The sequence below is a fragment of the Cynocephalus volans genome, unplaced genomic scaffold (genome assembly GCF_027409185.1).
Source record: "Cynocephalus volans isolate mCynVol1 unplaced genomic scaffold, mCynVol1.pri scaffold_35, whole genome shotgun sequence".
In the NCBI taxonomy this organism is placed as follows: domain Eukaryota; kingdom Metazoa; phylum Chordata; class Mammalia; order Dermoptera; family Cynocephalidae; genus Cynocephalus; species Cynocephalus volans.
The window spans coordinates 5,598,268-5,669,954 of record NW_026902463.1 but is presented as its reverse complement, the minus strand read 5'-3'; the positions used below and the strand labels follow the sequence as shown (position 1 = coordinate 5,669,954).

General features: G+C 49.1%; 1 protein-coding gene and 1 pseudogene across 1 annotated transcript; one reads left to right on the top strand and one right to left on the bottom strand.

Moving 5' to 3' along the window:
* Positions 1-10,223: 10,223 nt before the first annotated feature.
* Positions 10,224-26,096, top strand: LOC134369041 (histone-lysine N-methyltransferase PRDM7-like). The gene is made up of 12 exons (XM_063085248.1): positions 10,224-10,299; positions 10,723-10,839; positions 11,190-11,294; positions 13,520-13,569; positions 15,321-15,477; positions 16,183-16,284; positions 16,496-16,767; positions 17,175-17,242; positions 18,381-18,574; positions 21,014-21,245; positions 25,239-25,321; positions 25,459-26,096. The coding sequence occupies exons 1-12, from the start codon at positions 10,224-10,226 to the stop codon at positions 26,094-26,096; spliced, it is 2,094 nt and encodes a 697-aa protein (XP_062941318.1).
* Positions 26,097-37,678: 11,582 nt separating this feature from the next.
* LOC134369040 (F-box-like/WD repeat-containing protein TBL1X) lies at positions 37,679-66,115 on the bottom strand (annotated as a pseudogene).
* Between the last annotated feature and the right edge of the window lie 5,572 nt (positions 66,116-71,687).

Genomic DNA, 71,687 nt, shown 5'->3' with positions numbered 1-71,687 from the left:
AGGCTCAGGTGAAAGCTTGTTGGCTCACATTGGTCTCAACAGTTATTGAATAGCAGCTTTCTGTTTTTACAGCATTCCTCCAGACAGGTGCTGGAGGAATCATTCACATAGGCATAGTTCCGGCTCAGCTGAGCCTGTGGCCCTTTACAGACCTACCAGGAACTGCTACAAAAGTATACATCTATGCACTGACTGACAGCAGATCATGAATCCCAACAAGAAACCCACCTCAGCCAGACACTGCTGAATGACCCTCCACCTAGGTGACAAAGACATCCACTGACAACTCTGATTGAATACAGTTGAAGAAGTTACCTGAAGGCTGCACTACCACTCACCCAGATCCAAAATTAAAACGTTCAACCCAACTGACAATATAGAGTATTTCTGAAGGAAAGTCTCTGCATAATATGAGGCCTCTGCTGAGCATTGTGCCGTCAGAATTCTAACTTCTGAAATGGGTAATGGGGAAGACAGGCGGGTGACGGTGGCAGTGTGAGACGGGACATATGCAGCAGCGTGCGTGTGTCGCATAATTGCTCTGCCACTTCCTTATTTCAGGCGGGTTGTTTGTGGCTGGCATCAACCTTACGGAGAACCTGGAATACATCCTGGTGCATCCGTGTGAGTCCCTGCAGAAGATGACGGTGCCCGAAGTGCCATACCTGAGCACCTGGGTCCGAGCGCAGTGCCCGGGGCCGGGCTCACGGTGCACCAACGTCATCGCGGGTGACTTCATCGGCGCGGACAGTTTCATCAGTGACGTCATCAGACTCAACGAGAAGCTGCTTTGGTGCTGACGAAGCTCAGTACGGGGCGGCTCCAAGATTCAACCATAATCCTTCAAGTATCGTGCTCTTGTTTCAGCCAAGTACCACTGAGAGCAGGGGTCTGGGAGTTTGGGGCGAGGCCAGCATGGCCTCCTGCCACCTGCCCTCGTTACCCTCCAGTTTCGACGCGGGATGGAGTCAACGTACATGCTGATGGCTAAAGATGACTACGCGGCAGCACCTTCAAAGGAAGACGCGACTCACCCGTAAACGTGGGCTTCTCCCACCACCGCGGCCGTGGCGTGGGTGCTAATGACAACCCTCAAGTGTGTCCTTCACCTGACCACTTTCGAGAGCACCACAGTGCAGTGACGTTTGAATAGTGACAAGGCGCTCCTTAAAGTGCTCACGATTGTGATGCTGGCGGAGTAGGACTAAGGGGGTTGAAATCCTACCGAGAAACAAAATTTTTTAAAAGAGAACGAGGGTTACCTATTTTTAATTCTGATGAAATCACAGACTGTTCCCCTAGGCCAAGAGGATTCTTGGGTGCTCGCTGGTTTTGCTTTGGCTGTTCCAGCTGTTCATAGGAACAAATTTAATGAGATGTTTGAGGACTTACACAGATGGGGATGACGGGCCGTGTACGAGATCGGTGTCGAACACACGCTCCTCACGTGTCCCCCGGGCCTCCCTGTGCTGTTCTTATGTGCAGGAGTAAGAACACAGGTGTGAGCGGCACAGCACAGGTATTTTGGGCCCCCGTGCCACAGCCATTCTGTGACCTCGCTGTCACAGCTGTTTCTCACGTCTTCTCTCTCACCTGCCACTTCCAGTAACCTTCCTGGGCCTCCTCTGTCCACCCATCTCTCCCTCCAGGTGAGAGGCTGCGCTGCCTCCTCCAGGTGTCCCCAGTTGCCAGCTGAGATGCAAGCCCACCTGTCCTTCCTGCAGTCCCACCCTCTCTGCCTGCCAGTAACTCTTCCCTTTCCTCCAAGGCCACGGTGGGTTTGTCAGTTTTCCAACGTTTCTGCCTGTTCTGTGTTTTCTTAGATTACATTTTTGTCTGTTTGGCACCTTTCATCACAGGGCCGGCTCTATTAACTACATTTTCCTATTTCAAATTCTGGATGCTCTGGCATTTGGGGGCCTTACAGATGAGAAAAGAGACTGCCCTTCCCAGGGCCAGCAAACTCCTGAAGGTAGCCAGCGACCCGCTCAGGAGCACCCTGCTCCTGTGCAGCCCCTTTTCCTAATTGTCACACACCCAGCCAGTATCTCCCTGCCCTCAGTCACCTCAGGGCTGGGTATCAGGCCAGCAGAGGACCCCCAGCAAGAAGCCCACTGTGGTTTTACAAACTCACCAGCCCCGAGCTGTCCACGCAGCCTGCCTTCCCCTCCTGTGGAAGCTCCAGAAAAGGCTGTGACCCAGGCTCTCCGTCGCCCCTTCCTGCCTCCTGACACACACCAGGGCTTTCCCCACAGCCCCGTGTGCGGTGACGGGCCCATCCTCTTGATTAATGTAGTAATTTCTTCTTTCAGTGGCATTGGCCTGTGTTGGCAGTTGGTCACCTCCAAACTTAAAGGCCAACGGGTACAAATGAGACTCCCCCACTGTGGCCTGCCGTCCTTGGGTGATGTGACATTTTCCAAGTGGGTTTTTGCTTCACTTCCCAATACTGAGGGGTCCAGGTTTCACAAACCCCAAAATCACAGAAATACCTCCTTCTGTACATCTAGTTTTTCAGAGCTGGTGGTTTAACTTCTCAGCCACATAATGGATACCAGACATAAGTTTTCTTCCAGTTCCCTCGTAAGAGGGTACCCAGCTAGGGATTCTTGTTTGTCCATGTTCTGGAACAAGACAGGTTTTCTTAGGATAGTCTTAAAAATAATTCTTTAATCTACGTTGACGTGTGTTGTTTGGAATCCAATCAGTCGTTCTCCAGAGGAAAATCTGCTTATACTTTTGGTATCCAGTTGCGATGATTCTATGAAGGTACCTGAAATCCAGGAGGACAAACTCATGGGCCACCACCCACTGGCTACCTCAGACCCATAATTTTCCTGGATCCAGCAGCCCAAAGCTTGATGCTCAGGAAGAGCACGATGGAGATGAAGGAACACGTTTAAGGATAAGTCTGTGACACTGGCCAGTGTTTCCACTAAACTCGTATCATGATTCCGTCGTCTGTGCTATTCAGCATGACTCGTTTAATTCCAGAGATTAAAAGAAATTAAAGTCAAATGTCTTTATGGGTTTTTGTGACCATGGAAACAGCCAAGACAATTTTGGTAGATTTCAGAATAATCCATGGGAAGAATCTAGAAAATGTTACCTTGATTGAACACTTTTTTCAGATCACAGAGTTAAAAGAAAACAATAAAATCTTGCCTCTCTCCTCCTCAGGTTACTTTTGTCATAGAAACTCAAGGATTGGGTCAAAGTTTTGAGTTTTGCATGATTTAAGCTCCGCCATGGGGACATTAAGTAAAGGTTGTGTATTGAATTTTAAAGACGAACTTCTGAAGCTTTTGAGTTCAAAGAGACATGCTCTGTCAGAAAGAGCTTTCCGGCGGGGAGGGACTCCATTGCTCTGTGCACAGAACGCCAGCCCCATGCAGGGCTGAGTCTGGCCCACCTTCCCGCCTTCATAGCAGACAGTGCAGCTTCTGTGTCACTACCCGATAACGTTTTCAAGGGGATCTATGTGGCACGGGTGCACCTCGGGCTCTCTCGCAACCCGTCACGTGACAGATCCGGGAGAGGGGCCCCCATGGGGATCAGCCCAACGCAGACCCCCTCCTCTGAGTCCTGCTTTCCTCCCACCCAACGGGGTTTGTTCTCAGGACCCCAGTGCTCTGGTACAGCCAGATTGAGGAACTGGGAAGGGACAGGCCCAGCAGCAAAGCAAGGAGACTGGAGACACTGGGAGCTGGGAAGGATGGGGTGCTACACCTGTGCCTATCCCACACGTAGCACACCACCCACTGTTCTGGGCTCCCTGAGACGCCCACCATCTCCTCTGGGCTGCATGAGACCCCCACCCTCTCCTCTGGGCTCCCTGAGACCCCCCTCTCCCCTCTGGGCTCCCTGAGACACCCAACCCTGTCCCCTGGGTTCCCTGAGGCCCCCACCCTCCCCTCTGGGCTCCCTGAGACCCTCTCGCTTCCCACATGAAGGCCCCTGTGTTGCCGAGCTCCTTGCAGGGGGTCTCTCACTGGGCTGTGCCTGAGAAAGCAGTGGGGGCCACGTTCTCCCTCAGTGTCTGAGTCAGGGTGGAGACCACGAGAGTGGCCAGGTGGGTGCAGGAGGACAACCAGGAGACCAGACCCCGTGCGGCCATTCCTGTGTCACCCAGACAGGGAAGACTTGGACAGGACCAGACACAGTCTGGAGCCAGACCTGGGAGGACAAGCTGGCCTTGCAGATGGGGAGAGGTCTCGGGATCCATCTGGCCCTGCAAGTCCCAGGAGGGGGTGTCTGGGAGAGCTCCTAGGAGCACAGTGGGCACAGCCCCTGGATGGCCACAGGCTGGCAAGCGGTGGGCTGTACCCCACGAGCCCCCAGGAGGCACTGCCCAAGCACGATGCTTCACAGCCCACAGGAGAGTCTCCAAAGTTGCGGTGAAGTGACTCCTCCACAGCAGAGCCCAGTGAACCAGATGGGCTGGGGGAAGCACCCGTCTCCAGCCACCGAGTCCTGAGGCCTTCAGTGGTCTCCTCACCTACTGGTCCCTGTCCCAGACGAGGGGGCTGTTCTGCTCCACTTAGTAAAGCCTGGGCGACCTGCACGTGTCATCCACCCTGTGAGGCTGGGGGCAAAGGGCTAGACAGAGGGTGCAGCTGGGACCACGTGCAAGCTCTGTCCTCACCTGTGGGTCCCAGGACACGGCCCCAGCCCTGGAGCTTACTCTCCTCACCTGTGAGAGGTGTGGGAAGGACAGGTACTGAGCTGGGGGGAGTGGGAAGGAACAGGAGGGGCCGTGTGTCTGGCAGGGCTGTGTGTACAGCAGGGCCACCTGGCCCGCCATTGGAGAAATTCACACGCACCCCATTCACACACTCAGGAGAGGGGTACAGATTTCTTTTTGTTTTGTTTTTTTTTTTTTTTTAACTTATCCCTGAATGCTGAATTCTGGAACTCAAAAACACTGACCACTATAAGTTGAATGTAAACCTAAGAAAAAAATACGATTTTTCCTTAGTGCCAAAAGGGAAAAAGGACACTACCCGACTTCTCTCAGGCATTTCCTTAGGAAAACGTGCCATCGCAGGGCTCCCTCAGTGTCTCCGACTCTGCAGATCACTTTAAAATCTGAATGAGCCTGGGGCCAGCTGTGCATCCCATGAATGTCTTTCCAGGAGCCGAGAAGCCTCCTGTGCAACGTGAGCATTAAGTGGGGCCCTGTCTCCCTGCCTTTGTTGGAGTTTTGCTCTAAGAGGTAATTTCCCACTCCTTGAAAAGATGCAAGTAGTTTCACTTTTCTTTTGGGTAAAGACAATGGATGTGTATGTGATGGGCTGTATCCACCTGCATTTAGGAAGGTGAGATTCTCTCTTTCTCTGCGATCTCTTAGCGGTGTTCCTGGTTTGTTGCTTTTCCAATAATAAAACTGTTTTCTTTCTCTTTTACCTTTGTGGGGAGCTTTCTGGGCTGTGTCTCGACACCAGCAAGGGGACAGCAGGGCAGTCTCTGAGTCCGTGAACACCCGGTGCCCAGCACGCGCTGAAAGAACTAGAAATGCCAGTTGAGGCGCCTCAGAACAAAGCTTTTAATACCTCGTCACTGAAACATCCCAGAGGGAAACCAGTTCTTGCCACGCACTGATGGCTGGCCTGGATGTTTCAGAGCTGACACTCCAGCCGCCCACTCCGAGGTGACACCAGCCCCACCGTGGTGTCGTCATTGGCAGCAGACGCCAAGGCACACACAGGCGGAGGTGGCCTGCTCTGCTCTGATGCTGGAAAAATGCGATTCGCTGGCCGAGGGTGTCTTTTCATTCCAGAAAGAGCTTCCAGAATTTGCCATAGGTGGCGTTTCTGATGGTGACTGTAACATCGGCTGCCCCGTCCTCAGGTATCACGTCCACCTGCTGCACAGTTGCCTCCTTCTACAGCCAGCTGGGGACGGAGAAGCACGTTCCATGAAGACCGTGAGGACCCTCCACCCATTTGGTCAGTTTCAGCATAAATACCCTGGAGGACATCCTAGTCACCCCCAAGCCTCTGCTCAGACCTCCTTGTGTTGCTCAGGGAGGTACAGCATGTAGCCCAAGAATTTCCATGAGCACAGATTAGGCACCTGGTGTACGCAGGCTGAGTCATTAACACAGCTCAGGTCCTTTCAGAAACATCCCAGCTACTTGCAGAGTCAGAAAACAGACCTAGGGTTGCCAGGGTGGAGGGGGGCAGGGGGAGGGACGCTGGGGAGAGGTTGGGTGGGGACACAGGGAATAACTGCAATTTGTGGTGAGGGGCACACTGAGAGTATTGATCTGATCATCACATCTTGGGCACAGGAGGGGATAGCTCTGTGCTCCATGAATATGCATAATCAATTAAAAAAAATAATCCCAGCTGATGCCTGCACATCTAAAGCTGGGGGTGCTCTGCCTGTTTTGTGGCTCTCCCCAAACACCCAAAGGCCCAGTTCTGGGCCTGGCGCTGGGACCCAGGTCATCACCCTTTCCCGCCCGCCAAGGCCGCTCACCTGAGCTGGGCCCCTGCCAGGCGGACACGGAGGGTGAGGACCCATCTCCTGGTGGCTCTCAAAACCGCCTCTTCCAGCTCAGTTCTCAGTTCCTCCAGCCCATGGCCCAGGAGGGTGGACACAGCCAGGACGTTTGGTTCTGTGGGGCTGTACCTGCCAGGGTAGGACACAGACCCAGAGAGGACACAGACCCGGCTCAGCCTCAGGGATGACCTGTCGAGAAGAGGGTCCCCTTGTCACCCACCCACAGCCGGCTTGTGACACTTCAATTGGTGCAAGGTGAAGACACCAGCCCCACCGGATGGTTAGGACATGGAAGAGTGAAAAGAGGTGGCAGAGGCGGAGGCAAACCCCAGGCTGGGAACGAGGAACTGTCCTGAGATCACCCCTGCCCGCCTGCTGGCCACACCTGGGGAACGGGATGCTCAGCCGGCACTGGGTCCTTGGCTCACCCAGGCACCAGGTCCACCTTGTTGTGCACTTCCACCATGGAGTCCAGGAGCGGGGCGGGCAGGCCTAGGCCCTGCAGGGCAGACAGCACGCTGGCTTTCTGCAGCTCCGTCTCGGGGTGGCTCACATCCCTCACATGGACAATCAGATCCTGCAGGACGGGCCACACGTCAGAGCTGAGGTGAGTCCGACCCCAACCCCACACCCGTGGATGGCCTGCACGGTCACTGCAGGCCGGTGGGGGCAGGAGCTGCCCCGCGTGCAGTCTCAGACGGGCACCTGAGGACGGGGGCTGCTGAGGCCACCCATCGCCCCTGCGTCCGGATCCCACCCACTACCCGCCGTGACTCGCTTAGGCCACTGCTTGTGTGACACGGGGACCACCACTCGGTGCCTGACTGGTCTCCGGGGCCACAGGTACCTGCTCTGCCCCTCCAGATCCATGGACAAGGTGAGTGCCGGGTGTGACCACCCATCCACTGACACCTCATTCAAAGCTTCCAGCTGTTTAATCCTTCTGAAAAATCTTTAAAAAAAAAAATTAAATGATTTCATGTTTTAAAGGATGCTTTTCTTCATTTTAAAAGTATCTGTACATAGGTTCCTTATGGAAAGTCTGGAAAACACAGAAGAGAGGAAAATAAAAGCCACGTGTAATCCTGCCACCAGAAACAGGTGCCACTTAGAGATTAGGGTCTTCATGTCTAGGTTTTGGGGTTTGTTTGGATGTTACTTAAGCTTTTAAAAAATCTTTTCACTTTGGAAAACTTTAAGACTTTCAGAAAACTTGCAGATGTTGGAGTGGGTAGCCCTTGGCCCTTGGCCACCTTTTCCCACAGTCCACCCGTGATGTGAGTGTAGGCACCTGTCCCATTGGAGGGCCGACACTGTTACATGCTTGTCACTCCTCACCTCGTTTGATTTCACTAGCTTTCCCTGAAGGCCTCCTGCCCCAATGCCCAGAAGAAACAAATACGTAAAGTCCTCACGTCTCAGGCTCCTTGGCTATGACTGCGTGTAGTTCTTCTGCTCCAATGGTTGTAGGATGTCCTCTGTCTGGAGATTTTCTCAGGTTGACACGGGGTTAAGGGTTTTGGGGGTAGACCACAGAGCAGGGTGTCCCCCTCAGCACCTCATGTCAAAGGCACTTGCTGCCAACCTGACCCTCCATTGGGGACGCCAATCCTGGCCACCTGGCTGCAGAGTGTTTGTCAGGTGGGTCCCTGTTCAGTGACTCTCTCCCCAATGATGTCCTTCTTGGAAGATGTCACTAAACACAGCCCACACTTGTGGGAAGGGTCCACCTCTTTGAGAGGTTGGAGCTACATCAGTCACTGTTTTCAGGAGATTTATCTCTTTTCCCCATTGCAGAAACATAATTGAGAAGGAGCTGGAAGTGGCAGGTAGGATCCTCCTCTGGAGCCACCCTAACCCTAACCCTCACCCTAACCCTAACCATTAACCTAACCCTAACTAACCCTCACACTATCCCTCACCCTAAACGTTAACCCTCACCCTCACCCTAACCCTCACCCAAAACATAACTCCTAACCCTAACCCCTTTGAGATCCCCTGTGGACAGGACCGCGGGGCAAGGCTACGCTAGTGCTGAGAGCCAGATATGTGCCTCATGACAAGCCTGTAAGGCCGGTCACGACCTGAGAGACTGCTCTTCAGGACTCGAGGCTTCTTGACTGACGCATGCGCAGTACCCAGAGTGGCGAATGCCTGAGGTTTTGGTCAGGATCGTCCACCAGGCGGGAAAGAAGTGGTTCCTATTACTGACAGGTTTAGGTTCCGCCCTACTCCCTGCCCCTTTATCCCCTCCTGATCGCTTATTGGCGGGAGCTCGGATTGGCGGTTTGGTGGTACCGGCAGCTGCGTGGCCGTTTCAACGGTCGTCTCCCTCCTGAGAGGATCCGAGCGGGCGCCAGGCCAGGGTGGGCCGCGCGGCAGGAGAAAGCCAGGGAGACTGACAGGAACTCGGGAAGTCTTTGCCGTGCAGTAAGAAACCCTTGTAAACCTTCAGCCCAAGACCTTCAAATTTCAGCCTGGGAAACCCCAGATCCCCTGATCCCCAAGAGACCTCGAATCCGCTAACCTGGACTGACCTTAAACCCCCTCGGCCTGAGACACCGACGCACCTCAGCTTCAGACACCTTCAAATCTACCGTTCACCCACAGGAACGCCAAATCCTCTAATGCTTAGAGCCCAAACACCCTAAGCCTGAGGAATCACAATTCCCCTCAGCCTAAGGCACCCCAACCCCCACAGCCTGGGAAACCCTAAATACCGCAGCCACAGAGAGACCAATTTTCCCCAACCTTAGAGATCCTGCTCAGCCTGGAAACGTCCGTCAGCTTCAAAGACCCCCAAATAACGTCAGTGTCAGAGAGCCTAATGCCCCCTAATGAGAGACCCCAAATCTCCTTAGCCTGAGAGACCCCGAGTTTCCTCAGCCTCAAAAATGCCACATCCTCTCATCCTGAGAGACCCCAAATTCACTTTACCTGATGAATCCCAAAGCCTCTCAACCTGAGCATCCCAAATCTCTTCAGCACGAAAGACCCAAAATCTTGTCCTGAAAAACCCCAAATAATATCAGCCTGAGAGACCCCAAATCCCCTCGACCTGAGAAACTCCCAGAACCTCAGCCTGAGAGACCCCAAATCTCATTGGCCTTGGAGACCCCCAATCTCCTCAGCCTGAGGGATTGCTGCTCCTTAGAGATCCAGGCTGCTTTACTCCCAGACTTTTCCAGAATCTCCTGGTGGAGATCCCGGAAGCCTTCCTATGAGAAATGTTCATTTCCTCTCGCTGGAGGAGAGCCCCGCTGGTCAGGGTAACCTGAGTCCCACCAGTCAGGGGCCCTCAAGGTCTCCATGGGACTCCCCTAGCCCTCACACCTCAGGAATCCCCTTGAAGACCCGTAGCCTTGACCCTCAGTCACCTTTGCCACCCTTCCTCAGATGCATCAAGATGCAGGGGAACTGAAACAAAACAGCTTACATTAGGTGGTCTGTGATGGCCAGCAGAGACACCCCCATCCCGTCAATAGCCCCCAGACCTCCCCAACGCCCTCCAGTCCTTGCAGGGTCCCCACATCTTCCTGGTCTGGACACCCTGGCCAAGTGGAGAAGACAGAGCCTGGCTCTGGGCAGTGGTCTGGGCTGTGGCCCCCTCTCAACAACCTCTCTTTCCACAGGAGCTTTGGCCTTGCAGCTGGGAGACTCACGGGACCTTCTCTACCTTGGAGGTGGAGCAGGGCCTGCCATCCTGTCCCGGCACCATGAGCTCCAACAGCTCCCCGGAGGAGAACCCTGAGGGAGATGCAGGGAGAACAGGGCGGAAGCCCATGGTGAGAGGTGGGGGAAGTCGAGCGAAGCTCCAAGCAGGATTTGTACGAAGGATGGAGAGGGGGTACTAGTGACAAGCAGCTGGTGTCTGGAGGGCCACAGACTTGTGGCCTGCAACTCTGTGTGACCCTGGCTGTGCATGTGCATGCAATGGGGACAATTGGTCCTGTCTGGGACATGAGGGAGAAAAGGAGACAAGAATCAAACTCTCTGTGTTGGGGAGAGCTAGGAAAATGCTGTGTTCTCTCAAACAGAACACAATCTGGGGAGGGAGGTAATGAACATCTTTATCCTTGTTTCACAGAGACCACCCCAAGACCCCAGCCTATGTTCTGATTGTTAAGATTACAAGGCAGAAGGAAAGGCCCCACTCGATCTTGTGATGTGTGCAGTAAATCACTGATGAACTATGTTATTTTCTCTAGGCTAAAGATGCTTCCAAAGACATTCCCATATACTTCTCCAAGGAAGAATGGGCAGAGATGGGAGAACTGGAGAAAATTCACTATAGGAATGTGAGAAGGAACGATAATGTGCTGATTAATTTAGGTAACTTCAAGTGCTGGTTGCAGACCGGCCTGCGAAATATAAAACAGGTCTTCTGTCCCCGTGTTATTTTGGCTCTCTCTTAGGCAGCTGCATGGGCCCACAGTTCCCTTCTGTATGGAGACAAATCTGGAGGGGAAATTTTGTTCTTCCTCAACTTTTTTTTTTTTTTTTTTTGTCAGTGCACAGCCGAGTATCGGCACTAGTCATGCAGAGCTCACATCTTGACCTTGTTCAAGACTCTCCCAGCACGCGCTGAGCCACACTGGCTTTGTGGTGCTTTCCATTGCCACCACCCTTTTTTCCTCCTCTCAGCACTTCCCTTTTAGGACAAAGATTTGGCTTCTTTCCAGGTGTCGGAGCCTCTCAACCAGCTTTCCTGTGTCACCAAAGGCAGACCAAGCACCAAGTGGATGACACTGAGGATTCTGATGAAGAATGGACACCTCGACAGAAAGGTGAGGGGCCAGGAGGAATTAGAGGTGACCTCCTGAAACCATCCTGGGTTGATGTCTCGGCTTTATCTCAGGAGTTAACAAAGGAGACCATGTTCTCTCAAAAACGTAAATGTTCAACAAACAAGCAAGATGCAATACAGTATATACAGTAAGAGGCTATTCATATAAAGGTTTTAAACCTGTAAAATAATTACATATTTTATTTACAGATACAGTAATAAGTGCTAAACGTATAAAAATCTGAATGTGAGTAAGAAATACCAAACTCAGAAGTTATTATCACAAGAGAAGGAGGAAGGGCTGGCAGGTGGCTTCACTGCGTCATAGTTAGCTCTTTTGTCTGTTTTATGTCTATTTTTGAATTTTGAAATAAAAAGTCGAAATGAAAACATTTCCATCAGCTGTGTCCGAATGTTGAAATAGGATTGGATGGTGATGGATTTATAGGATTTCCAGCATTATTCTCCACACTGTTCTATATGTTTAAAGTTTATCATTCTTTAAAGTAATAAAAGAAAGACTGGTTTTGCTAGACATTGTTAATTAATCAGCGGGAAATTAACTAAACTTTCATTGAACTGTAAATCCACCAAAAAGCTTTCTAACCCTAATGTCTTAATAGGTCAGTCATTGGATCAATGGTCTTAGAAGAAGACATGACTAACCCCATGGTTTGTCATACATCGTTATCTGCACTCAGTTGATCCCCACCTTAGTCACTTTATCGTCTCTTATCGAGAAATCTTGTGGGATTTCTACAAGAATTTTTTTTTTTCCTTTTGAGATTTCTTATGAGAAATCACACAACGGCAACTTACCCTTCCTAACAATTTTTGAGTGTTTGATATGATTAACTATATACACACTGATGTGCAAGAAACTGCTAGAACTTTTTCATCTTGCATGACTAAAGCTACACCCGTTGAACAACAACACACCATTTCCTCCTGCCCCAGTTCTTGGCAAAAATTCTACTTTGTTTCTATGAATTTGATTACTTTAGATACCTCATATAAGTGAACCATGCCATATTTGTCTTATTGTGACTGGCTTCTTTAACTTATCAAAATGTCTTCGAGGTTTGTCCACGTCATAGCACTGGCAGGGTTTCTTTATGTTCTAAGGCTGAATAATAGCCCATTGTATTTATATACCACATTTTCTATATCTATTCACTTGTTGATGGATATTTAGGTTGCTTCCACCTCTTGGGGGGAATCTCTCTCTTCCTCTTCTTGTAAAAGCACTATTCCCATCATGAGGGCCCCACCCTCATGAACTCATCTAACCCTAATTACTTCCCCAAAGCTCCATCTCCCAATGTTATCACACCAGGAATTAGAATTTCAACATATGAATTTTGGAGGAGCAAAATCCAGTCATAGCACCCATTTTTTAACTGAGTTTTTTTTGTTGTTGAGTTGTAGGAGTTCTTTAGATATTCTAGGTATTAACCCTTTTTCAGACATATGGTTTGTAAATATTTTCTGTCATTCTGTAGGTCGCCTTTTCACTCCACTGATTTTTTCTTTCAGTGCTCAGAAGTTTTCAGGCTTTACATAGTCTCTTTGTCTATTTTTGCTTTTGTCACTGATGCTTTTGGTGTCATTTCCAAGGAATCATGGCCAAATTCGATTTCTTGAAGCTTTCTCCTATGTCTTCTTCTTGGAGTTTTATACTTTTGGGTGTTAGATTAAGGTCTTTAATCTATTTTGATGTTATTCTTGTATGTAGTGTAAGATAAGGGTCAATCTCCATTCTTTTGCATATGGCGATCCACTTTTCGCCATACCCTCTCTTGAAGAGACTGTCCTTTCCTCCATTGTGTGCTTTTGTTTAGCGTTTTTCCATGAAAGTTAAGCCAATTCATTTTTTAAAAGATAAATGTAATGGAAACCTTGTGAACACAAGAAGAAGCAGAGATGAGGTTTGGTGTTGTTTTCTTTGCTTTGTCGTGGGTGACCATTTACCTCAGTTGGTGAGAGTGTGGTGTTAACACCAAGATACAGGGTTCTATTTAAAAAAAAAAAAAAACATTTTAAGAAAATTAGCAATGCCTCCAATAGAAGCAAAGGTCTTAATGTTACTTCAGAAACCGTTTTCAAATCACCCGTGGATAATACTTGGAATTGTCACTCTAGTTCAGAATTCTCTGTCCCTGATGAGAATCTTCTGAGCTGGGAAATATTTACCGACCAAAACACTGATTTCTCATCACCTTTTAGTCAAACCTCCTCGGGCGGCCTTCAGAGTGGGACAGAGTAAACACCAGAAGGTGAGTAACTGAAAAATCCTATCGACAAGTCAATCTTCCTCATGGAAGATCCAAACACATGGAAGGGAAGGAGAATGTGCAGAGTATCCTAGGACTGCTGCCTTTCTTTTCTGATCTCTTCAGCACAATGTCTGACACATCATTTTAAGAGTTAATAAGAAGAGCAACAATAATCACTACCACTCGTTTTATTTTTGCAATATTTCAGACTTTATTTTAAGCATTTTACATGAACAAACTCACTCAAACCTTACAACTATAACTATAACCATTTTGTGGATGAAAAAATTGAGCTACAGAAATGTTTGAGATCACAGTCAGTAGTGGTTCAGTCTAATCCAATACTCCTTCATTCTCTAAAGTACTTACAAGCTCATTAAAACTTTCGTGTTTTGTAAAGTTCATGCTGCCTTACCCGGACACCTTTACATTATTCATCGGACTGATTATTTCAACCTAATTCTTGTCTGCTGTGCTAAGTGAGAGATAGGCTAAGACACTCTGAGGGAAACTTGCAAATATACCGTCAATTTGCACTGCGCACGGTCCCAGAGGAAGACGGAGAAAGTTCCTACTCTCTCACAAGGGATGCATTCAGATGTGAGAAAGTTGCTCCAGGCCCTGAGAAGTTTGAGGTTTGACTGAGAAACAACAGATAGGAAAATGACTTAGCACTTCATGTACTTTACACTATCCAGTAGAAATGCATCCTGGTACTGATTTTAAACTCTCCTCCCTGTAGGAAGAAGTAACTACTCCTTTCTCTGGGCCCAAATTAGGCAAATGTCATGCTGTTTCGAATCATTTATTTAGCCTGCTGCTTCTGTATTGTGAGCTCTTTGAGAGCATGGTCCATACCCGATTTTTCTCAGGAGTCCCAGGTGAGGCTTAGAGCCCCTGAGGACCCCCTGAATGTTTTCTGAATGATTCCAAGTTTTGCAAATTAAAATACGTGTAACAGGGTCAAGTAATGCTGAAGATAATATCTTTGAATTAGATTTCAACTGTAGAGATGGTTGAGGAGGTAAATCGATGTCAGGACTATAAGAGAAATTATTAATCTCATGTTTGCACTGTATTTAACAACTCGCAAAACACTTTGGTGAACATTATTGCATTTCATGTTCACTATACCATTAAGAATGAGAATGCATGCCAATTTGTGGATCAGAAAGCTGAGTAGAATTAACTAATAGTACACCCTTCCTTAAGTAGAATTGGTACAGGAACCAGTTCATTCAATTCCAAAGTTAAATATTCCTTCCAGGTTATGGCAGTTTGCAACTCTTAGCATCACTTTCTTAGTTGTCTGCATACATTTATACCAACTGTTTCTTCTCCTCCCAACCTCACTGTTCATTTTCTAGATGTGTGTTGTACCCTCTGTGCTTTTCTACATTTCTCTTTCCATCAAAAGTCTACTAGTTCATAGAAGATCCCCTCTTTTTCTCTATAAGCCCCTACCTCCTTCTTTCACAGACCTGGTTGAGTCTCCTGCTAGTATTCCAAAATATTCTCCCTCCCTCACTCTCACGTATATAGAGAAAGTTGAAAAAAAAGAGCCTTAAGACATGGGTTCTAGTCCTGGAGTCACTACCCAATCAGGCCTTTCCTTTTCTCTCTGGTATTCAGACACTCCAGGTTTTTCAAGGGACTGTTGAACAAAACTCCTACATGTGAAAACATGTTGCAAGCCCTAAGAAACTAAATAAATGTATGTTGGTTTTTAATATGTGACTCTCACATTAAAGGGAATGTCCAGGGCACTGTTAAGTAATGAATCTAGTTTGAAGAAATTGCCCGGAACAACAGATTTCCTGAACACAAGTGACTCAGAGAAGGCCCAGAAACGAGTGTCCCCTCCTGCAGAAGCAAGTACCTCCAGACGGCACTCTAGACAAAAATTGGGTAAGAGAAAATAATTTGGGGACTTTATCCCCTCTAGGTCCTTTAGAAAAGTTGGTGAGTATGGTCTAGATATGTGGCGTAGACTTTCAATAGGCCTGCACTTAAGCTGGACTATGCTGAGACCAGAAGTTAGGTACTGTACTGAATAGCATGTGGGAACACCAACTCTGAAGTCACACGCTTGTTTTAATCCACGCAGAATCATTAGGGCCTTGGGCAGACATTATAAATTCTCTGCACTCCTTAAAGCTAATCTGTAAAATGAAGATAAACACATATAGCTCATATATGTTTTAAAAGCATTAAATTAAATATAAAAGAACTGATACATACAACTGTGATAATAGAGACCACATTTTCTTATTGTACATCCATGCCTTTGTTCCATGCCTAATATGTAATGCACCCTCAACAAATATTTTGTGGATAAATAAATGCATGAATGAACTGTTTTGTAAGTAGAAAGTTTGGGAGGTTCAATCTGATCATGGGAATCCAGAAACTAAAATTGACTTATGCATCTGTAGTCAGTGTGGAGTCTTAGTCTCTCTGAAATAATAGTTAAGTGGTACTGAAGGGGTGGGGAGCCAGAGTATGTAGAAGGATAGATAATAATTTGATGGTAAGAGATTTCACATCTTCTGAAAAAACAGAAACAAACACTCCAGACTCCTAACTTCACTCACTTACTCTTCTCCAATGTAGAACTCGAGAGAAAGGAGATTGAAGTGAAGGTGTACAGCCTGCGAGAAAGAAAGGGTCGGTCATACAAAGAGGTCGATGAGCCTCAGGATGATGACTACCTGTGTAAGTGACCCTTTTGGCCCACTCATGGAGAAGGCTATATCCCGGTAGAATAATTTTATCTTGTTGTTTGACCCCAAATCATTCCTTTACTCTGGTGGCTTGGGATACAGGATTGAGGCTAAATTATGTAACTGCTGGGCTCTTTCTGAAGCTCTTTATATCCAGGAACATGCACTATACTTTTCCAAATCCCTGCTGCTCTCGCCTCCAGATTGTGAGAAATGCCAGGACTTCTTCATCGACAGCTGTGTGGCTCATGGTCCCCCTACATTTGTAAAGGACAGTGCAATGGACAAGGGGCATCCCAACCGCTCAGCCCTCACTTTGCCCCCTGGGCTGAGAATTGGGCCGTCGGGCATCCCTGAGGCCGGGCTTGGAGTATGGAATGAGGCATCCGATCTTCCACTGGGTCTGCAATTTGGCCCCTTTGAGGGCCAGATCACAGAAGATGAAGAGGCAGCCAACAGTGGCTACTCCTGGATGGTGAAAAGGGCCTATCTTACCCCATATTCTGGCTTCCTATATCCCTTCTGTGCCTTTGGTGGGACATCACCTTCTACATGCTAGAACATGGATACTGGCAACATGGTTAGCTCTGTGTACTTAGTGGTCTTTGCATGAACCTGGAACTCCTATTTAAAGGTCAGAGGGTGAGCCGGAGAAAAGTGGCACAGAGACAGAAAAAGTGCATTCTCCCTATGGGGCCTCAGCTCTGACTGGACAAATCAACTCAGATGTGTAGATGATGCTGAGGAGTACACAGCATGTGCCACCATTGGCGGCTGAATCCATGCAGGCTCAAAATGCATCGATGACAGTACAATAAAATAATTCTGATTATTACCTGCCCCTCAACCCCAAAATGACTAACTTATTTTTCTGAAACTCAGATCACCAAGGGGAGAAACTGCTATGAGTATGTGGATGGAAAGGACAAATCTCGGGCCAACTGGATGAGGTAAGGCCAATAGGTTTCGGGTTCCAGCAGGGACACTCATCTCTCTCAAACTCGGCTTCTTTCCTCCTCAGCATGCCTCCCTCGATGGTTTTTACACTCTCTGTTCTCCTTACAATGTTCTTTCATATTATGAACATCCAGGAAAAAGAGATAAAATATAAATATTACCATTTCTTTTATGAAAAAACTAAATCTCTATGATAGACAAAATTGGGGCACCAGAATAAACGCTGAGGAGCCTAGATTCATTGGGGATGCTGGATTCGCACTTTAATTGATCTAATCAGCATTTATTAAGCACTTACTATATTCTTGTTTAGAAAATGGAGTACATCACATGAACAGATCACACAACCCATGCCCTCGTGGAGGACTATTGCGCGGAGATGTGAAACATTTGATTATAGGAGAAGTACACAAGGCCAAGACAATGTAAAACAAGGGACCTTTAATCTGTGAGGGCAGGAAATCTTGCCAGCTTCAATGAAATTAAAACCTGAAGCCTGAGAAGTGAGCTGCATGGTGGTCACGGGCCTCTGTGCTGCATGGACCAGCCCCTTTCCATGAGGGACTCTCATTTTATTAGAAGATAAGAATATGGACATGCTGTTATTATTCTGTATTTCCATGCTAGGACAAAGGGACCTCTAAGTTTCTATGGGAACCCAGGGAGGCAGGTGAATGGCACCTAGGTAATCTATGGGAGATTAGAGAAAGGTCTCTTAAAAGAAGATAGACTTGGGGTGAGTAAAGAATGATGTGTGCTAATCCAGAAGCGGAGTACATGATTGATCAAACACCAAATTCTGTGCTATGAGCAGAAATCGATTCAGAGTTTAGAGAAGTGAGAAGTCAGTGTTTTATGGCCAATCAAGGTGGAGGTAAGTCTGTAATTGGGCTTTGAAGAATGGATAAGTAGGCAAGGGGGGGAAAAGCATTCCAGGCAGGATGAGCACCATAAGCAGGACTTGGAGAAAGAGGCTTAGGTATGAACAGCAGGTTCCTGGAGGAGGGTAACGGCAAGGCCCGTCACAGCATGGGGGCCTTGACCATCTGGTGACAAGCCCAACATGGCCCTGGCAGGTAGTGGAGACTCACTGCCTGTTATTTTCTGTCCCTTTGTCTGCCTCAACCCCAGGTATGTGAACTGTGCCCGGGATGATGAGGAGCAGAACCTGGTGGCCTTTCAATACCACGGGCAGATCTTCTATCGAACTTGCCAGGTCATCAGGCCGGGCTGTGAACTGCTGGTCTGGTACGGGGATGAATATGGCCAGGAGCTGGGTATCAAGCGGGACAGCAAGTGGAAGAAAGAGCTCACAGCAGGTAGAGGTGGGCACCACTATTATTCTTTAAATAGAACAGAAGAGAAAGAATTCTCCTTGGGAATTTTCATGGTACAACTCTTAAGTAGAGTAAAATGCAGTCAAAAGATGGAAAAATTTCAAATCAGGTGCTTCTGAAATTAAGGATTCATTTCATTTGCCTTTGACTCTTAGGGACAATTTATATTTTGAAATTTCTGTTCTTATTTTATTTTTTTAACTTCTTTATATGAAAAATATATAACAACATATAGTCCTGACGGGCTTAGAGACAAAGAACAAGTCTCAAGCACCTACCAGCTCTTTTATCAAGGCAGTTTCATCTGGCTCTTTTAATTGTTTCTTAATTTCTTCCATATTCCTAAATAACATTCATATGTTGTTTTTCATTCATTCATTATTTCAATTAGTTGTCACGTGAATTCCTACTCTGTGCCAGACGATGTTCCAGGAACAGGAAATACACACAGAACAGGATGATCAGAATATGTGCTCTTGAGCAGCTGACACGTGAATTAAGGAAACACGCAGACACGCACAGGCATGTGCATATCAGACAGTGATTCGTGCTTTCAAGACAACTAATCCAGAAAAGAGCCTAGAGATCATCATGAGGGGAGGGAGGGTGTGACAAGGGACGGTCAGGGAAGGTTCTTCTCAGGACATAACATTTGAGAGGTGCAGAGTTGTGGGCAAAGGACTCCAGGCAGAGGGAGCAGCTCGTGCAACAGCCCTGAGGCAGGAGAGAGTGAGGGTGTTTGAGAAATGGCTGAGACCACCCAGGTGAAGGAAGCAGAGAAGAGAGCAGAGGTCAGAGAGATACACAGAAGCCTGGACATGTAGTGCCCATGATTCCTGCCCAGAAACTGGGGATTTTCCTAAGATGGAAACAATTGTGGAGTTTTGGTTAATTTTCAGAAAATAAACTGCAGTGGGTAATCCCATCAGAGTCCACTTTAGACTCCAGGTAAGAGAGGATGGTGGTTTGGATAAAGGTGGGAGTCAGGAGGTAAGAAGTCTGATTAGGGATATAATTAAAACAGAACTTTCTATTAAATTTGAAATGGCCTAAGACTGAATGAAATAACTCAAGTAGGAATATTTGGCGTGTCACCCAAGGAAGGACATATTTTCATTTTATGATTTGTGGACAGAGAGAGAAGCAATTCACAATCTAGTTTAGGCAGCAGGAACCAGAGTCGTTTACTCAAGGGGGACTGGACCACTGTGAATCCCACTTCCTGATGGAGAACCAGGTACACAAGAGTCCTCAATTAAATGTCTTTGACGGGGGAAACTCAAATTCAGTGTTCTTTAACCACTACTCTACACTGCCTTCTACATTTGTGCATCTACAGAAGAAGTGGTTCCTGACTTTATAGATCCCTTTCCCCTCATAAGAAAAGTCACTAAGGATGAGTCCATCCATAACAGCCCCTTTTCGTTTTGCTATAACACAATACCTGCGACTGGATAGTTTATAAAGAACAGAGGTTTATTTGGCTTATGATACTGGGACAGCTGCATCTGGCATGAGCCTCAGGCTGCTTCTACTCATGGTGGAAAGTGGCAGGCAGCTGGCAGGTACAAGCGGCAAGAGGAAGCATGAGAAAGAGAGATGGGGGAGGTGGTAGGGTCTTTTAAACAACCAGCTCTCGTGGGAACTAATAGAGTGAGAACTCACTCACTACTGCCACCTTCCAGGGAGAACATTAATTCGTTCATGAGGGATCTTCCCCCCATGACTCAAACAGCTCCCAACACTGCCATATTGGGGATCAGAATTTCACATGAGTTTTTTTTTTTTTTTTTTTTTTTTTTTTTTTTTTTTTTTTTTTTTTGTCGTTTTTTCATGACCGGCACTCAGCCAGTGAGTGCACCGGTCCGTCCTATATAGGATCCGAACCCGCGGCGGGAGCGTCGCCGCTCTCCCAGCGCAGCACCCTACCAAGAGCGCCACGGGCTCGGCCCTCACATGAGTTTTGAGGGTTCAACACATCCAAAATCTATCACCATCTATGTAATCCAAAGTCAGTTATTATTTCTCAGTAGAATAAAATAGCTGCAGATGCTCTATCAGGAAAAGTACCCAGAGATTAGGGGGAGAAGACGATATGATATGACCCAGAAGATACTTGTAGTGTGTGTGGCAAAGTCACTGCAGTTCCTTCTGTATAAAGACTGAAGCTGCCTCTGATGCTACTGAAGGTCCCTGGTTTGGCTGATACATAGACAAGGCCCTTGACCTAGGATTTCTGGGTTTCTGAGGAAGATGTAGAGAACAAAAATGGAATGAAAAAAGACTATAAAGGAACACTCGGTGGGAGACAGCAGGCGTTACCACATGAGGAATGATTAGGGGAGCAGGCCTTACCATACAACAAAGCAGATGTCCCAGACAGTGTTGTCTACATCTCGCCTAACCAAAAATTTCCTCTTTCAGCAGAACAAAAGCCAGAGATCCACCCATGTTCTTCAAGCCCTCTGGCCTTCTCCAGTCAGAAATTCCTCAGGCAACATGTGGAACACAATCACTCCTCTCAGACCTTCCCAGGGACATCTGCAAGAGAACTTCTCCAGCCAGGGAATCTCCATCCAGTTGGTCAGAATCAGGAGCAGCAACGTTCTGATCCACACAGCTGGAATGACAAGGCTGAAGGTCAAGGGGTCAAAGAAGGGTCCAACCCCTTATATAAAAGGACAAAGCAGAGGAGAATTTCAAACACATTTTCCAGCCCACCCAAAGGACTAATGGGGAGTTCTCAAGAAGATTCCAGAACAGGCCAGAAAGTGCATCCAGAGGACACAGGCAAATTATTTGTGGGGTTAGGAATCTCAAGAATTGCAAAAGTCAAGTGTGGAGAGTGTGGGAGAGGCTTCAGTAACAAGTCAGGCCTCATCCTACACCAGAGGACACACACAAGGGAGAAGTCCCAGCAATAAAACCACATCTCAACAGAGAGAGAGGTGGCCACCACACACCTCCACGTCCCAGCACTGAGGGGGCTTCAGAGAACGTCTTTTGACCTCTTGCCTTCCCCAGGAGTGTCGAAAAAGATGTAAGCGATCAAACACACCCTCCACTTTCATGACCAGAGACGAGGCAGAAAATGTGCGGGGGCCGGGATTCCTTTAGGGTTCACGGGCTATGGACAGGTACAGATCCCCTCCATGTCCCACATGGCTCCCCTCTATGTTCTTCTGGCCTCCTTTTCCAATAAACGTTGTTCCCACACAAACCTGCAGCACGGGCAGTGTACCTCGTCCCCAGTTCCGAAGGCGAGAGAGTCCGGGAGGCCACGGGAACTCAGACTCTCAGCCGGGTCTCACGGGAACCAAGTCCCACTTAAATCACCTCCTGGGCCCAGGGAGAGAACCAGGGGAGGAGATGGAGACAGGGATGGGTCGGGAGGGGACCACCCCCACCAGCACCCCATGGTCTCTCCCATTACCCCCATCTCTGTAGCCTCAGAGGCGAAAGCCAGACACAGACACGAGTGGGAACTCAAGAGAAAAGGAAAAGGAGTCAGGAAACCAGTTGGCCAAGGCCCCAACTTCTTCTCTATGGGTCCAGTCATCAGGTTGGGTATCAGGTATCATAGCAGAGGGGGCAATTGCAGCCCCAGGATCTGGGGCACGTTTACAGAGCAGGGCTTCAGTGGTGGGGTGGTCCCAAACCCTTTAATGACAGAGCCCTCACCAGCTGTGGGCTCTTGGTCCCTCCTCCTCCAGCTCCGGGAAACAGTGCAAGGGGGGGCGGGGGTAGACTGCTGGGATCTGGGTTTGAGGCTGCCCTACATATAATCAGGGTATGCTCCTGCGTAGGTCCTCTCCCCCAGTCCCAAAATTTCCACCTGTAAAATTAAGTCTCTGAAATGGGGGAGAGGGAGGCGGGGCCTAGAAAAGGGAAGGAGTCATGGGACAAGTCTGCCTGGGCGGGGACTCAGGAGGAGAATCCTCTAGGAGGTCGTAGATGGATAGAGTCATGGGAGTAACATTTTGGGGACTCCACTGTGACCTGTCTGAAGCTGGGGAACACCGGACGGGGTATAAAAGGCTGGTATCCAGGGCCAGGGTTCCACAGAAGAGCTGGGGGGAGATGGGGATGGCACTACACCCCCTGCTCCTCCTCCTGTCCCTGTCCCCTCTTGGGAGTGAGCCCTCACACAGAGAAGAAAACCAGGTCACTGCACAGACTGAGTGTGTCTTCAGCGGGAGGCCGGCGGGCACAGGGGAGAAAGCTGATGATCCTGTGCCAGGTGGGCTCTGAGCTTCGGGGGCACTGCCTGGCCTGGGTGCCCCACGTGACTCAAGGCCCTGTCTAGGCACAACTCAAGGGAGCTAGGTGGGCAGGACACAGGCCCAGACTTGAAGTCCTGTGCCCCTTAGGGCTGTGACTGTCATACAGCATTCAACGTGGGAGCCAATTTCTGATCAGACTCTGCTGTTGAGAGAGAGACAGAGAGGTGGTGAGTTCACAGAAAAAGCCAGGCAGACCTGGAGTTGGCAAGTGCATCACAAGCAATGAAGTTGTGATGAAACCCAGAGTCGCAAAAACAGCATTTAAGTCCTCTAAGAAAAGTGCCAAAAGTCATCCCTGCAGAAGTGTTGTGGCTGTCCTGCTGTGCTCAGAATGCTGAGGAAGGAAATCAAAGGTTGCCGAAACATCCACTTGCTGGTTCAGGGTTACAGGATTTAAACAACATGCTGGAGACTGACTGCATTGGATACATCACAAGGTCATATGGGGAATCTTAAACAAAATGCTGGAGCCAATTCGGATCCTAGAAAAATGCGACTGAGTAGAGGAAGCGCTTGCCTGGGCCCTTTCAAGGTAAGGAAGTGTTTGAGGTAACCTGAGAAGCAACCCTAACCACAACCATGATATCCAGCCCTAAACCTCGAAGCGTAATCCTAACACTAACCCCTGCAATACTGGCCTCCCTGTCCCTGCAGTTCCCATCAACAGAACCCACCCCCTGGGGTCTTGGGGTGGGGCTCGGGGCCACACAGCTCTGGAGCTGAAACCATTTCTCAAAACTCCTGTATCTTGCTTTCCAACCGGGAATCACAACCCTGTCTACATTGCCTATTTCCTTTCAGTAGACGAGGGTGGAAGCCAGACTGAGAAGGGGCCTGCACATGGATCACAGGTAGCCCTGAACCCTATGAAGACCACATAAGAATTTCAAATCAACTTGCCAGAATGAAAAAAGAAGCATCCCCAGAGCGCCTGAAGTGCAGCCAGGGATGGCAGTCACAGGACCATGCCGGGTGTTGGGATTGAGGTGTCTGGGCACCCACATTCCCCTGGGTGGATCTTGTCACCACAATCTACCCGTTGTCCAATCTGACCCTCAGCAATGTACCCATGGTGCCCGGAGGTGGGCAGGAACCATCACACATCTCAGAATTCACCCCAGTGTCCCCCAGCTGATGACTTTCAGAGAGCTGACACTGAGCACATCTGCCTGACCTTGTCCTAAACTCCATGTGTGTCAACCCACATAAACTCAGAAGCAGCCAGTGACATCGATAATACTGTGATAGATGGAAAAGAACAAGAGAGCAGAGTTTGATTGTGTGAGATATACAGTGATAGATATAAAGTGAGATATATATATATAGTGAGGAATTCATATAGTGAGGGATATATAGTGAGAGATATATATAGTGAGAGAAATATATAGTGACATAGTTATAGTGAGATATTCATATGGTGAGAGATACATACAGTGAGCTATATGTGCTGAGATATTTATATAGTAAGATATTCATATAATGAGAGAATTATCCAGTGAGAGATACAGAGTGATATATTTGTACATAAGCACACTATTATAAAAATCTCCATTTCTTGGCAAATTACCCAAGAACTCAGCCAATATGTGGCAAAATTTAGTCACAGACCCTGGTGTATTAGCCCATTTTTGTGTTGCTATAACAGAAATACCTGAGACTGGGTAATTTATAAAGAACAGAGGTTTATTTGGCTCAGGATTCTGGGACAGCTGCATCTGACGCGGGCCTCATGCTCCTTCTACTCAAGGCGGAAAGTGGCAGGCAGCCGGTGGGTACAAGCAGATCACATGGTGAGAAGCAAGAGAGAGAGAGAGAGAGACAGACAGAGAGATAGACAGACAGACAGACAGACAGACTCTTTCTCTCTTCTTTTAAAGCCCTCAGAACCACACGCCTGACCACCATTATTAATCCATTCACTACTGCACGGTCCTACAATCCAATCACCTCTTTAAGGCTCCTCCTTTCAATTATCCTAATAGGATTTCTCACCCTCTTAACAGTCACAGTGGGGGCCAAGTTTCTAATACATAAAACTTGGGGGACACAATTCAAGCTGCAATGAGTTTTGGGGGGGCACGATTCAATCCGCTACACCTGGCGTCGTGGCTCAAGCTCTGCTCAGGTAGCCCCTGTCCGGTGATGGCAGATCCCCTGGACTGCTGACGCCCTGCACGCTCGGCTTCCCACCTGCTGACAGGCTCCATCTGGCTCGCGGAGAGGGTGAAGGATGCAGTCAGAAGGGGGACACTCGGGAACCAGCTAAAGTAGGGGCAAACCTCCTGTCTGCCAGCTGCCCACTTCCTACACCTGCACCCCAGCTGTCACTCTGCGGCACCTACACCTGCGCCTCAGCTGCCGCTCTGCAGGAACTACACCTGCACCCCACCCTCAGGCTGCCATCTGAGCCGAATGCTGGCGGATGGGACCGAGCGGAGCCGGACGGTGGCGAGTAAAGTCGAGCGGTGGCGGGTAGAGCCGAGCGGTGGCGGGTGGGCCGGATGGAGCCCAGTGAAGCCGAGCGGTGACGGGTGTGGCGGGTGTGGCGGGTGTGGCGGGTGTGGCTGGTGAGCCGGGTGGCGCCAGCAGAGAGCGGGGCGTTGGACGGGGGTAGCGGCGCGGCTGCTGGGCCCCGGCGAGCAGGTGGCCTGGGGCGCGCGGCGGTGCCCGGGCGCTGGGAGGCTCACGGCGGCCGTCGCGCAGCCTCTGGCAGAGCCTGGCCCTGGGCGGCACCCCGGTTGCCCCTTTCGCTACTTGGCTCCCTCCCCGTCCTGATTCCCGCCCCGGACCGCGCCTGGCGCACGTCCCCGGGGCTCACGCTGCGGTGCGGCTGCGAGCCCCGGGCTCCCGTGCTCCAGGCTTCACCGCCCCACAGCTGTGTGGACCCGGCCCGCAGGGTCCAGAGACGGGCCGCACGCACCGCGACCCAAGGTCCGCTGCTCCGCCCGTCGGTCAGGAGGGCTCTCGCGGACACCTGCTCTCTGCCGTGTGGCCACCCGAGTATGGATGGACATGACGCCCTCACAGCCGCGCTCCCTCTGGGACCATTAGTCCTACTCGCTGCTGCAGCCCGAGGGTCCCCTGGCCCTGGACAGCCCCGGGATGATCCCTCGCCAGGACGCCTTTCTGCTGCCTGCGCCATCCTGGGCTGGGGACTGACCTCCCTGGCCATGCCACTGACCCCTGCGAGCGCCCAGCCACGGCGCCTCGCAAGCTGCATGGCTTAAGGTTGGGGCCCAACCCAAGTGGGGCCCATCTAAGCCCATCTCTCAGTGCACCCGTCAGTATCTCTCTCTAAGGAATAATCTTTATTGTGGTGAAACATTCGTAACATAGAACTGACCATCATGACCATCTAAGTGTCCAGGTCAGGGGTATTGAGCACGTTCACACTGCTGTGCAAACATCACCACTGTCTCTCTCCAGAATTCTCTCATCTCCCAGACTGAGACTCTGCACCCACTAAACACCAACTCCCACAGTGCTGGGCTGGCAGCAGCCAGTGGAAATCTGCCCCGTGGGAATCTGATCACCCTGGATCCCAGTCTCTCCGCAGCTGGACTTGTGGTGAGGCTGTCGCACGGAAAAGGAAACAGAACGCCCAAATGAGAATTTTAAAAGGGGGTCTTTACCGGCAACTGTCTCTCCAGATATTCTGGTAAGAGAAGAGCCCTGAGTTTAAATTGAAAGGGTCTATTAAAGGCACATAGTCACACAGCCAAGAAAATCATATAGTCACACACGTTTCCTCCTAGTGTGAGGAGGGAGAGGGTTTCGCGAGGCCTCCTGCCAGCTGGTTACAGAAGCCAAGACAAGCCAGTTAATCACTTAGGGACAGCAAAAACTTCCACAGGGCGGTTTCCTCCTCAGGTTGTCTAGATACATCCAGATACAGCCCTTGGTTTTATTAGTCAGGGACAGCATAGGCGGGAAACAGCAAAGGCAGGCAGAATTTAAAATTTTTGTAAGAACAGGGCAATTTTTAAGCTTCAATTTTCACCATAGGTGTTGGGGGGTGGGTTCAAACAAGGACACTTTTCGAACAGTAAAAATGGCATTAGCTAAATCAATCTACCTCATCACAGACTGTGAGGTGTGGCACATGATCTGTGATGGGAGAAGAGCCAGGTCTTCCTCCGAGGGAGTAGGGGGAACAGGAGACAAAGCCTAGTGCATCCAGTCCGCACCCAGCTATCTCTGCGGCCAGCTCTGCCTCTCGCTCTTGGGCTTGGTCCTTCATTCATTCCACAACATATCCCATACTCCTCCGCCTCGTGCCCATTTGCTTAAAATGGTTGAAACGGGCTTTACCTCCACACTCACGCTCCTGCACACTGAGGGTGCACTGAGGAATCACATTTTCCCAGGGAGTCTAAGGAAGTGCAGCACAGCACCCCAGAGTGTGTGTGCTGCAGAGAGAGGCCTTGTTCCTGTCGGGTCCTGACCACATGACCCAAGTCACTAAACCTCTCTTGAAACAGTAAGGCTAAGCCTGTGAACCAAACTGACTCCATTTTCCCTGCAGAAGACACTTTGTTACTTTTCCACTCCTCAGTCATGAGACCCCTCCATGCAAATGATTACCCCATGGGCTGCCCTGACAAAACAGACTGACATAAGACAGGAAACAGATATTTCCTGAGTGGCTTGTTTACTATAATTGTAAAAGTTACAGTTTAACCTAAGACCGCTTTAGGAATTCCCACCTGTGCACAAAGTATCAAGGTGACTGCTACAATGACCCTCCTGGGGTGACAATGATGAACAGCACTGCCTACTGAGCATGCACCCATGACACAACCAGGAAGAACAGAACGGACCACCTCCTGTGATGCTGCCTGCCACCCCTTAACTCCTTTCCTATAAAAAGACCCTGAGCAGCTCCCCTGGGGGGGGGCTAGCTTTACTGTTGCTACCCCCCTCATGCATAAGTCCATCTCCTCTTTTAATAAAGCGCTGCTTGCTTTACAGCTGGGTACATTGTTCATTTCTATGACTTTGGAATCCGAGAGCCTAACTTAATCACTGGCAAAAATTGGAAGGGCATTGGAGAGGACTCCAGCTGCAAGAGGCAAGTGGCCACTGGGACTATTTTGCTCCCATGTCTCTGCTGCTGGCAGATCTCTCCTGGAGTCCCTGGCCTAAGTTCTGACAAGTCAATGCTTTATTCTCTTTACGTTTCTCTGACTTTCCCGGCCCTCTTCTGTTTGCTGGATTGTATCCACGTCTGTACAGGTGCACTGTGGAGGGCTCCTGGCTATGCTTTGTTTTTCTGATTTAAATCTAGTTGGTACTTTTCTTCTTTATGCTGAAAACAAAGGGGAGAACTGCTTTTATCAATTCTTGTTAATGGAGTAGGTTGGCCCCGCAGATTGGGACTAGGCTGAACTGGACCCCACTGCTCCTCTTTTCTCTTTGTTTGTTTGCTTGGTTAGAAATTTAGTTGAATACGTGTAATCTGAATAAACCTTCCAATCCTTGCATCAGCTTTTGGACTTCGAGGTCATTTGTTTAATGCGAGAGGGCAGGGCAAGCCTGGCCGGTTGGTAACACTCTGTGCCTCAGTTTCTTTGTCAGAAGAACAGGGAGAGTATATGTTCCTGCCTGTACGAGTTTGTCAGGGCTGCCATAACAAAATACCAAGAACAGGGCTTCAGCAGCAGAGCTCTATCCTCTCACAGTCCTGGAGGCTGGCAGGCCAAGATCGAGGTGTGGCAGGGCCAGTTTCTCGTGAGGCCCTCTTCTCCCTGTGTCCTCGCGTGGTCTTTTCACTATGCACAAGCATCCCTTCTTTGTGCTCAAATTCCCTCTTCTTATAAGAACAGGACATTTAATTAGGGCCAGCCCTAACACACAACCTCATTTTATCACTGTGAGACCACATACAGTCACATTCTGAGCTACTGGGGGTTAGGGTTTCAACTTATGAACTGGGGTGGGGGAGCACAATTCAGCCCATAGTACTACCTCACAGAGCTGTTGCAGGGTTAATGAATGAGTGTAACGTGCTTAGCACCATGTCTGGCACATGGTAAGTACTCAGTAAAAGTTAGCTATTGATATTATTATGTATGTCTGTGATTGCTTGTATGTCTTTGAAAGGCAGACTGGTATGGCATGAATTGTGTTTCCCCCAAAAGTCATAATCCCCAGTACCTGTGAATATGACCTTGTTTGGAGATAGGGTCTTTACAGACGATCAGGGTAAGATGATGTCATTATCATGGGCCTATAATCCAATACGACTGGTGTCTTTACGGAAAGAGGAAGTTTGGGTATAGGAAAGACGTGCACGGGGGAAGCCGGCCATCTACAAGCCAAGGCCGCTGCAGCCTCTGGAAGCTGGGAGAGAAGCATGGGGCAGGTTCTTCCCCACAGCCTCAGAAGGAGCCAGTCCTGCTGACACTCGATCTTGTGCTTGTGCCCCAGAACGGTGAGAGAGGACACCTTGCTGTTCAAGCTTCAGCTGTTCGAGCTGCCCGGCCCGTGGTCCTCTGTTGTGGCAGCCCCTGGAAACTCATGCGCAGACTGCCCTTTACACTCCTAAACACCTAGAGCCCAGTGTAGCCCTGGCGATGCCGCAGGCGTGCTGTAAGTAGGTTCTGAGTCTGCTGCGAAGTTTCACCGTCTCTCTGGGATGAAATCACGTGTCCTCATCAAGCACTCACTGCTGGTTCCCAGAAGTTCCTTCATGATATTTAAGGTGCTGGAGTCATGAACTAATTCTTTCATTTTTTTTGAAAGTATGATTTTCCTGATGTTTTTCCCCTAAGTTCTCCCAAGAGGTCCTCCAGGAAAAAAAAAAAAAAAAAAAATTATGACTCTTTTATTCTGCAGGTGTCTGGGAAATGGAGGAGGGGGAGAGAATCTATCCCAGTTCTCCTGTCCCTGGAGATCAGGATTCCCCCCAAGCCTTGCTGAAGTCCTGTTGCAGCTGGGAACAGGTGAAAACCTGCTATTTAGTTTTTGGAGAGTCAGATAAACAGGCCGTTTGCGGCAGCACCGGTGTGGGCTCAGGGGCTGAGAAGAGGGTTGGGATCCAGCTGCTCCCCTGGATAGCTCAAGCAGCAGCTTCTCTGCCCTGCTTCTGTCATCCAAACAGGCCGTGGACACCTTGGAGGTAGGGGGCGGCCTCCTCGATACACAGTGCCATGCAGAGTGGGAACCGTGGAAACCGCAGCACGTGCGGAAAGTCCCACAGCCAGGAGGCAGTGCTGACACCGCTAGACCCTCCCTAGGGCAGAGCGCCTCTGCTGCCCCCCACCCCAGCGATGCACAGCAGAGCAGCCCTCTGAGCCACCAGCCTGCGCCATGGCAACTTCACAGCAGCTGGATTTAGAGGCGTGACGCGTCTGAACTGAGAGGCTCGAGCCACCGAGGCCGCTGCCGTGTGTAGCTCAGAACCGGCCTCAGCCAGGATGGCCCCTGACCACCCTCGGGGTCTGCTGGTGACAGACGTCCCCTCGTGCCTTCCTTGTCATCGCTATGCTGATGACACAAGCACTGCCGCCCCCAGCCTGGGCTCCTCTCCCCAGTGCCAGGTGCATCTATGCAGCCACCAAGTGGCCACCTCCCCTGGGGGCTAAGGGGTGTCCAGACAACAGAGATGGGGTCTGCTGTGCCAATGCCAGGGCGTCACTCTGAGCCAGACATAGGGACTGTCCCCCACCCCCCACTCCCCTTCATGCCCCAGCTCTGCACGTTAGTGCTCCTGACGGTTCCTCCTCCAGAATCTAATCCCACCACTCACATCACCTGAAGCCACAGCCCCATCAAGCCCCCACCTGTGTCACTGCCCAACACACTCCTCACCCCCAGCATCGCATACCCAGGCCCATGAGGCTTCCCGGATCAAATGTCAGACTAGGGCACCCCAACTCCCAGCTCCTGAGGGTCCCCATGTTTGCTGAGCGTCTCTTGGGGGGGACGTCACACAGCCCTGAGGTCCTCCTCAGGCTTCCCCTTAGCTTCCTGACGCCAAGCACTCCTGGGCGGGTCACATGGGCACCCCAGTAGGTCAAGGTGACACAGCCTGATGGAAGACACCCCAGAACTGCTCAACTCAGGAGGGGACTGGCCCCCTCACCATGGGATTAGTAGTGTCAGTGGATTTCCCAGCTGGAACTCCAATCCCTGCACATGGAGTGTCCCCCAAGCCACCACATCACCCCATGGGACTTGAGGTGAGAGGGACTAGCACACATCTTAGCCCTAAGAAGGGTGCATGGGCTACACCAAGTCTCCCCAAAGCTTATGTGTTGGAGTCCTGACCCCAGAATGTGACTCAGAATGCAACTGTGTTTGGAGATGGGGTCTTTAAAGAGGTGATTAAGATAAAATGAGGTCACAAGGGTGGGCCCTAATCCAATAGGATTGATGTCCTTATAAGAAGAGAAGATTAGGACACAGACACACATAGAGGGATGACCATGTGAGGACACAGGGAGATGACAGGGTCTACAAGGACAGAGGCCTCAGGAAGAACCGGCCCTGCCACATCTTGATCTCAGACTTCAAGCCTCCAGGACTGGAAGTGATACATGTCTGTCGTTTAAGCTGCCCAGGCTGTAGGATATTGTTATGGTGGCCCTGGCAGGCTCACACAGAGTAAAATCAGATCCCAGACTCAAGGAGCCCTCGCACCCCCCTTGTATGTCCCCTGTAACTTTACAGGGTCCCCAGGGACCCGGGGGCGTCCTGAGCAGAGGGCTGTACCTTGATGTACATAACCTTCAGGAAGCAGCCTCATGCTCCCTCTGTCACAGTCTGTCTGGCCTGGTTGCGACATGTGCTCGATGTGTGAGTGCTCTCGACTACTTGACACTGTGCATAATTGACTGCACTGAGCGTCACAGCCATACTTAGACTGGGACTTTTCTAACCCTAACTGGCAGCCTCGCGGTTGTGCTGCTGAGCAGGGAGGGGCTGCCCTGGGTGCGCATGTAGCAGGGGGCCGCTGTCCCAGGGTGCACGCTGTCAATGGTGAAACTGGATCCTCCACACAACTCTGCCTCCAGCTCCATGCTCCCTGCACTGCCCAGCGACATCTCCCACAAGATGAAGGGATTTCAGCCTTGGAGCAGGGATGCTGCTGTTCTCCAGGGGCAGCTGGTTCATTGGGGAGGGACGCTGGACTCATAGAACATCTGACATGTGGAGAACCAGGGTAGAAACCATTGTTCCCATGCATCAGCCTTGGCCTGGTCCCGCGCCCAATTCACCACACAGGCATGGGACTCCAGGTGTCCTCACCTGAGTGTGCTCAGGCCCAGCTGTGCCCTTCTGGACAGTTGTATCCGTGCTACTAATTTCAACCATGACGCCAAACTCACTTTGGGCCTCATGGATCCAGTAGTGGTCCCCACTTGGGACTTCCAGGTGTGTCCCTTGGGCTCCAAAGATTAGTGTGTTCTCTGCCCAAGGCGGCCACTATCTGCTCAGACGTATGCTCTGTGTAGGGCCCTGACCGGGAATTTACCTGTCAGGCCATGAAGTGGTGCCTGGGGTCTGCTGGCATCTTTGGGCCTCAGTGACCTCCCTAGGGACAGTGAAACAGAATCAGTTCTGCAGATCTCATCAGAGATACCAGGCACCTCTAGCTGGCCTTCTGCATACACGGTGCCCTTTTGTAAAAGACTGTGTCACACATGTGGCCCCAGCCTGAAGCTGCCCCGTGAACACAAGGTGAGACCTTAATGCTGCCTGGGGAGCTAAGAGCAATTAATGCCTCTCAAATGATAGTGGTGGATATTTTCCGTGTAACAGAGACTTACGGCGCCTGGGAGTTTTAACTATGCCGGTTGATGTCAGACATGCTATTGGCCATTCTCTACCAAGTGTCTGCAATTACAGTGAATTTGCTGATTTGTGCTGTTAAACAAGGCCGGCTTTCTGTAAGTACGGCTGTCCCACTCACAGGCTCCCTGGGAGGCTGGGCTGCAGATAAAGTGCCACCCTCCCTCATAAACCCTGAAAATGTTTACATTGCAAGCACATTCACCCGAGCACTCTCTACAAAGCAGCGACGTACCACAAGCGCTCTGACACACCAAGAGAATGGCAACATCCCTGGGGGCCTAGACCCGACTGAGTGCAGACCAGCCACTTGCTACAGCAGGGCCCAGCACGGTGGCCCACAGCCATCTGCATGGACTTAACTGGATTATTCAACAGGATAGACAAGGGTGTGTAATATGCAGACAAATAGAGGAAGCAATAGGAGAAATTTTGTGCATAACACGACTGCATCCGTGTTGAACACAGCTATACACACTCTCAGAAGGCAAGTTTATTCCTGCAATCTTCTCCAGGGCACCCACTCGCACACTTGATGCAGAACTGCAGTTTGGCGTGATCACCTCCACTGTTAGCGTCAGGCTGGAAGCTGCCACACACCCCTCTAACAGGATTCCCACAGCCACTCTGCTTCGGGGTCTGGTCTGCACTGACCTGCAGCCCAGGCATCACCGTGGCCAGAGCCCAGCTCACCCCGCAGTGCTGGAGCCACCTGGCTGCCCGCCACAGTGTGCTTTCCTTTGTCCTGAGATTGTGTCCAAACAACGTCTCCCACCCGCCCTGCCCTGCAGCTTGGGCGCAATGTCCCAAGTTTCCAGTGGGAAGTGGGTGGAGGTGAGGTGTATCCGAGCTGGCCTGGTGTGAGGAGGAACGAAGGACGCTGTGCCTCGTGGTCACTCCACACCACCACCCACCTGCCCTGCTACTGGCCCTCCACCAAGGAGGAAAGTGAGAAGCCAGGAGGACACAGCCTGGGCCCGAGTCACCGCGGCAGCAGAGCTGTCCACTTGCATCCCTAGATGCTGACATGAGGGAACGGACGCCTCCTCCTTCCAGCCCCTGGTGCATCGGGACTCTTTGTAACCTCGACGTTTCCCTAAACACAAAGGTGCTTTGCAAACCCCTCCCCAGTGGTAACAGAAAATGAGACTTAATGTAGCTCACACTTCCTCAACCACAGCCCACGCTGCAGAGATGTGTCTCAAGACCATTACTCACGCGACGGTGCTTAAAGGCATGCCCTCGGGAAGAACCCTCGGGTCCAGCCTCCCCCAACTCTGCTGTCTGCTTTCAGGAGAGGCTTACCTGAAACCGTGCAGCCTGCTCAGTTTCCTGTACAGCCACTCTTTGCAACTGCCTGAGCTTTCCTTGTTTTAAACATCCATTTCAGTCCCATTGAGCCTAAGGCAGCAGTGCCATCATGTGTCTCGTACTGGCACAGCCTCGCTGCAGACAGGCTCATACTCTTCCAGTCCTTCTAGGTATTCTTTGGTGGCATTAGACCTTTACTGGTTAATATCAGAACTTTGTCACTTCTGTGTTAGAGTATTCACTGTTCCTACCACTTAAACTCTGCACTGGAACTAGTTTGTTGTCCTTTGCTTACTTCTGAAATGGGGGAACTTCCTGTGAGGACCAGCACTCGAGCTCTGTGGTTGAGCTAAATTGCTGCTTTGCTGCTGATTCTCTGGGGAAGGCTTTTTGTGCAACTCAGGATTTAATTGTGGTTACAAGATGGTCTTGTAGGTGTCTGGGTGCCAGTGTGTGTGCGGCAGGGGGTATCTGCTTAAGCGTGGTGAGGTCACCTGACCCTCGCGGGGACATGCTTCGTGCGTGCGGCGTGAGGGCGCCCGATATTTTGGAGACCTGCTTAGTGCTTTTGAGGAATACAAACTTTATCGGTGTGACCTTGAGGCGTGCGTCCCTCCGTAGGGGAGATGGAAAAACAGTTAGTGGTTGTCAGAGATTTAGGCGGGGGACTTATTCCTGTGAGTAGAGGGAGGTCACGTGAACCGCAGTTGGGGATCATGCTCCATTAGGGTGCAGGCCACATGGCCCGCGGGCTTCCTGCTACCTGAGGGGTGATGTCCTTCGCTCTGATGGGGAAGACATGTACTTAAAGGGTGAAGGTGCTCGGCCTTCGGGGACGGACCTCGTCCGTGAAGTTTGAAGGCTCCAAATCTTATACGTGTCCTGGTGAGGGTGCGCGGCCCACGGTGCGGACCTGCGCCTTTCGAAGTGAGGTCTCTAGGCCTTACAGGTAGGTGTCCAGGTGAAGCGTGCGTCTCTACCGCGTAGGGACCTGCTCAGTGCAGAGGCAGGGCGTGCTTCCCGCGGTGGACGAGCACACTCCATTCGGAGGGAGGGCATACGGCCCGCGGGAGTCTTGTTCCCTGTGAAGTGAGATGATGTGACACTCGCGGGAACGTGGGCCAAGCGTATGGTGTGAGGGCTCTCGGCCCTTGTCGTGACGTTCTCAGTGCGTCACGGTATAAGGCCAGCGCGGGGAACTGCTGCACCGTGTTGGGTGAGGGCATTCCACTGGCTTCTGGGACCTGCTCCGTCAGGGCTAAAGGCGGGACCCGCTTTGGTGACATCACGTGACCCTGGCGCGGACATGTTCCCTGCGTGCGGGGTGAGTGTGCGTGGCTGATTTGGATACCTGCTTACTGCGTTGGGGGACTAGAGACTTCATCGGTGTCCCCTTGAGGCACACGTCCAACCCTAGGGACCCGTTAATGGTAGAATGAGGTTGCACGTCCCGCAGTGGGGTGTCATGCACCATTCGGCTGCAGGGCCCGCGTCCCGCGTGTGTCCTGCTCCCTGTGGGGTGAGATCCCGCGGTCCGCTGGGGGCGACCTGCTCCTGAGGGGTGAGGGCGCTCGACCCCCGGGTGTTCTGCTCCCTGCGGGATGAGGTTCGGTGGTTCGCTGGGGACCACATACTCTAGTGGTGAGGGCGCCTGTCCCGCGGGGTTCCTGCTCCCTGTAGGGTGAGGTCCAACGTTCCGCTCTGGACGACCTCCTCTTCAGGGGTTATGGAGCGGGACCCACGGGTTCCTGCTTTCTGTGGGGTGAAGTCTCGCTGTCCCCAAGGGGCGACATGCTCTTCAAGCGCGGGTCGCGTGCCCCCCTGGGGTTCTGCTCCGTTTGGCGTGAGGTCCTGCGGTCAGCTTGGGGCGACCAGATCTTCAGAGGTGAAAACGCGCAACGGGTGTCCAGCATCCTGTGGGCTGAGGTCCCGCGGACGGCTGGAGGCGACATGTTGTTCAGGAGTGGGGCACGCATCCCGCTGGTGTCCTGCTGCCTGTGGGTGAGGTCCCAGGGTCTGTGGAGAGGACATGTTCTTGAAGGGTGAAGGCGCTCGGCCCGCTGGGACGGACCTGGTCCTTGAAGTGGGAGGGCTGCAAATCTTATACATGTCCGGGAGAGGGCGCCTGGCCAACGGTGCGGAGCTGTGCCTTTCGGAGTGAGGTCTCTAGTCCTTACAGGTGTCCAGGTGAGGCGTGCATCCCACGGTAGGTACCCGGTCAGTACAGAGGGAAGAAGTGCTTCCCGTGGTAGGCGAGCATACTCCATTTAGTGGGATGGCATACGGCCCACGGGAGTCTTGTTCCCTGTCATGTGAGATCATGTGACACTCGCGGGAACGTGGGCCAAGCTTACGGGGATGAGGGCTCACGGCCCTTGGTGTGACGTTCTCAGCAGGCCATAAGGGGAAAAGGCCAGCGTGGGGAACTGCGCCATCTGGAGTGAGGGCATTCAACTGGCTTCTGGGACCTCCTCTGTGAGGAATAAAGGCGCAGCACCCCGTTGTCGACCTGCTCCTGCGCGCTGAGGGCATGCGGTCCGAGGCACAGCGGGGGACGTGTTCCTGTGAGTTGAGGGCCCGTGGACCGCGGGGGTATTTCCTTGGTTCTGGGTACGGGTGCGCGTCACGCCATGGTACATGCTCCGTGCGGATCGAGGTGTCTAAGTCTTGTAGGTGTCCGGGTGCCAGTGCGTGTGCGGCGGTGGTTATCTGCTTAAGCGTGGTGAGGTGACCTGACCCTCGCGGGGACGTGCTCAGCCCGTGCGGCGAGAGGGCGCCCGGCATTTTGGAGTCCTCCTTAGTGCTTTTGAGGACTACAGACTTTATCAGTGTGCCCTTGAGGCGTGCGTCCATCCGTAGGGATCCGCTTAGTGTAGAGGGAGGTCGCACGTCCCGCAGTTGGGGATCATGCTCCATTAGGGTGCAGGGCGCGTGGAACGCGGGCATCCTGCTCCCTGAGGGGTGATGTCCCTCGCTCTGATGGGGAAGACGTAATCTTGAAGGGTGAGGGCTATCGGCCTGCGGAGGTCCTGCTCCCTGTGGCGTGAGGTCGCACGGTCCGTTGGGGACGACATGTTCTTAAAGTGTGAAGGCACTCGGTCCGCGGGGACGGATCTGGTCCGTGAAGTGTGAGGGCTCCAAATCTTATATGTGTCCTGGTGAGGGCGCGCGGCCCACGGTCCGGACCTGCGCCTTTCGAAGTGAGGTCTCTAGGCCTTACAAGTAGGTGTCCAGGTGAGGCGTGAGTCCCTACCGCCTAGGGACCTGCTCAGTGCAGAGGCAGGGCGTGCTTCCCGCGGTAGACGAGCATACTCCATTCGGAAGGAGGTCATACGACCCGCGGGAGTCTTGTTCCCTGTGAAGTGAGATGATGTGACACTCGCGGGAACGTGGGCCAAGCGTACGGTGTGAGGGTTCACGGCCCTTGGTGAGACGTTCTCAGTGCGCTATAACGGTATAAGGCCAGCGCGAGGAACTGCTGCGCCGTGTTGGGTGAGGGCATTCCACTGGCTTCTGGGACCTGCTGCGTCAGGGCTAAAGGCGTGGGACCCGCGTTGGTGACATCACGTGATCCTCGCGGGGACATGCTCCGTGCGTCCAGGGTGAGGACATGCAGCTGGTTGGGAGACATGTTTCGTGCTTTTGAAGACTACAGACTTTATCGGTGTCTGCTTGAAGTGCGCATTCCACAGAAGGGAACTGCTCAGTTTAGACTGAGGTCGCACGTCCCGCGGTGTGGGATCATACTCCATTCGGGTTCAGAGCACACGGCCCGCGTGGGTCCTGCTCCCTGTGGGGTGGGGGCCTGCGGTCCACTGTCGGTGACCTGCTCTTGAGGGGTGTGGGCCCGCGTTCTGCGAGAGTGGGGAGGTGGTGATGTTCCCCTGCCGTGTGATGGTGCGAGGCCCACTGTGGGTACGTGCTCCATGAAGAGCATGGCTTGCGTGTCGCCGGGCACGGCATTAGCTTCTTTTGGTTGGAGGGTGCGCGGCCCTCGGGAGTTCCTGCTTTGTGTGGGATAAGAGCGTGTTTGCCAAGTCAGGGTGACCTGCTCCGTGTGGGGCGAGAGCTCCAGACCTTATCCGTGTCAGGGTGTGGGCGTACGCCTCGCAGAGGTCCTGCTTGGTGCATAGTGAGGGCGCGCACCCCGCTGGGGGCCGTGCTTTGTGTGGGCTGAATGCTCCAGACTGTACTGGTGTCCCTGTTAGGGCTCTCAGTCGCGGGTTGGGCGGGATATCTGAGCACAGATAAAGGGGGTCATCCAGGAGTGCTTTCCTAGGGTATTCTGCAAATACTATGGTCGGTAAAATTCGTGTCCGAGGGACGTTGGTTTTAAAAATTCAGTTTATGGTGTCTGGCGTTTGCTTACTCGGAAAACTTCACTGCAGTTAAGCAAAGTGCAAAAAAATGTATTGGATCTCTACGTAACCCAACAGGTGGTGTGTGTATTCTTTTCTGTTTTGCACCATATATTTTGTCTCGCGTGTTTTTAAATCTGAAACCTGAAATCCTTCCCCAGCCCCGGTTTTTCAGGTTTGGATTTTACACCACAGGTGCGCAAGCTGCTCTCCACGTCGGAATCCAGCTTGCTGCTCATTTCCTATGGCCCATGAGCTAAGAGTGGGTGTACATCTTTAAATGTTTTTTTTTTTTTTTAAATCGAAAGAGGAATAGTATAAGTTGCCATGTGACTGTCACATGACGTTTAATTGTCAGTGCCCATGAGTAAAGTTGATGGGAACGCAGCTATGCTGTGCGTTTGTGTGTTGTCTAGGGCTGCCTTTGCCCTGCAAATGCAAAGTTACGTTCTGGACAGACAAAGCCAGAAATATTTACTATCTGGCCCTTTACAGAACAAGTTTGCCAACATCTGCTTTAAATTATAGGATGACACTTTTTACAGACATCTAAGCTAGATTTTGCCATTTTGTTTAACTTTTTATGTTGGAAAATTTCCAGCATATGTGAATGTAGTAAATGATATATAAATGAATAAAATAAATTCCTCTTACCCTTCATTCAGCTCATCTACACACCCCCTCATCCTCCTCACTGGATTAATTTTAAGCAAATTCCAGAACTTTTATCATTTCATCCGTACAGATTCCAGTGTACAGTTCTAGAAGACAAAGACTCTTAAACATATATAACCTTAATATCATTATCACTTTAAAATGATTAAAACCAATTCTTTAATGTCATCAGTGTATGTTTAGTTGTATCGTAAGTGTTTTTGTTGTTTTTTGTTTTTGTTTTGTACAATAGATTTCTTTGAATCGGGTCAAAATACTGTCCACACTGGCAATTGGGTGATAGGGGCTGACCATTTTGGAATCATGTATCTGCAGAATGTTTGTCCTTGAAGGCGGTTAGGTATTTGCTAACTGCCCTCCATACCCCACCTTGTGCAAGTTTCTGGGCACAGGGCTGTGTGTCTAGGGCCCATCTATTCTGTCCCCTTACCCACATTGCCAAAAACGTGACTGAAGGCGCTCAAGAAACTTGACTTCAAATAAATGCATTGCAACCTCAAGTTACTTTATCAGACTTGAGGAATAAGACAGGGAAGCAATATTTCCTTTTTATTTGGCGTAAAATCACTTGCGTGCAGGCTAATTCAATCAAAACTGCTTTTCTTCCTGATTCTACTAAGTCGTTTTGGAAAAGCATCTTAATAGTAACTTAGTTTCTATAACTTGAATATCTGGAAGTAAATGTGTACCCAGACATCTTTTGAGGGTTAGTGAATTATTATGCGTACATCCTTTAGCCTTAGAAAGGGTGGTGGATAGTGTTTTGAGGAAATGAGGAGAAAGCAGAAGTCAGAAGAAAGCTGGTGACCTGTCCCCTTACAGAAAAATAAGAAATACGATGCCTACCTCATTGGGCTTTTATTGAGCTCAAAGGAGTGCTATGTGCCAAAAATTACGTACAGAAGAAAGGCATTATTTTTATTAGCAGTGGCTTGATAATGAGAAATAGTATGTCTTAGTGTCCCCAGTTCTCCTTTAGTAGTGTATTACATAGTGTATGTTTAAACAAAGGGTATTGTATTACCTAATGAAAAAACCATAATATGTACCGTAAGTGTGTGCGCTGTTTTAAGTAGCATTAGATATTTGGGTCTAATAACAAGGGAAACTCACAAATAACAAATGTAAAAAGCAAATTATTGAGAGCTAATTTGTGAAAATCTTAAATGTATTTTTTTTAAAAGAATGAAGGATTTATATATTCAAACTTCCAAACTGTGCTTTATGAATAATTCATTTTCAAATGAGGTATAATTAACATGGACATTAAAATTGCAGCTGAGAAATACAGATTGCTCTTCACAACATCACGTTGCAATGCCAAGCAAACAATATAAAAAAATATATATATATAGGGATGAGACTGTAGCCAAAGATGGTTCAATTTGAAATCAAAGTGCATGGGATTGCCTTGCTATCATAAGAGTTATTTCCTGAGTAATGCAGTATATTTTCTTTCTCTCTCTCTGCACACTCCAATATGTGTAGATTTTTCTAACTTCCTTCAATTCCCTTCTCTTCCCTTCCATCCTCTCCCCTCCCCTTCCCCTCTCTTCCTCCCTTCCTTTCTATCATCTATCTCTATGTGTCATGCTTATCTTCTATCTATCATATCTACCTAGCTTCCTTACTATCATATCTGTTGTCTGTCTGTCTGTCTGTCTGTTAATCTATCTGTCTGTCTGTCTGTCTGTCTATATCTATATCTGTCCATCTATCTATCTGTTATCTGTACAAAGCAACTAAAGTCAGCTTTAGATTTGAATTAGAATCAGACACCAAGCATCATTTAATTCTCACGTAGGTATCATAATACGTTCTTCGGTGTTGTTCGGACTCCCAGATTTCGTTGAGAACATCTCCGATGTGAACGGAACAGACATCTGGCCTGCCTCTTTCTGCATGGGGAGTGCGGTAGGTGCGCCCACCTTTGTTCCCCTCTCCACCCTACTTGCGTTCTTGTCACACTGCTGTCCTCGAAGTGCAGCCCCAGCAGCCCCTGGGCATCTGCTAGAAATGCAAAGTCTCAGGCCATGCCCCAGACCTACTGATCAGGAACTCTGACACGAGCCCTGCCAGGTCTATGTTTTAATAAACCCTCCAGAGGATGCTAATACACACGCAAGTGTGGCTTCTCCACCCGCAGCCCTGGAAGCACAAGTGTGTGCCCTTACCATACTTACCCTAAACGGAGCCACAAGCACACAACAATATTATCAATTAAGTTAAGGAAATATATTTAAATATACATAATGGTAACATATAAATATTTTATATTTAACTTATATCATACAAACATTTAATATTCAAACATATTATGTTACATATAATAATAACATATACTAAACATATTCATGGTTTATAAACCATGAAATAAATAAATATGTATAATACACATGCACACGTTATGCTCTGTTCACCAAGTGGATGCTCAAGGGAGTGATGTAAAGCTTACGCAGGTGGTGCTGATTCTCTGTCCTGGAGCAGAATTGCCCGCTTCCTTCCTTCCCTTCCATGGCCTCCTGATGAAGCATCTGTCTCAGCCCCCAACGGCAAGGCTTACTGATCTTCCAACACCCTGAGCCCCCTTCCATCCCCTTGTATTTGGAACGACTTTCTGAGTCTTTTCTGCCTGAATTCATTCTTTCCCAGAGAAAAAGCTTCTACTTCCTAGCCCCTAGAACCCTCATGGCAGTTTAAACTGCACTTCTTAGAGCCTTGTCTACTGTGTCTGCAAGTGTGCCAGAAAGTGGGTTTGTCAGTCAGGTCCAGCTGAGCAGACAGAGGATAGAGGCCACAGCCTGCCCTCAGTTCCAGACCTACGCCAAATGTGTGCCAGGAGCCGTCCTGTGTTGCCTGTCATCTCACGGCTGGGCTGGACATCTCATGCCTGTCTGAGGGAGCTTTGATGCTGGGCTCTTCCTGGTTGCAGATGTGGATCCAGCTGCTGTACAGCGCCTGCTTCTGGTGGCTGTTCTGCTACGCAGTGGATGCCTACCTGGTGATATGGAGATGGGCAGGACTGAGGAATGTGCTGCCAGAATGAGCTGGGATTTCTGCCCTAGTTCCATCTCATGAGGGAAGTGTGGAGCTACCACCGAGCATTTGAAAGTGTTAAGGCAGGTGCCCTCAGTCAAACTATCATTTGTCCCCTCCACCCAGAAATATCTAGGATAGCTCATTTGTGTCAGAGGCCAAAGGCAGATTCAAAATATTGAGGAGTTCAAAACCTTGAAAATAAGTAATTCAAGAATTTAAATATTTGGTACTGAAGAAATACTAAGAAACGATTAGTGCAAATATAAGCAATTTGTGATTGTATATAAAGGTCGGAGGAAAAACATTCTTCTGATAATATATTGACACTTTATGCTAAACACAGAATTGAGACACTGGAGTTTCAGGTGGCTGTCAGGAGGGGATCACACAGTGGCTAATAAGTTGGGCACTGGTGGCTTTGAACTCCTGCCCAAGTGCTCGGTAGCTGTGTGACTGTTGGCAAATTGCTTAACCTCTCTAGACCTCTGTTTTCTCAGCTGTTAAATGGTACCCACCTCATAAGGCCACTGGCAGGAGCAAGTAAATGCAGTGAAATATGTACATGGACAGTGCCTGGCACGTAGTAGGCTCTCCGTAGGAGTCGCTGCTACTGTAGCTGGGATGTGAATGTGTGTTGAGGAAACAGCAACACACAAGAGAACTTGTGTGACAGACATGCTGGACGCAGAAGGGCAGGGCGAGCATCCAGGTCTTCTGGCTCCAAGTCCAGTAAGCATTTGTCCCCCACCAAGTTCAGGGTCTGCTCGAATCAGGGCCCCTTTGGATGGAGCCCCTGCGTGCTTTCTAGCAACAATTTTACAAAGTTCACACGTTAAAAAGGGTAAAATCCAGCAGTTTTTAGTATATTCCCACTGTTATGCAACCATCACCATCATTTAATTTTATGATGTTCTAAACATCCCAAGAAGAATCACTGTGCCAGTTACCAGTCACTCACCATTCTACCAACTTTCCAGCCTCTGGCAACCACAAATCTACTATCTGTCTCCACGGATTTGCATGTTCTGGACATTTCATTTAAATAGAATCATAAAATATGTGACCTTGTGTGTGTGGCTTTTTAAACAGCATAATATTTTCAAGGTTTATCCATGTTGTAGCAAGTGTCAGTACTTTATTCCTACTATGGTCTGAATATTTGTGTCCCCCCAAATTTGTATGTTGAAATAGTCTTAGGAGGTGGGGCTTTTTGGGAGGTGATTAGATCAGGAAGGTGGAGTCCTTGTGAATGTGGTTAGTGCTTTTATAAACGAGACCCCAGAGAGTAGTCTTGTCCCTTCCACTGTGTGAGGAGACAGAAAGTGTCATCTGTGATCCAGAATGGTCCCTCAGCAGACACTGAATCTGCCAGCACCTTGATTTTGCACCTCCAGCCTCCAGAACTGTGATAAATATAACATCTGTTGTTGATAAGCCACCCAGTTTTTGGTATTTTGTTACAGCAGCCCAAATAGGCTAAGACAATTCCTTTTTATTGCTTAATAGCATTCCGGTGTATGAATATGCTATATTTTGTTTTTTTCATTTATCAGTTGATGAGCATTTAGGGTGTTTCCATTGTGCTTAGTATTAGGAATACTGCTTCAATGAACATTTGTATACTAGTGTTTGTGTGAACATGTTTTCATCATATACTCCTGGATATACACCTGGGAGTGGAGTTGCTGAACCACATGGTAACTCTAGGTATAAACTTGTAAGAAACTGCTAAACTGCCCTCCAAAGTGACTGCGCCATTTTGCCCGCAGTGTATGAGATCCAGTTTCTCCCCAGCCTCGCTAACACTTCTTATCTGTTCATTTCTTTTAATTTTAGCTGTCCTAGGGTGGGTGAGGTGGTAACTCATTGTGCTTTTGATTTCAGCAGTTCCTAATAATGTTGATCATCTTTTTGTGTGCTTGCTGGCCATTTGCATACCTTCTTGTAGAAATGTCTATTCAACTGCTTTGCCCATTTTTAAATTGGATTATTTGTCTTTTTATTATGGAGTTGTAAGGGTCCATTATATATTCTAGATACAAGTACCTTATTAGATGTGTGATTTGCAAAGTTTTTCTCCCATTTTGTGTGTTGTTTTTCCACTTACTTCATGGTATCGTTTGAAGCACAAGAGCTTTTCATTTTCATGAAGTCCAATTTAAAATTGTTTTTCATAAGTTTATTATGCTCTTGCGGTCGTATTTAAGAAACCATTGCCTAACCCAAGGTCACAAAGAGTTATACCTATGTTTTCTTATGGTTCAAACACTTCCTTTCGGTCTGCATTAGTCTATTTCTGCTGCTTATAACAAAATCCACAGAACTGGGCAATTTATAAAGAACACGAAATTTATTGCTTACAGTTTCTGAGCCTGGGACATCCAAAGTCCAGGGAACACATCTGGTGAGGATCATGGTGGTGACTTCAGTGACGTGGGGTATCACCTTGTGGAATAGCAGAGCAGAGAAAACAAGAGACAGAGACCAACTTCCTCATTCTCTCTCCTTTTAAAGCCCTCAGAACCACGCCTCTGACCACCATTACTAATGCATTCACTACTGCACGGTCCTACAATCTAATCACCTCTTCAAGTCCCCACCTTCCAATTACCATAATAGGATTTCCTACTGCATAACGGTCACAGTGGGCGCCAAGTTTCTAATACATGAAACTTGGGGGACACATTTCAAGCTTCAGTGAATTTTGGGGGGACATAATTCAATGCATTACAAAGTCTATTTAGGTCCATTTTGAGTTAATTTTTGTGTACAAGTGAGGAATGGGTACATCGTTATTCTATTGCATATGGGTTTCCCTTTGTTCCAGCACCATTTTTTGGATAAATTCACTTTTAAAACAAACATCAGTAAACAAATAGAGATTATATGCAGATTGTAGAATATATTGAGTAGTCTAGCTAGATCCCTGTTCTAAAATCATTGACGTCACTTATATGTGTCACATCATCATTATCTTTGATCTCTCTCTCCTTTCTTTTAGTGCTTACTTCATTATCTATGGTTTTTCCTTCCTTTTTTTTTTAACTTATATACCAAATTCTTACACATCTGTATAGAACACAGATATGCCTGGCTGTGAAAGTCCTCCAGAGAAGATGGTCAAAACCAAAGGCAGCCAACCAGGTGGATCAGTGAGGATCCACAATTTTCTTTTGTGTGTGTGTCCTTGTCTGGTTTTCGATCAGAGTAATGCTGGCCTCATAAAATGCGTTCGGAAGTATTCCTCCTCAATGTCTAGAATAATCTGAAGATAAGTGGTATCAACTCTTCTTCAAAAGCTTGGTAGAATTCAGCAGTGAAACCATCAGGTCCTGGAATTCCTTTTAATGGACGATTTTATATAACTGATTCCATTTCCTCACTTGTTTTTGGTCTGTTCAGATTTTTTATTTCTTCATAATTGTATTTCTTCAGGAATTTATTCATTTCCTCTGTTATCATATTTGTTGGTGTATAGTTATTCATAATAGACCCTTATGATCTTTTGAATTTTTGTGGCATCACCTATAATGTGTCATTTTTTATTTCTCATTTTATTTATTTGAATCTTCTCTTTTTTTCTTGGTTAATCTGGCTAAAGTTGGGCCAAGTTTGTTTATATTTGGAAAAAACAACTCTTCGTTTAATTGACCTTTTCAATTGTTTAAATTTCTATTTCATTTATTTCTACTCTGAGCTTACTAACTTCTTTCCTTCTGCCAATTTCGGGTTTAATTTGTTGTTTTTTCTCTAGTGCCTTTAGGTTGTTTATTAGAAAACTTTCTTTTTCTATAAAGGAATTTAGTGCTGTAAACTTTCCTCTCCAAACTGCTTTTGCTGTGTCCCATAGGATTTTGTATGATATGTTTCCATTCTAATGTGTGTCATAAAACTTTTTAATTTCCCTTTTAATTTCTTCATTAACCCATTGGTTGTTTAGGAGGGTATTGTTTAATTTCAAAGTATTTGTATAGTTTCTAAGTTTTTCTTGTTCATTCTAGCAAATGCTGTTGAGAAGGGTATGGATAGGGCCAGAGGCAAGGTAGTGATCCAGCTGGATGAACAGGAAATGGGGGTGTCACAGAGCAGCTGCACAGCATGTCCTCAATATGCCCGCTAGTGGGTGGATAAGGGGCATGTTTTTTTCACTAATTTAGCCTGTGTTCCCGTGCTGGGCTAACCGATGACATAGTCAAAGGAATCCTTGGAACCTGACTTTGCTCAGAACCTTATCCATATCTCCACACAGTTATGTGTCACTTAATGTTGAGGATCTGTTCCATGAAATGTGTCATTAGGTGGTGTCATCACTGCGTGAACATCATAGAGAGTACCTACACGAACGTAGATGGTATAGCCTAGTACACACTTAGGCTATATGGTATAGTCATTATAATCTGATGGGACCGCTGCCGTGTATGCTGCTCATTGTTGGCTGAAATGTTGTTATGCAGAGCATGAATATACGTGTGTGTTTGTGTATTTTTTCCTTTTTGCAAAAATTGTTGCAGCATGCATTGAGGTCACAAGACACCCAGGTATAAAATAGAAAAGACAGACACGATTTTCTCAGGACCCTGTGGACAGCTCAGCCATGTGACATTTCCTTTCACATCAAGATTAAGTATCCCTTTCATTCTAGAAGAGCTGTTCCAGAAAGCATCTGGATTTGGACTTTTGGAGTCACAAAGCTGCAGATGCACTTAGAGCACCCTGTGACCTTGGTATCTGGGTTGCCCAGGGGTCTCTGATAGTTGTTGCTGTACCTTCTTAATCTCTCCTTGAGCATTCTCTCCAACCTGATGAGGCACAGCTCCACCTCTCATTCTAGAAGCAGAGAGGCTAGCTACTTGCTTTTACATCCTCTCTTGCAGCTAGAGCAGGGTGCATGACTTGACAGTGCCAGTCAGATATGTCTCCAGAGTCTCTGAGTTAGAAGTGAGTGCCCAACGGAATGGGTGGCAGAGAAGCGGTTCTGAAGGAGCAGTGGCAGCAGTAGTGGCAGCAGGCAGGTCTGTGCTGGGAGGTGCATTGAGTGTGCTTTGAGGGGAGGGTCCAGGGTCCAGTTTCAGGGTGTGGGCAGTATCCACTGCTTTCTTTGTCATCCTCTTGGCCAAGATTTGCAGCCTGATGTTGGCAGTTCTGTGTAGGTGCAATATTGGTTCCCAGAGATTCTCAGGCTGCCGCAATCCCTCTCAATACTTTTTGGATTCCGTTAGCCAGTCAGTTTCTGCAGCTTGCAAATCAGAATCCCGACTTATCTGATTATGCAGTGAAAGGGACCCCTCCAAGACAGGACACTGAGCATCACCAGCGTACGCCCAGAGCATGATGCTTTTGACTGGGGTGAGCTGCGAGAGGAAGAGGGTGAGCGGACACCTTCTCACAGCAACTCGACACTCACTGGGCATGGAGAAATGCACATCAGAGACGTCGTGTATAAAGTCGACCTAGGGAACAAGGAGACGATGATTGAGCAAGCAAAGGAAGAAATGAGATAATTGGCTTGGGGCCATTTCTGTGGAAGCCTCGTTGCTGCAGGGGCCGTAAAGTCACAGGAGGCTTGTTTTGTTATTGTTTTCACGATGACCGACGTTAGAGCACGTTGAGATGCTAAGGGGAATGATCCCGTGGAGGGAACACGATGATGATAGTGGGATGGAGGGACAACTGCAGGAGGGACGTTCTCTCTTCAGGGAGAGCAGGAAGTGGGACATATAGCCAGGAGTCTGGGCTGGTCTGTGAGGATGAGGCTGTGACAGAGGGGAGTCTGGCTGTAAAGATGAAACTGTGACCATGAGACAGCTCCCATCTGACTTTAATTTACTGGCCATTTTATCAGCCAGTTTAGTTGTCACACCATCAAAAGCTTTAAGTCTACTCATCTCCCCCAGTACAGAGTAAGGTATCACCATCATCGTCACCGTCTACGACTGTGCAGTGATGGTAGGATATATACACTCAGCTACTGTCCTGACTGTCTCTGAATAAGTACCTTCTGCTTGAGGACAACTATATTCCTAACCAAGGCCTCAATCTTCAGAGCGTTAACATCAAGTCAGGTCACTACAAACACAGCATTCGGTCTCAGAATCTCTTTAGCTTCTTCTTCTAAGAGTTCTTCCTGAAATAACGGGAGTGGAACATTCTACTCTTAACTGGGTCTGGCGAGCTTCTGGCAAAATAATGCTCTTGAATGAAGCCTAAAGCCACGTGGTTTGTGGGAGGCCACCTTTGTCACTTATAACCCCTCTTCCCATTTCTGGCGGTGACTGGCTGGCCACTCCACTACCTCCGAAGCTGGTGTCTTAGGGGACTCACTATATACAATGTCAGGTCAAGTCTGGCTGTGGCTGGGGGAACCTTTATCCCTGCTTGAAATTCCTGCCCATGTAAGCCCTGAGTTGAACGAATAAACCAAGCCCAAGGTCCAAGGTGAACTCTTTCCCTTTCCTTTCTCTGCTGTCAGGAAAAGCTTCAGCAAAGCCAAGTGCCTCAAGCCATCTCAACACGTGCCTTCTCCCAGTCTTACTTAAAAGTGCCTTCTCCCAGTCTCACTTAAAAGTTCTATCTCGGCCCCTTCAAAACGGAGCTACGACGTTCAATGCTCCAGCAAAACGTCCTGTTCTCTCTGCGTATGAGGAAGTTCTGCTGCTGTGCTGCTGCCTCAGTGACAGCGGGCCAGGCTGAGTTCAGGAGCCGAGGCTGGGCTGTGCAGGCGTCCTGTCCTTACCTCGCCAGCATGATGTTGGAGTTGGGGTTGCTGGTGGCCTGCCTGGTGGGACTCCACTTGATGGTTTATATCTCTTTGCTGTGAGCTTGCAGGTCGTGCACACACGTGTCCTGCTTCATGCTCCAGATCTAGAGAACACAGTGGTAACAATATGAGCAAGCTATGTCCCTCCAGTGAGCCAAGAGACTGCTGGCTGTGAACCGTACACAAGCCATTGGAGTGTCCCACTGGAAAAAACAGCAGGTCATTGCCCAGGAAGGGCTGGGACTCCTAGCAGGACCCTTGACTGGTACATCAGAGTTCACTGGGCGAGAGCTAATCTGACAGTCAGTAATGGGACAAATTATAGAGGAAGGAAGAGGACTCAGTACAGATAACCCCCACATGTGAGACTTGCGTTCAGTACTGTGGGCTGTTTAGGGTAAAAGAGCTCATCCCTACAGATGCCAACTTTACCTTTAATGTCATGTCATCAGAGTAGGATGCTAGCAACATTCAAGAAGGATCCCATTTAATAGCATTGACCTCATTCTGAAAAATAGAACGGGTTTGGAAAGGATATCAAGGCCTGAGAACAGACCCAGTGGCTATCCAGCAGGGGGCAGTAGCGCTCTGTCATCATGGTGGCCGTCCACCAGGTGGCAGTAGCACTCTGTCACCCTGCCGTCCACCAGGAGGCAACAGTGCTCTGTCATCCGGACGACCATCCACTAGGGGCAATAGTGCTCTGTTATCCCAGCAGCTGTCCACAAGTGGGCAGCAGTACTTTCTCATCCTGCTTACCGTCCAGCAGGGGGCAGAAGCCCTCTGTCATCTGGCCGACCATCCACCAGGGGGCAATAGTGCTCTGTCATCCCAGCCGCTGTCCACCAGGGGCAATAGTGCTCTGTAACCACTCTGGCTGTCCTCATGGGAGCAGTAGCACTCTCTCATCCTGCCTGCTGTCCACCAGGGGGCAGTAGTGCTCTGTCATCCCAGGGGCTGTCCACAAGGGGGCAGTAGCACCCTCTCTTCCTTGCTACCCTCCACCAGGGGGCAGTAGCACTCTCTCAACTTCCCTATGGTCAACCGGGGGCAATAGTGCTCTGTAATCCCAGCAGCTGTCCACAAGTGGGTAGCAGTAGTTTCTCATCCTGCTAACCATCCAGCAGGGGGCAGAAGTGCTCTGTCATCTGGCCGACCATCCACCACAGGGCAATAGTGCTTTGTCATCCCAGCCACTGTCCACCAGGGGACAATAGTACTCTATGATCCCAGTGGCTGTCCTCAAGGGGGCAGTAGCATTCTCTCATCCTGCCTACCGTTCACCAGGGATCAGAAGCGCTCTGTCATCATGGTGGCCGTCCACCAGGGGGCAGTAGCACTCTGTCACCCTGCCATCCAGCAGGGGGCAGTAGCACGCTCTCACCCAGCCATCCACCAGGGGGCAACAGGGCTCTGTCACCCGGCCGACCATCCACCAGGGGCTATGTTGCTCTGTAACCCCCCTGCCTATCCTCAAGGGAGCAGTAGCACTCTCTCATCCTGCCTACCGTCCATCAGGGGGCAGTAGTGCGATGTCATCCCAGTGACTGTCCTCAAGGTGGCAGTAGCACTCTCTCATCCTGACTACGGTTCACCAGGGGCCAGTAGTGCTCTGTCATCCTGCCATCCACCAGGGGGCAATAGTGCTCTGTCATCCCAGTGGCTGTCCACAAGAGGGTAGTAGCACCCTGTCACCCCAGCAGCTGTACACAAGTGGGCAGTAGCACTCTCTCATCCTGCCTACCGTCCACCAGAGACTGCTGCTGGGGGCAGTAGCGTTCTGTCATCCTGCTGGCCATCCTCCAGGGGAAGCAAGATTCTGTCATCCTGCTGACCGGCCACCTGGGACTTTCCCCAAAAGCAAAGCAAAGAGCCTGGGAGGCCATGCGTTTTCCTTTTTCATCACTTTGCCTTGTTCATTTATATAAAAGGACAGCCATATACCACAAATGAGCAGCCACCCTCATCAATATTTCTTGAAGGGAAAAAATTCCATACTAGGAAGGAAGCAAATGAAGAATTCACATACAGTATAGGTAGCAAATAAAAACACCAAAACCACAGCTGTTTTAAAACTGGACATGGAAATCACTTCCCTGTGCATTTTTAATGCTACAGCTACTGCTTCTATCTAAATCTGCTACCTTTTTCTGGCGAGTGGCAGTGGCCGGGGGTCAATGCAGACAAATGAAACCCCTCATCCACGGTGCGGTTCCACGGGGAACAGGAGGCCCGTGTGCCCCAAGTGCACGAGCACACGCCAGAGCCCAGAGGGTGGCTCTGTAAGAACACACAGGAGAAACAAAACCCACCCAAGGGGCTTGCCCTCTAGTGCAAACAGCCTGGAAATACAAAGGGGAGGGGAGTTCTACCAGGCAGCTCAGCATGCTGGGTGCACAAAGGAACAGGACTGTTCCTGAGGGCAACCAGGGCCCCGAGATCCCGAAGCTAAGCCCCGGGGGACAAAGGCAAATGTACACGGCAGGCAAGGGAGAGGGGGACACACAGGGAACACGGTTCTACAAAGGAACAGCCTGTGGCAGAGGAACACTGTGCCGCACATGGAGACCAAGTAGAAGGTGCACCCACAAGGGTCTTTTCCTTAGGGTGACTGTAGGGCCCCATCTGCTCAGGACAATCCCACAATATTATGCCTGCTGTCCAGCCCAACAATTAACTAACTTCACACTCATAATTCATTTTCTAAATAATTTCACACACCTAAGAACTCTGGTTTGGAGGATAAATTATATGGTCACACTACTTTTTAAGGAAACTGAGTTGTGAAGGGTGTGAAGCAAAGAAGTGGCAGGGCCACATCAGTGTTCCACATGGCACGGATGGCCTGGGAAAAGGGAGGAAGAAAGCCTGGAGTCCAGGGAGTGGGCTCCTGTGTGATCAAGGGGAGGATGAAAGGGTCAGATTGAAGAGTGGCATGTGCACAGAGGTGCCTGTGATTGCCCAGGGGTGTGTAAGTGTGCAGACGTGTGTAAGTGCATGGATGTGTATGAATACATGGACATGTGTCTAAGCAAGTGGCCATGTATGCTGGTGTGCATATGTAGATGTGAGTGTCCAGGAGTGTGAGTGGGCATGCATGTGAGTCCAAGGAGTGGGCACCTGTGAGCCAGGGGAGGATGAAGGGGTCAGACTGGAGAGGGGATAAAGTGTGGACCTGTGTGTGAGCGTGCAGACGTATGCGTGCACACATGTGTGCGCAAGTGAACATGAGTGTGCATGACTTTGTGTGCATGTGCACAAGTGTCCATACGTGTGAGTCCGCATACGTCTGCACGTGTGTGTGAGAATGTGGCCGTGTGGGGGTGTTCATACACGTACATGAGTATCCAGGCGTGTGAGTGGGCATGCATGTGAGTGTGTGTGGGTTTTCATACACATACATGAGTGTCCAGGCATGTGAGTGTGCGTGCGAGTACGCTTGAGTGTGCCTGCGTGTGTGCGAGTGTGTATGCATGTATGTGTGTGCGTGCATGTGCTCGAGTCTGGAGGTGTGAGTGAGTGCATGCATGTGTGGGAGTGTGGGCGTGTGTCAATGTGCACAAGGGTAGCTGGTTCTGGCTGCGGATGCTGACAGGAGAATCGATGGGTAGGTTTCTTGGGGCCCAGGAATTTGGAGCCAGTCACCATGAACTGTCTCAAGCTGAACCCTCCTGGGAATGGAGCGCCACCTCCACCCACCCGCCACTCTCAGCCCAAGTCACAATTACTAGGAAGCATCGAGAAGTGGCTCCAAAGTCTCAGGAAGAAGTAGGCTCAGCCACATTTCGCTTGAGGCTTGTTCCAACGATTAGCCACAAGGAGAGCCATTTAAAGAGCCAAGTGGTGGCACGGTGGTAAAATCCCGGGCACGGCAGCTGGAAATCACATAGCTATGTGACCTTGTACCCTACGGCACACACAGACTGCGGGCAGCACTATTAAAAGATCGCAGATCATCCAGGATTAGTGGTGAAACAAGTTTAGACCAGAAAACGCAAGTGTCCCTTTGTAACCACAGCCAGATATTCATGGGGCAATGGATACCTGTGCTCCAAAGAACCTTCTTTTGGAAGCAGGAACGCATTGGGCTGGGAGCTGAGACTGGTGGGTAGTAATGAAAGGCAAAGGCACTGAGGACAATGGAATTGAATTCCCTTAAATTGGGGGCATGATGGCAACTCCCCAGGGGCTTTGATCAGACCCCTCTGCTTTAACAGGGGATCCCCAAACATAGTATTTCCATTCTCTGCTGACACTCCCCATCTATTCACTTATTACAAGCATCTTTTCCTTTATATCCTCGTACATTTTTTTCATAGCCTTTGCCACAAAGTCCAACATCTAGATCACCTCAGGGTCACTTTTTCTCACTGCCTTCCCGTCACTGATTTAATCCAGCTGCCTAGGGTAGCTGCAACAGTTCAAGAGCAAAGGTCTGCAGAGGAACTGGTCTGCTGTCATGGCATCCTTTGATTCTAGGTAAAAAAAAATATATATAAAAAGGCTCCCGCATCACATTCTCATGAACTCAAGTCTGAAACTCAGAAGTCCCACTTACTGTGTGTCCTTGGAAGGTTTTGACTGGGCGGTCACAGCCAAGTCTGCATACATGAATACACATGTCTGTGTTACAGGAGGCAAAGGTAGTGTTGTGCTGCCAGTCCACATCAAGAGCAGGGGCTGTGGAGCAGGAAAGACAGGGAGGACGCTGACATTTATCAGCTGTGCACAGAGCTCAGCTGACTTAGAACAATTGACAGCATGGTGGAGAAGCCATATCTAGTAACACGATAAAACATCTTCCCTCGTGAACTGACTCTTAGGTTTAAAGACCTTAAAGACCCTCTCCTCCCACATTTGCAGGGACGACAAGATGCCTCTGGAGAGAGGCCCCGTGGCCCTTTCTGTGCCCCACGACATGCAGCATCTCTTGCTCCCACGGCACAGGTGAGAAAGGGCAGGTGAGGTGTGCTGGCTGCCTGCCCCCGCACCTTCCTGCTTGAGCAGTATCACCACGGTGGGCCTTTTAGACTTGCTTTCACAGAGAGAGCAGGAAAAAGAAGAGGAAAAAGATTTCATAGCCTTTGCTCAAGACACCCCAATTAAAAAAAAAAAAATCCTGCAACACATTAATGCATCCCATGGATTCGGGGATAATTAGAGTCAACAAGAATCCCATATTAGGGATGAAATTGGGTGAAAGGTTCAGGACTCGTGAGGAACACCCTCCCTGAGTCCAAGAGACCCTCGGCTCTGCTGAGGGTTTTGAGGTGACTGCCCTCTGGTCACTCCCCGCTAGACCTCTCCATGTCCCAGCTTTCCCAACTCCTTAATCTAGTGTGAGCCCTGCCCCTGAAGGGACCTCAGAAGTAACGACGATGGGAACAATACAAAGGTTAACTAATGCTGCACTTTAGTTACGTTCTCATTCTCTACTTTCTGGGTTCTTTGCTGAGACAGCAGCAGCAAATCCAGACAATTTCCAATGCACCGAAATGCCCAGGGCCATTGTTAAAAGCCCAGCCCTCGTTCTGTCCTCAGAGCCAGTGCCCCAAGATGTTGGAAGAACACGTAAAGACCAGGTGGTGAAGGCAGAGCGGCCAGACTCCATCCTTGTTCTGTCCATCAGTCAGGTACTGGGGTCTCAGCTGCACACAAGGATGTTCTGATAAGCCCTCAGGGGACGCTGAGCATGGAGTGAGACAAGCCATCTCAGGCCGTCAGCACAGCTACCAGCCAGAGAAGGGGTACAGATGTGTTAGTCCCCATGGCTGTTGTACCTGTGGCCTCCAAGCCTCGTGCCTGTCCACTTACAAGGAGCGGGTCTGCGGCTGAGGGCGGCTGCTCCCACCTCCTCTCAGGCACCCACTTGCTCAAGTGATCACTTGGCACTCCGGGGACCTCATGGCCATGCACTGCTCATGTCTGTATAGTCTCTGCTCCCCTGAGGCACTCCCACTGGAACACTCCCTAGAGGCATTTACGCATCAAGTGAGAGGTGACGGCCGGAGGCGGGGGGCTCGGGAAGGAACAGCAAGGGGGAGAGGGAGCTGCTCACGTGGTGTGCCCCTTCTCCTTAGGAATCTCAGCGAGTCCCTTTTATTCAGGATCATCACAGGCTGCTTCTGAGAAAGAGAAGCTCTGGAATTGTGCCCTGTGCTCACAGAACCCTGACTGGGAAAGCTCATGGCCTGAGGGCTGTGAACAGTGCCTCACTAGAGCACACGTCACACAGAGAACAGGGTGCTGCCTACATAGCGTTTCGGGCCATTGTAACCAGGTAATGTCTTCAAGGGCCAGGAGCTCAGTGCTTTGAGGCTTAGCCATCAAGGTCTGACCAACCTCTTATGATACGAGCTCTCACCATTCCTTCACTGATGGGAACGGCCCCTGCCTGTGCTGTCCGTGCAAACAGTGCAGTTTGTGCTGAGCACCTGCTTGACTCTGGGAGTCTAGAATCGGGCATGGGGTCGGCAATGGGTGCCTCCATGTGACCAGCCCCAAATGAAAACCCTCAGCACCAAGTCTCTAACGGGCTTCCCTGGAAGACAGCTGACTTCTGGGGGAATTAAGCAGATCCCGTGCGACTCCCCGGGGAGCTCACGTCTGTTCTCCCTGGGACTTCATCCCTCATGCCTCTTCCCTTTCCTGATGTTGCTTTGTATCCGTTCCCACAAGAAGATTAGGTGTGTATGCTGAGTCCTGTGTGTCCACCCAGCAGACTGCCAAACACGGAGTGGTGTCGGGGACCCCAACACAGCAGCCCTCCCGGAGCAGCAGGACAGAGAAGCCTGCCCTGGCTCTTTGGCTGGTGTTTCCAGACTCGGGAGCAGGTGGGTGTTGAGGCGTCTGTACCTTGCAAACCTGAACGACAACACTTAACATAAAATGGGTCTCCTTCCCACCAGCGAGGTTCCACAGGCTGCTCACTCTGTGCATTCACAATTACTTTAAGGGACATTTCACAGAACTCTGAATCATTCCTTTTAAATTACAAAATCAAAACAAAACTAACCTGAAAGGAAAGGAAACTGTTGTTTGGCTTCTCCTGTGTGGGCATCCCAAATGATTGTTGTCTGCACGCCACAAACAAAGGAAAAAGTTAGTAATTATTCTTCTTGCAAAGTTTTCTCATGAAAAGTGCATCATACAAGAAAAGACAGTGGGACCTTATTCCTTCTAAACCATCACAGTCCAATAGAGCTATTCCTTTAATTTTTCCGGGAAGCTGTAGGAAGTTCAGGATGAGGACAGGTCATATTAGTAGGAGAAGGGGAAGCAGAGGGGAGTGTTCTTTTCTCTGTTGTTTGGGGGTTTTTAGTGGCTGCCTGGTAAGGGGATCTGAACCTTGACCTTGGTGTGACACCATGCTCTCCCCAAATAAGCTAACTGCCTAGCAGTGTCCCATAGAGGTATCATGTGAGTCACTACACTAATTTTTAATTTTACAGTCACCACATTAAAAAGAAAAAAAGAAACTGGTACAATTCATTAACAGTGTATTTTATTTCACTCCAATAATGCCAAAATACTATTGTTTCAACATGTAATCAGTATAGAAAAATATTAATGAGGTATCTGACATTCTTTCTTGCCCCCCATTCTAGGACTTGGAATCACAGCGTGTTTTACACACAGCAGTTTGGACGGCCACATGTGATGACCTACAGCCACATGAGCTGGTGCCTACTGCAGCGGACACAGCAGCCTTAACTGATAACTGAGAAAACTACCCAAATCAGTGGTGATGCCCCCTCATCCCAAAACGCTAAAATACCTGTACCAAAACATATCTAAATGTCTTTCCAGCAGTTTTCCAAATGAAGAGCTGCACAAACAGACATTTCTGGAAATTCCCCTCACCGACCATCCATGAACCAGGACCACGCGATGTGACAAAGCCATCGGATTATGCCCGGGTCAGGCTCTGATTTATGGGTCTACAGTAAGGAAAAAGGTGATCGGCAACTCGGAACACAAAGTAAATCATGAATTCTGATGAACTTACTGATGCTAGGAACATACTTAAAGCAGCAGCCAGGGGCAGCTCCATAAATACCATTGGAATTAAGTATTCATTAACTGGAATTTTCAACGACATTGGAAACTTTACACCTGTCTGTCAGTGGGACTTCATAAAGATTTCATTTTAAGAGCTGGTTATGTTTTCGGTTGATTGTAGAAACATTCAGAGGGATCACTCAGAGCAGCAAGTGTCTTTTAAACATGGTATTCCTACATTTGGGGTCAGCTCTAGACCACCTGTCACTGTTTGTCTGCAACTGTTTTCTTAATTTCTCAAGCACAAACAAATGTGGATTATATATTGTGAGTACAATCGGTCCTTTAATAATGGGCGGGTTAGGTTACCGACCAGGACACAGTTGAAAATCCACGTGTAACTCTTGCCTTCCCCAAAACGGAACTACTAATAGCCGACTATTGATCTGACTTGTTACCAATAACATTAACGTTCAATTAAAACATGTTTTCTGTGTTATATATATATATATATATATATATATATATATACACTGTATTCTTACAATAAAATAAGCTAGAGAAAAGAAAATGTTATTAAGAAAATCATAAGGAAGAGAAAAAGACATTTATAGCATTGTGCAGTATTTACCAGACCAAAAAAGTACCATGTATAAGTGGACCTGTGCTGTTCAAGGGTCAAACTGTAAGTAAACTCACAAATGTCTGATACATTTTCACATACTACAATCAGTCACTGGAACATTTAGTTGACGTGTATGTTAAATATACATTGAACCAAAGAAAACATTTCACAAAAGCTTTGAGAATGTGAAATATATTTTTGTCACTTTGGGTTAAGCATACACTGAAGGTCACACCAGCATCATCATAATTTACATTTCTCCATGGGTATTATGTTCAAGGACACTGTTATTATTCCTGCCATGATTGACTAAGGAGTAAAGAGGGACATACATGACCCAAAAGACTAACATGATTCCAAATATGCATTTTTACTGATCGTACAGTCCGTCACCTGGTAGAGTCAAAATAAATAACCGGTGAGAAACACACAAATGAATGTACAATAAAGATCCGCCAGGTGGGAAGGTGGCCAGGAAACGATTTAGAATGCTCAGCAAGTCGGAGGGCAGAGTTACTGGTAACCAGGGACTGATCCTCCTCCACGCTGCACCAGCTGTGTGTCACTAGACAAGGTAATAAACCTCTCTGGCGCTCCAATTCTTCCTCTGTAAAATGGAATTGAACATACTAATGCCTGCTTGCTGTAAATGTTAGCGATCATTTTCTTGAATTATTTTCATAATTCAAGTGGCAGTTTCCCATGGCCTACTGAAGGCATGACAGAGTGCTGTGTATGCGTATTAATTGAACTAGAACATCTTGGGAAAAATTTGATGATAGTTACACGACACATTTAGTGTGTCAACCACAGCAGCTTATCTTTTCTTATATTATAATAAATTAGGCTCCCAAGTCTGAATGAAGAGTTTCTTGGCTTAAATATAGAGAAAAGGAACAAATGATTCACTGACCTACACAGTTATATCCACATACAGGCGCTGGCACTCTTTCTGTCATGGGGCCCCTGGTAAATACCTTAAACTTTGAGGTCCAATGGTCTTCTATTGCAACTCCTCAACTCAGCCACTAAGGGGTGAAAGCGGCTACCGACAATTCTCAACAAATGAGAGTGGCTGTGTATCAATAAAACTTTATTTAGAAGAACAGGTGATGGGCCAGTTATCGCCTGTGTGGGCTGTACCCTGCCAAGTGCACCCATGACTTCTCCAAGAATGTGATGATGTTTAGAGTTCGTTTATTATTTTATATTAAATTTTACACCTTGAATGAACAGAAAGCAGTAACAGAGTAAAGTTTTCAAACTATCATGAAACCAGTGTAGTTTCTGTGGGGGAATGGTTCTATGTCTCCTTCCTCTTTGTTCTGGGATCTTCCACCCCATGATGGCTTCGAGAGGCACCCGGCTCTAAAGCCATCACATCTCTCTGGCAGCCCTGTCCAAGTGCAGAGTAAAGGAGTCCCACTTTGGCTCCGTGGCCTGTCAGGGGACAGTGCCCTGTCCCTGGGTCCGTTTTACTCCTGCTCAGGAATTGTGCAGTCTACAGTGGGAAAAAGGAGCTTATCAAATTAGGAGAGCAGAAGTCTGCTAAGAGAACAGTCTGTGTCACTAACATCAGTCTAGGGGTGAAAGTTTACACAGAGCACACCCACACCCCCTGCTCTGTCCAGCCATTGATAAACACAGTCTGGAGATTTTCCTCTCTTTATCATTAAACTATGAACCTCAAAAGAAGAGACACTTTGCACAGAGGTCTGTAGAACAGTGGAATATACTGACAGAGATTACATGGTAAAATTAACACGAAGATCAAAATTACAAAAACAAAACCTATACAGGTCCTTTTGATTTCTTAAGGGGAAGGAGAAAGCCTAAGAATTCAAAGAAAACATCGTGTTATCTGGAGAATGAAAATAAACATGTATAGATCGAAAGTATTTGTTTTAAGTTAATACTCACTTTGTCTACACCAGCACTCAAAATATAATTCCCCTTTTTGTTCCATTTCAAGGCAAAGATGGGGTCTCTATGTTGGCCTAAGGTGCTGGCCAGATTACGTGTTATGTAAAACAAATACAGACAAACATGTTGACTTCAAGGTCATGGTCTGTTCACTTCACGGTTACATACAGAAGAAGGTCCTGTCCAACCTCAACACGACAGACACAGGACTACCGTCTTCCATCCATATCCTTGCAAAACGGTCATATGAACCTGTGGCCAGAAGCGTCCCATTGCTCTGCGGGCCAGAAAGAGACACAAACCCACAGAAGCAGCTTAGTAGTGGTGGCACCAGAAAAGCACACAGAAATCGCCAGGATCCCAAGTCTAGAATATTCCTAAGCCGATAACTGATGCCACATTAAGAGACTAACGGGTCATCTCTGACTACTTCAGCACACACTGCTGTTAAATTAAATGCAAGGCATGTGGACCAGGAAGTGAGAAAGCCACACTGGAACCACTCAACATGTGTGCTGTCTAATTAAGGACAGAATTTAAAATACCTACAGAAAGTCATCCTAAGACTATGCAGAAAGCAAAAAGAAGTTGAACGGCATGTGTCCCACGTATAAATGCACTTAGCTGCTGGTCCTGAGCTCTCCAGGTGGAAAGTTTTCTTTCCTGGCTGCTTGTCACAGCTCCCCAGCTGAGCCTTCCGGGGGTCCCACCTTCACGCTGTGAGGTCCCCCTCTCAGCGCCATCAGGCTTGACTCGCTCATGTGTGCTGACCATGGGAAGGCACGGCCACCCAACACCCAGCTCATTCTGTGCCCGCCATGGCCTAAGCAGGATCTCTTGGAGATGGAGAGCACCTGTGAGCCCACAGCTCAGGGCAGGGCCACCACACATTTCAAGGGGCCCAGGGGGTGGAAGATGCTTACGTTCCAGTCCAGTGAGGTGACATCTTTGTTACTGGGGACATCGTGTCCCCCCTCCCGTATACATTGCCTCAGTACAAGCTGGGTAGAGTCCCCGTTGCTGTGTTCATTAAGGTTCCATATCCTGGCCGTCGAGTCTCCAGACCTGCAGAATAAAAACACACGCACGTCGGCTCTTGGTGGGAACAGCTCTTTCCCCCCCTCCCATCCATCCCCCCTCCTCTCCTCCCCACCTCCGCATTTATCAGTTTTAAATGTCTTTGCTCCCCATCCCATGGAGAACACGGCGTGGAATGTCGACTTCACAATCCGAGACACACAGAGCTGTGGAGTTAACAGGACCTGCTCGGGATCTGCTCATGTCGGGAAGACGTGACAGACGAGGTCAGACAACAGCACGTGTCCCTTGAGGCAGAATGCCAGAGGCGAGCAGGGGTTCCCCTGACCATGGAGCGTCCCGCCCCTGACATCCTCACCCAGAAGCCAGCAGATCGCTGACAGGGTTCCAGGTACAAATGAACACCTCGGACTCATGGCCCCGAAGGACTGTGGCTTTGTTGGGTGGAATCTCAACGTCCCAGTCAATTTGCATGGGTTTTGAGTGATTATCTGTTGTAGGAAACACAAAAAGGCACGTGGCTCATCAATAAAAAGGAAACTCATTCTCAGGGGGCTTCTGTTTTAGGAACACCTTGTTTTTATGTACTAGGCGATACCATCTCTGATGATTATAACTAAATCATGGCTTTGTGTGATTGGGTATTTTATGTCTCTTTGTATTTTGCCAGTCTTCAAACTTGAGTGAGGAATACACTAATTTATTCCATAAAACTGGGGCCAGTCAACTATGACCCATGGGCCAAAATCTAGCCTGCTGCAGCCTCTCCTCCTAAATAACGTTTAAGTTATTTACCGACTCCCATATATTTATGCATTACCTGCAGCGACTGATATGGGTTGAACCGTGACCCCAGTACCTCAGACGGTGACTGTATTTGGGGACTGGGTCTTTAAAGAGGTGATTAAGGTAAAATGAGGTTGTTAGAGTGGGTTATAATCCAATACGACTTATGTCCTTATAAGGATTGGAGATTAGGACAGAGACACACACAGACGGACGACCATGTGAGGACACAGGGAGACGATGGTGTCTACTAGCCAAGGAGAGAGGACTCAGGAGGAACCAGTCTGCCTCACCTGGAGCTCAGACTTGCAGCCTCCAGGCCTGCGGGGAGAAATGTCTGCTGTTTCTGCCGCAGATCTGCAGTGCTCTGTCACAGCAGCCCGAGCAGAAGAGGACAACTGCTTCTGCATTTCAAGACAGAGTTGGGTCACTGTGACAGAGGCTGCCTGGCCCTGAAAGCCTGTGACAGCCACTGTCTGGCCCCTTAGGGAAAGTTTAGTAGCCCCTGCTTTATGGGAAAGAGAAGGCAGCGGTCCGATCTAACTAGCACAGAGTCAGCAGCAGCTGACAGTTTTGTAATGCTGTGTAGAGTTGAGTCTGCTGTTACATCTTCTTGTTCAGGTATTTTGGTGGAAAACCCCAGGAAGAGAAGGACTCACTTCTCAGTGGCAGGTAACCTAAGATCCACTGCTTCTGGGTCAACACATAAAAATATGAAAATGCCTGGTGACCCTGCTTGGATTGAGAATCCTGACACAAAATCTTCACAGCCTACCCTCAGGAACAGCGGGGCTGTGAAAAAACCCTACTTCTTTTATGCTTCCCAAGTTCCCATGTGGCTGGGAGAAGATGAAGATAAGCAAAATGATCTTCCATGTTTGGTGGATCCATCCCCTGGTGATGGCGAGAGGACAGCTGGCGTCCTAGCCAGCCGTGCAGTGGGGGCCTGGGACTCTGTATAGGCATGCAGAGTAGGCTGTCACCTGCTCACTTATCCACAGGCGGCCGTGGCATGCTGCCGCCCCAACAGGCTGGTCTGCAGACCAGGCATGAGGTGCTGAGAAGGGGGTTGAGCTGGCTGCTGCAGAAATTAAGAGCAGTGAGCGAGGGTGTGTTAGCCACGTGCACCAGCAAGAGAAGGAGGCTGGGCTCCCTGGGGCAGGGGTCAGTGCCCAGACGCAGCCTGGGTAGAAGAACTCCCACTCCCACGGCCACTGCAGGGAACAGCCTCCAGAGGAAACGACCAGAGATGGGGAACGGGTAAGGAGCCGACCTCAGACCAGAGGGGTGGCAGAATGGCTCAGGTCCTTGATGGAGCACAGGCATGCCTTGCATTCTGACTTTGGGTCCCAGGACATGGCACCTCTTTTGTCTCTGTTGTTCTAGTTTTAAATAGATTTTCTGATGTGGGAGTTAGTTGGTGGAAGGTGCACCGGGCCTGAGCAAGTTTTGTGATATGATTGTCGAGCTCTGACTCATCTACTGCATACTCTTGGGCGATTAGCTAACAGGTCTAACCTCCCGGGGTTTTGCAATGACCAAGTAAGATGATGTCTGGTGTTCAGGGCGTGGTGCCCTTGCACTGACCATGGGCTCGCCTACTAGACCATAATTTGGCTGAAAACCCTCTGCATGGAAGGCTGAGAGAGATACTTGCTTATGTTGGACAGTGATCATCTGGTACTTGTCCCTGTTACACGCGAGCCTTCAGGAGCAGGGCAGCAGGATTTCATAAAATCCAGGATGTGTGTCGAGAAGGTCAGGTCTAAGGATTTAGGTGACAAACGGGGAATGTGAAGGTCTTCCGGCCGTACAGTAAGCAAGCACTGGAAAGCAACTGGTGAGAAGTTGACAGCAGGCAGATCTCTAAGAAGTCGTTGCATTCGCCCAGCTTTACAAGCACAATAAAGCGCCAGAAGCCCCACACTTAATTATTGCGTGTGCTCGTTCTCCTCCCCGTTGACCGTGGCCTCTCCGTTCTTTGGTGGACTTTGCTGGGAAACTGCTGCCGGGGCTGCCGTGTCTGCCGTGGCTGCTGCTGCAGCCGCTGCTGCTGCCGCTGCGGCCGCCGCACTGGCCTGCTGCTGCGCGAGCTTCTCGTGGAACGCCTGCTGCTGCGTCTGCACCACGTCGGGCATCACAGCGTCTATCAGGGACAGGGACTCTATGGGGCTGTTGTCAAACACCGTGCCATCCTGAGAAAGTAAGCCAAGGGCAGCCGTCAGCAACCGCAAAAGAGGACATCGAGGACCAGACTCTGCCTTCCAGGTGGGAGAGGTGCAGGAAGGTGGCCCAGAAACAGAGACGCCTGGGAGCTCAGGGGCTGGGGTCGGGGGTCGGCGGCATCAAGCAGGTGCCCGGACTGTAGGGGCAGGGCAGAGGGACTCCATGGTGGGCCAAGGACCGGGAGGTGGACAAGGGGAATCGTCGATGAAGAACTAGGTATGGTGGCTGTCCTGAGGGAGACCTGATATTTGGTAAGTGTCAACCTGAACTGGGGCATTAAGGATATGTGAACGTGTCTCCTTTATTCCTAGACAAAAGTGCTATATCCCTGATGCAAGGATTCTCAACAGGGGCAGGGGTGTGTGTATGGGGGGAGTAATTTTGACTCCTTGGAGGACATCAGGGAATGACTGGAGACATTTTTCATTGTCACCACTTGGCAGGGGGTCTACTGGCAGCTGGTGGGTGGAGACCAGGGATGCTGGTCCACATCCTCCAGTGCACAGGACAGTCCCCACTACAGAGCAGGGTCCAGCCACAAATGTACATAATGCTGAGCAGGAGAAACCCCGTCTGGTGCCACGGCAAGTGTAGAATCTCTTAGTACCCACTTTTGTGGGAGGAGTAAGTCTTTGGAAGCATCGGCCCCGATTTAGAGATGCCTGCAACATTCAGGATTTCCTTCCTGGTGAACCTGCCCATCTGATCTAATAAATTAAGCACTTGCAGCTACTTGAAACGATGCCCTGGGTTCAGGGTTTAGACAGAATATAGCCACGATACAACCGACAATGACCTCGTTTACTTCTGATTCATATTTTTCTGTTTTTTTTTAAAGATGACCGGTAAGGGGATCACCCTTGACTTGGTGTTGTCAACACCACGCTGTACTGAGGGAGCTCCAGTCTGGGCTTCTGATTCACATTTTTGTCTGAACATCTTTCGATTCTCTGGTACTATCAAAAAAATTTCTGTACACACTTAAAAGTAAGACGTGCTTTCTAAATACTCGAATGACATGAAACCCTCATTGCTCCGGGTTCTGCCTCGTGGACGGAGAAACACATTTTTGTGTGCTCTGAACTTGAGGAAGGCAGGATAGAACTGGGACACGTGGACTCATCCGTGTGGGACTCAGCTGAATCCCGAGAGCACAGATGAAGGAGCCAGGGAGGAGAAGGGATCTGTTTAAATCCCAAATAACTGACTTTCAAAATTTCTATCAAATCGGCACAGCCCCAATCTAGAAGGTGGCAGGGGATACAAGAGGATCTGTATGATTTTAATTGATGGTTTTTGTTCCATCCTTCCCCGGATCAGCTCCACAAAGAGCACAGTCGTGAAACCAGCACCTGAAGTCACTTTAACACAGGGCCATCATCTCTCTGTCCCTGACTGTCCCTCTGGTTATGCCCTCTGTCAGGCTCCCAGGAATGCTTGGAACCAGAAGCGTTTCACAGTGTGAAATTTTTTCTGAGTTTGGAATACTTGCATTATACTTACTGGTTATGCACCCCAAATCTGAAAATCCAAAATCTGAAATGCTCAAGTGAGCATTTCCTCTGAGGATCACATTGATGCTCAAAAACTTCAGATTTTGGAACATTTAGGACTTCGGATTTGGGATGCTCAAAGTGTAACAAAAACCAAACAAACAACCCCAGCTTGCTCTCAGACGCCTGCAGGAAGCAAACGCGGGCTTTGGACTGGGGTCCCGAGACCCCGCTGCTGGAAAGCCCAGCCCCGCAAACATCACGTACCTCGTTGATGCTGATCTCAGCCTCCACGTACTGCAGCCCCTTCTGCAGGATGGAGATGAGGGCGGCGGGCGGCACCAGCGTCCCGTTGATGTTGGACTGGCTGATGTGGCTCTCGATCCCAAACGTGAAGGCTGAGTGGGAAAAACCTGCCGCGAGAGGGAGGCCAGGCAGGTGAGACCAGAGCAGGAAGAGCGGGCAGAGCCAGCAAGCTCTGAAGGGGGCAGCGCGGATTTCAACCACGCTTCATTAACGGGGTGGCCACTGCTGCAGGACTGTGGCTTCCGATGTGGGGTCAGGCAGGCAGGAAAGGGCCGGGGGAGAGAGACGAGTGTGAGATCAAGGAAGACTGGGGAAGGGATGAGGTTCCTTCATGGGAGGACCCTTTCAGTGCTATTAAGAAGCAAAAGGGAACAGAGTGGAGGCTGCCCCACGTGCCCTGGATGGCTGTCTCTTGCAGAAATCCAACTCTGGGAGTCCCCCGACCCCTCGGTTCACATATTCTTTGCGGGAGCTCAGTGCCGCAACCTCTCTGTGTCCCCTTCCTCCCCCAATGTGTCTCCGTTACTGCCTGTGTGGGAAGCTGCTTGGCAACTCAAAGGAATTTTGGATGAAGGTTTTTAAGGAAAAGTTCAGGAGAGCCAGGACGGCTACTGCTTGTGGATGACAGCCGCGTTGCGAAAAGAAGGCAGTGGCATGAGGCATGGAAGGAGGTGCTGGGGGTCCACGTAGGGGTCTGAGGGCAGTAGGGAAGCTGCAACACCCCCTCCTCAAGGAAAGGAAAGTGGCCCCCTGCTGTCGGTGGGGGGATCTGTGCAGCTACAGGTAAAACAGGCAGCCAGTCGGTGGGGCTTGATCGCCCCGTGTGGACCACAGGCGGCCCTGGGGTGCTCGAGGGCTCGTAAACCCAAGGAGGTGAATGCTGTAGGGGCATCCGAGTAACCTGGACCTCCATGCTCGGCTCCCCGGCCAGAGGTGGGGCAGGGCCTCTCACTCCGTTTCTATTGTCTGCTGATCGGGCAGCAAGGGTTCTCAAAGTGACCACTCCTCCTGACTTGGTTCTGCCCACTGTTTATGGCGACGTTGCCGGTTTGCAGGCTTAGCCCTGGTTACCCGAGCAGGTGGGAGCCTTTCCACCTGGCCTGGCGATTGCTTCCCTTCCACCCTCCCTCAGTCACCCAAACAGGCAGCGGGATCAGGAGCGTGAGGGCTTGGCTCTCATCAGATGCAATATCATCAGCCCTGCTGCCTCCCGTTACCCAAATCGAACTGACTTTGCAATAAACCAAAGTCTCACTAGATGGGAGCACACTTCCATGCAAGGAGGCGTCTGTGTCTGTGCTCTCCTGCCCCGTTCCCTTCTCACTTCCCTGTCCACTCGCTCCTCCCCAACCCACCCCGTCCCTCCCTCATCTCCCGGTAATAACGGATGTGTAAAATAGGTAGTTTATATTGACGGGACGGAACAAACGTGGTAGATGTCATTAATTCTGCACTCAGTTGCATACAGCCCTGTAATTCTTTACAAAACCATACATAAATTAGGTTGCAAGGCTTCCTCTCTTCTGCGTTTTTAGAGGATACAAGCACAGGCCCTTTACAGTAGACCTTACCTTTCCCTTCTCCCCTGTTTTTTTTCTCTTTACCCACCTTCCTTTCCCTGACCCACTCCTAGCAAAACAAAACAAGCCACCCCTGCGTTCAACCAGTGACTCCCCTGTATCTCCACCATGCTCTGCAGCGTTATAGCTCCAGGCTTTCCTCGTCCAGGTTTCCAGCAATGCTGATCAATGGATGGAGGGCTATGTCTCACCCTCCTGGTATCCTGAAAAGACCTCATGCAGGGCTATGACACTGCAGTCATAATAATAATGACAGCCAGCCTTCACAGGGCACCCACTCTCCACCTGGCACTGCTTCTGGGGCTTTATTCGAATTCCCTCAAGCCTCCTGGCAGTCGTTCCCTCTGCCATCTTTCCCTTATTCCTCTGCTTCCCCATTCACAGAATAAGTCCCCGAGATCTATCAAGGGTGACTGATGGGCACACATCGCTGAGCTGGTAGGGGTGGGGCTGAGCTCCACACCCCGGCAATCGGACACTGTGCTTAGTCACTGTAAAACACTGTTGAGAAACATCTACTAAATGCTTCAGAGCACAGCATTTACTGCTGATGAGGGCTCCTGACAAACAAATCTCAGTAACTGCTGGAGCAATTGTGCAAGAGAAGTCCGGCTTCTGTTGTGCAGATGCTCCTCTACTTACAATGATGTCATGTCCTGATAAAACATCGCGTGTTAAAATACTGAAAGTCCAAAGTGCGTTTAATACACCTAAACCACCAAACATCACAGCTTAGCCTCGCCAGCCTTAAATGTGCTCAGAACAACTACTTTAGCCTACAGGTGGGCAAAATCACCTCATGAAAAGCTTGTTTTATAATACAGTGTTGAACATCTCACGTCATTTACTGAAAATCATATTTAAAGAAAAAGCAGAATGGCTGTTTGAGAACTCAAAGTACGATTTCTACTGAATCACATTTGCACCACCGTAAAGTCAAAAAGTCATAAATTGAACCATAGCAAGCCAGGAACTGTCTGTATTTCACTCATTCACTCACTCATTCATTCAAACGTTCTCTCAAGCAACACCGGGCCACAGAACTAATGTTTAAGGATGCATGCTCCGAGAAGCACAGCTGATCCTGACTGCATTGCTACCTTTAGCCAAATCTGGGAGCTTTGTACTCATTACCTAAATCTTTACATCAGCTGTTCAGAGCCGGTACTGTCTTCGTTTTACACATAAGAAGGAAAAATATTGGAGAAATTAGGTAACTTGCCCAAGGTTCACAGCTGTGATGAGAGGCTGATCTAGAATTTGATCCCTAGACTACGTGATTCCAAGATTCATCCTTTTACCCTACATTGTAAGACCCGCAGGCACAGGAAGCAGAATTCCTGCACCCTCTAGGCTGACGCAGATGGCACTCCCACCTGCTGCCCGGCTGCACGGCTGGCAGCTCTGAGCTGCAGCATCATTGCAGGGCCAGATAACATGGAAACGGATGCAGAGCCCATTTCTATTTCTAACCACAGACCTGAGTACGCCCCTTATTTCTCTCTTGCTCTGGGGATTTAAGTGTTGAGTATATGGTTTGACTGCATCACTTTCTTACGTTTACGGGATGATGCTCTTTTGTGGGGATTCCAACTCTAGACTGCATTGATGACGGTACTGAGTTGAGTCTTCTTGGAAAAGGGACGGAGCAGTAAGATGGGCTGAGGGTCTAGGAGTCTGAGCTGAAAACTCTCTGCTAGAACGAGTTTCCCCATGGCAGCCGAATGACAAGGAAAAGGCAGGATAAAGATCTACAGGGTACCATTACCTTGAACATTTTTGATTAGCCTGGGTCTTCTACTGGAGACAGCCGGTAATCATGATTGGAAATTAGGCACCTCCATAAAGACTCGCAGTCTGTACGTTCCACATCCCTATTCAAAGAAGTTCTCCTAGTTGCTTAAATTCATATTAGTTGCATCTCTTTGGATGGATCTGTATACGAACTCTAAATCAATGGTTTTTCAGTCCATTAACTTGTAAGACTTTCTCGCTGAGTCCTGGCCAGTCTGATGTCATCGAGACCGGAGGGGGGCTCGATGGGGAAGACATTGGGGACAGTCACGATTGCTGGCTTCTATGTGTGCCCTGTCATCGAGCATCTGAGCCATGTCACTCACTGTGCCTGGGCCTCTGTTTCCTCTTCTGTACTGTGGCAATAAACGGCACCTCAAGGAGCCGGCAGAAGAGCCAGATGCAAGAGCAGCCAGACCCCAGACACTTATGGGTCAAGACAGAAGACCACGAGCTAGAGGAAACATCAATTTTTGCATTTCTTTGTTGGTACAATGAAGATGTTGGATGAAACGGCTGCTAGGACTCTTTCCAGTTCTGATATTCATTCTGCATCAGGGAGGTGTCTGCTATGGTCTGAATGATGGTGTCTCCCCAAATTTCATGTTGGGAACTAATACCCATTGTGACAGTATTAAGAGGTGGGGCCTCCGGGAAGTGATTAAGTCATGTCTTCTCCATGCTCATGAATGGGATTGTGTCCTTATACAAGAGACCCCAGAGAGCCCCCTCGCCTGTTCCACCATGTGAGGACACAGTGAGAAGACACTGTCTGTGAACCATAAAGCAGGTCCTCACCAGACACGGCATCTGCCACACCTTGATCTTGGACTTCCAGCCTCCAGAACTGTAAGCAATAAATTTCTGTTGTTTATAAATGACCCAGTCTAACGTATTTTGTTATAGCAGCCTGTACAGACTAAGACAATGCCCAAGGACTATGTAATTGAGGCCTGCTCAACTACTTCCTCTTAGGCCAGAGTTGCTAGATTGTGGCCACGGCCAGGTGCTGTTTAAGGTGCTGTCCTGGAAGACGTGTACTTCCAGGAAGGACACTTCTCTTCCAGGGTGAGCCGACCTCCACCACTGCCAGCGTCCCACCCCTCCAATGGGACTCCAAGGCTCATGAGCACATCCGCTCACAATCTGCTGGCATGGTGAGACTTCTGTATCTTGTACCTCTCAGCTGTCCCACAACATTCAACACATCTCTTCTACCCAACAAGACAAAGGTAGGCACAAAGATCAGAATGTCATTGGCAGATGCAACACTCAGGACTGCCCCAGCAGCAGGTGCAGGAGTAGTTAAAAGGGAGAAGTACAGAAAGCGTGGTGGTGGATGCATGAAAGATCCATGTGAGGGCAACGAGTCAGTGTCCTTGGTGCCTGCTGCTCAGCTATCCAGAAGGCATTACGGAAGCCAGCAGTCTTGCCAGCACTTAGCAACTGTATCCCTGATGCATCTCCACAGCAGCAGCATGGCTGACCTTTGGGCTGGATCATTCTTTGCTGTGGGAGCTGTCATGTGCTTTTGCAGCCTGTTGAGCAGCGTCCCCAGCTTCTTTCCACTAGATGCCAGTAGCATCCACTCCAACTGGGACAACCAAAAATGTCTCCAAACATTATCCAGTCGACACTGCTGTGGTTGAAAACCAATGACACAGAGGAATTGACCCCCCAAAAGACCACTATCCACAGCTCTATTCTACTCGTCTTTCTGCTTGTTTCTGGATTGTTGCCAATGAAAAGCAAGTCCCTGTCTACATGCAATTGATCACAAACTTTAGAGAATATGAAGTAACAGACAACCACCAGGTGAGGCAAAATTATTCCCAAGGAAAAAAAGACACAATCAAGATAAACTGAGGAAGGCTTAAAATAAGGACCACATGCTATGAAGAACGGTCGGATCTTCAAAAGGAGAGTCCTGTCCATTTGAAGAGAAAATTGCCTTGGTCTCACAAGAGAGGAAACCATCTGTGCATGAGTTTGTCTCACCTCACTAGGGAATAAAAACACACCCAAAACAAACCAAGTACACACTTTGTTTCTTAAAATTAGAATACTGCCTACCTCTACCTCTTTCACAAATGGCTTCACAAACCATTTCAGTTGTACACTGACCCATTATGCCCAGTTAATGCAGACCTGATTTATCAGCAAACTTTGCTAAATTATCACCCTCCAGCCCTTAGAAATACTGCTTTTTTTTTTTTTTTTTTTTTTTTTTTTGGCTTTTTCGTGACCGGCACTCAGCCAGTGAGTGCACCGGCCATTCCTATATAGGATCCGAACTCGCGGCGGGAGTGTTGCCTCGCTCCCAGCACCACACTCTCCCGAGTGCGCCACGGGCTCGGCCCAAAATACTGCTTATTTGACAGAGAAAAGCAGACATTTAATACTCAGGCAGCTCTGAGGTTAGTTTTGCATCTTCAGCTGAAACAAATACCAAGGGCACCATATTGTGGCATTAAAAACAAAACCTGTATTGAGTATTTAACAGACTTACATACTGACAGCTATCCAGTGGGCACAGTCTGTTTATTTCAAAATGGTCTAGACTGGCGCTTGGCAAAGTGAGGCCCGCAGGCCATATCTGGCCCACTGACTGTATGTATAAACAAAGTTTTATTGGGACATGGTCACACCCATGACTTGGTGTATTGTCTATGGCTGTTTTCATGATACAAGGGCAGAGCTGAGTAGTTGCAAAAGAGACCATACTGCCCACACCGAGGCTGAAGATATTTACTATCTGCTGCCTTACATGAAGAGTATGCTAACCCAATTATATACACACACATATATCCATGGTATCACTAAGCCTCCCAGATCCACTCTTCTCTCCGTATCCATGCTAGCCACCAGACTTTTCTCTTCTCTTTGCCACTACTCTGATCCTGGATCCTTACTCTCTCCCAACCCTTCTTTCATTCCTCTGTTTCTAACAGTCCTGATAATAACGTGATGCAACACAAAACCATCACAGCAACTTTGCTGTTTCACCGCAAGCAGCCTACTGCGCTACTTCCTGCCTGGGCAAACCCCCAGCCTCAGCATGGCCTTCCAAACCTCCGCTGTCATCTCTCCCATGCCTTGCTCCAAGCACAT

Bases quoted from the DNA above. Each gene is read 5' to 3' on its own strand.
- LOC134369041 (XM_063085248.1), top strand. From the start codon at position 10,224: ATGAGCTCCAACAGCTCCCCGGAGGAGAACCCTGAGGGAGATGCAGGG. The intron at 11,295-13,519 runs GTGAGGGGCCAG...ATCACCTTTTAG, and splicing joins ATGGACACCTCGACAGAAAG to TCAAACCTCCTCGGGCGGCC. The intron at 17,243-18,380 runs GTAAGGCCAATA...CCTCAACCCCAG, and splicing joins TCTCGGGCCAACTGGATGAG to GTATGTGAACTGTGCCCGGG.